This window comes from Rutidosis leptorrhynchoides, chromosome 11 (genome assembly GCF_046630445.1).
Source record: "Rutidosis leptorrhynchoides isolate AG116_Rl617_1_P2 chromosome 11, CSIRO_AGI_Rlap_v1, whole genome shotgun sequence".
NCBI lineage: Eukaryota > Viridiplantae > Streptophyta > Magnoliopsida > Asterales > Asteraceae > Rutidosis > Rutidosis leptorrhynchoides.
In genome coordinates, this window is record NC_092343.1 from 55,321,077 (window position 1) to 55,393,165 (window position 72,089).

Consider the following 72,089-nt stretch of genomic DNA (forward strand, 5'->3'; position numbering starts at 1 on the left):
CTGGTGGCGTCATTTAATTTTCTATAATCAATACATACACGCCATCCTGTTACAGTCCTAGTAGGAATAAGCTCATTTTTCTCATTTGTAATGACAGTCATGCCACCCTTCTTAGGTACGCATTGAACTGGGCTTACCCATGGACTATCAGAGATTGGATATATCAAACCTGCATCTAGCAGTTTAATAATCTCTTTCTTACCTACATCTTGCATATTAGGATTTAGTCTTCGTTGGCGTTGCACATACGTTTTATGATCTTCTTCCATAAGGATTTTATGTGTGCAATACGAAGGACTTATTCCTTTAATATCATGAATCTTCCATGCAATGGCTGGTTTGTGAGCTTTCAACACAGAAATGAGTTGTGATTTCTCATTTTCAGTAAGAGAAGACGATATTATTACAGGTAATTCAGATTCACCATGTAAATAAGCGTATTCCAAATGGTTTGGAAGTGGCTTTAACTCTAATTTCGGAGGTTCTTCTATCGATGATTTATATCGATATCTGTCTTCTTCTTTTAGCATTTGAATTTCTTCTGTTGTTAGTTCATATCCATTAGCTATAAGTGTAGCTAACATTTCAGCTTCATCAATTGGTTCATTACCTTCTCCTAAAGAACATTCTCCTGTTCCTTGTAATTCTGGAAATTCTTCTAATAATTCTGCATGTGCATCTATAGTTTGAATATAATAACATGTATCATCTACAGATTGTGGCTGTTGCATTGCTCTATCAACTGAAAAGGTAACACTCTCATCCTCTATACTTAGGGTCAGTTTCTTACCGAACACGTCTATCATTGCTTTAGCCGTGTTTAAGAATGGTCTTCCTAATATGAGAGGAACTTGAGAATCTTCTTCCATGTCTAAAACAACAAAATCTACTGGAAATACTAAAGTACCAACTTTAACTAGCATGTTCTCCATTATCCCTCTAGGATATTTTATTGATCTATCGGCTAGTTGTATGCTTATTCTGGTTGGTTTCAATTCTCCAAGGTCTAGTTTAGCGTATAGTGAATACGGCATTAGATTTATACTAGCACCTAAGTCTGCCAATGCTTCTATTGAACTAAGACTACCCAGAAAACATGGAATTGTGAAACTTCCTGGATCAGATAATTTTTCTGGTATCTTATTCAACAGCACTGCTGAACAATTAGCATTCATAGTAACAGCCGAGAGTTCTTCCATTTTCTTTCTATTTGAGATTAGATCTTTCAAGAATTTAGCATATCTTGGCATTCCTGAAATCACATCAATGAAAGGAAGATTTACATTTATCTGTTTAAACATATCCAAAAATTTGGATTGCTCGGCTTCAAGTTTTTCTTTCTTCATTTTACTCGGGTAAGGAAGTGGTGGTTGATATGGTTATTAACCTTTTCAACTACCGGTTCTTTTTCCTTATCTTGATCAGGTTGTGGTTCTTGTGGAGTAGGAATGGTTTCATCAGAAGTTACAGGTATTTCCGGTGGTTTAAGTGTTGTACCACTTCTTGTGGTAATAGCTTTAGCTGTTTCATTCCGGGGGTTAGCATTTGTATCGCTAGGTAGACTTCCCGGTTTTCTTTCACCTATTAACCTTGCTAGGTTACTCACTTCTTGTTCCAGATTTTGAATAGAAGCTTGTTGATTTCTAAATGCTTGAGCATTTTGTTCATTGGTTTGTTTTTGAGATGTGAAAAACTGCGTTTGAGTTTCAACTAGCTTCGTCATCATATCTTCTAAATTCGGCTTTTTATCATCGGTTTGTTGTGGTGGTTTGTTTTGAAAATTCGGTCTTTGCTGATTATAAGTATTATTGGATACTTGTTGATTGCTAGGACCTTGTTGGTTGTTGTATGGAATATTTCGGTTATAATTCTGGTTTTGATTGTAAATCGGTCTTGGCGGTTGATAATTATTCTGATAATTATTTCCAGGCCTTTGGTTTATGTATGAAATTTTCTCTCTTTGTTCCATTGTTAATTCAATACTGAGACAATCTTTTGTCAAATGTGGTTCTCCACACTGCTCACAACTAATTCGTATTGAGTGAATATCTTTAGTCATCTTTTCCATTCGTCTCTCCACAGCATCTATCTTTGCGGAAATGGAATCTAAGTCATGGCTAGAATCGGCTCTAGCTGCTTTAGATGATCTAATGATATCTTTTTCTTGGTGCCACTCATGTGAGTGGGAAGCAGTATTATCAATAATTTTGTAAGCATCAGTTTCGGTTTTCTTCATAATAGAACCACCAGCTGCTATATCTATGTCTTTCCTTGTAGTAATGTCGCATCCTTGGTAGAATATTTGTACTATTTGACAGGTGTCTAAACCATGTTGCGGACATCCTCTTAACAACTTTCCATATCTTGTCCACGCCTCATTTAGAGTTTCATTTGGCTTCTGTGTGAACGTAACAATTTCTGCTTGAAGTCTTACGGCTTTAGATGCAGGAAAGAATTGTTTAAGAAATTTGTTAATTAAAACATCCCATGTATCAATCGCCCCTTCAGGTAACGATTCCAACCAATCTTTGGCTTCTCCCTTTAAAGTCCAGGGAAATAACATGAGATATATCTGTTCATCCTCCACTTCTCGGATTTTAAATAGTGTGCAGATCCTATTAAAGGTACGTAGATGTTCATTTGGATCTTCCTTCGGCGCACCACTAAATTGGCATTGATTAGTCACCATGTGTAGAATTTGTCCTTTGATTTCATAATCTGGCGCATTAATGTCTGGATGAGTAATTGCGTGACCTTGGCCAGTGCGTTTAGCTCTCATTCGGTCTTCCATACTTAAAGGTTCCAGATTCTCCATAATTGAATTTGTTGAATCGGTATCACTAGATGATTCTGTTTTAATGGTTCGTTCCTCAACAATCTCTGTTTGAATGATTGGTGGCTCCGGAGGAAAGTTTAATGGTTCAGGATCTACGAACCGTTCCTGAATATTTTTCGGATTCTCAATTGTGAGGTCGGGTTCAAAAAATGGATTATCGGAAATTTGAACTGAAGTACTTGGTCGATTGGATGACGATTCTAAAGAAAAATCAACGGCGGTTATATTTGCTAAATGTCTTGATCTAGTTACAGGTGGTGAACGTACAAAAGGTGGTGAACGTCTTGCTCGGTGCATTCACTGAATATCCTATTAGTTTTTAAAAGGAAAGAAAAATTATAATAAGTTATCCAATCAATAGACTTTTCTGATTTTGCCCACGTTTCGAATAGCCAAAAGATGCAGCAGAGGGGCAGGATTCGTTTGGTCTCAATATAATTGAGGACTGTTTGGCTCCAATAACCCGGTCCACGTACAAATCCAACTATTACTACGAACCAGAAAATTTTGATGTCTATTAATTTACCCACTTAAAATAAATTTTCGTAATTTTAAGAAATTTAGATAAGAAGTAGAATAAAAATCTATGTCCTAAAAACTAGAATAGCGAGAAATAAGAGAGAAAAAGAGTTCGTCGAAAAAGGTCAAAAAACGAAAAATGGTTGAAAAATAAAAGGTGACGGAAAAATAAAAGAAACTTATAAAAACTTAAAAATACTTGACTAACCTAACCTTATTACTACAACTAACTTAAAATTATAATCGCAAATTGAAATTACTAATTGGAATGATAATTGATACATAGTAAAAGGTGTCTAAAAATATTAAAGCTTACAAGAAAAACTAAATCCCAAATGGAAATAACTTAAAAAGAAACTAAAACTTAAAAAGGCGTCGCAAAATTCTAAAGCACCTAAATCTTAGTCTAAAGAAAAAGCACTTAAGGAATTCTACGGCAAAGCCTAAAAATCTAGGAGTAAAAATAACTATAGCAAAAACTAAGTTTAAAATTAAATATGAGCTAAAAATATAAAAGTTATGCTACAACGATTAAAAAGGGACAAAATATAAAAATATACAAAAAGTTGTAAAAAGTACAATTTTTATAAAAATATTATTTTTATATTTTATAATAAAAGTATTAAGTTTATAATAAATAAAACTAGTTTAAAAGTAATATAAATAAAATAAACTAAAAACTTAATTATAATAATAATAATAAGATTAGGGTTTAATTAATAATAATAAATTAATACGCGTAATAAATGCGTTTTTAGGGTTTGGATGTGGCCTGGTCAAACCTCACCATGCGACTCGCATGGTTCAAAGGTACGGGTCATGCGACTCGCATGGCCTGCCTTGCAGGTTCAAACCAGGGGGTTCAATGACAGGTTCAAACGTAATATTTATTATTTATTTATATTTTTCTGTTTTATATTTAAAAGATAAATATATATATAATTAAAATAAAACTTAATTTTAAAAACTAAAAATAAACTTAAAATACTTTATAATTTTGTAAAAATAAAAGAAAAACTTAAAAATATATTTAAAATACTTTTTTTTTTTTTTGGTTTTTTTCTCGGTTTTAAAAGATTTTTTAATTTTTTTATATCTTTTTAAATTTTTATAATTTTTAAACAAAAATATATATATAACAAAAACTAATTAAAACTTAAAAATATTTTTTTTTTATATTGACGTTTCGCTTCGGTGTTCCCCGGCAGCGGCGCCAAAAATACTTGATGTTAAGCGAGGTGTATATAAAATAGTTTATATTTTACTAGGAAAAACTATTAAATACGATACAATTTTACACAAGATATTTATTTATTTATAGAATGGATATACTTAAACCTTGCTACAACACTTATAGGCAGTGTACCTAATCGTACAGTAGTGTAGTTTTTAGTAAGTCCGGTTCGTTCCACAGGGAAATCTTTAAACAAAGCTCAACGCTATATTAGTTTACTTTTATAAAAATACAAACATATATATAAGTAATATTATTATTATAAAGGGGGGTTTTTACCGTTTAATGACCGGTTTGTCGATTTTAAGACTTTAGTCGCAGTTAAAACCTAATGTAAAATATAAAATAAATACAAGACTTAAATTAAAGCGTAAAGTAAATAACGATAATGAAATTGCGAATAATAAAAGTGCGATAAAATAAACTTACGATAATTAAAAAGTACGATAATTAAAAGTGCGATTAAATAACAATAAATAAAAGTGCGATAATTAGAAGTGCAATTAAATATAAAATAAAGGAAATTAAATATGAAATAAAAGAATTATGCTTATTTAAACTTCCGTAATCATGATGTTTGACGTGTTGATTTTAGTTTTATGCCCATGGGTTAATTGTCCTTTGTCCTGGATTATTTAATATGTCCGTCTGGTTTTTGTCCATAACAGTCCATCAGTCATAAATATAAAGTGCGAGTGTCCTCATCAAATTATTCTTATACCCGAAGTTAAATATTCCAACTAATTGGGGATTCGAATTGTAACAAGGTTTTAATACTTTGTTTAATGAATACACCAGGTTATCGACTGCGTGTAAACCAAGGTTTTACTACTTTGTTAACAATTACACCAATTACCCTTGAATGTAATTTCACCCCTGTTTTAATTATTCTAGTGGCTATTAATCCATTCCCGTGTCCGGTTAAATGAACGATTATTCGTACATATAAATACCCCGCCCATCGTGTCCGATCGAGTGTATATGGTAATTTATAGGGACGCCCAATTGTAAATCTTTATATTAACATTAACAAACTTTCATTTAGTTAAACAAATATAAAGCCCATTAATAGCCCATAGTCTAATTTCCACAAGTGTCGTTCTTTTGTCCAAACCCCAATTATGGTACAAAGCCCAATTACCTAATTTTAGTAATTAGCCCAACATCATGATTACTTCGTTTTAAATAAGCATAATAATAACTTAGCTACGAGACATTAATATAAAAAGGTTGAACATAACTTATAATGATTAAAAATAGCGTAGCGTTACACGGACAGAATTTCGACTTACACCCTTACAATATTCGCTAACATACCCTTATTATTAGAATTATAATTAAAATTAAAATTAAAATATAAATTATATATATATATATTACGTATATATTGAGAGAAGAGAGAAATAGAATATGAAATTTGATCAGAATTCGGTTTGCTTTATAGCCAGAGTTGAATTTTGGGGCTCCGCGACTCGCGGCAAAATACTCTTCAAACTCCGCGAGTCGCGGAGGATGTATTTACAGCTCAGTCCTTGGAGTTTTCTCTGCCGACGGTTTTTTATATATAAATATAATATATATATAATTAATATAATTAATTATATATTATATTATATTTATATACATAGTTAACTTGTAATTTTTAGTCCGTTGCGTCGAGCGTTAAGAGTTGACTCTGGTCCCGGTTCCGGATTTTCGAACGTCCTTGCGTACAATTTTATATTTTGTACTTTGCGTTTTGAATCTTGTACTCTTGTGATTTCGAGACGTTTCTTATCAATAATTGGAACCTTTTTGATTGTCTTTTGTACTTTTGAGCTTTTTGGTCGTTTGCGTCTTCAATTCGTCGAATCTGTCTTTTGTCTTCACCTTTTATTATTTAAACGATTATCACTTGTAAATAGAACAATTGCAACTAAAAGCTTGTCTTTCTTGAGGAATAATGCTATGAAATATATGTTCGTTTTTAGCATTATCAGTAACCTACAACTAGTTGTCCACAGTTAGATGTACAGAAATAAATCGATAAATATTATCTTGAATCAATCCACGACCCAGTGTATACGTATCTCAGTGTTGATCACAACTCAAACTATATATATTTTGGAATCAACCTCAACCCTGTATAGCTAACTCCAACATTCACATATAGAGTGTCTATGGTTGTTCCGAAATATATATAGATGTGTCGACATGATAGGTCGAAACATTGTATACGTGTCTATGGTATCTCAAGATTACATAATATACAATACAAGTTGATTAAGTTATGGTTGGAATAGATTTGTTACCAATTTTCACGTAGCTAAAATGAGAAAAATTATCCAATCTTGTTTTACCCATAACTTCTTCATTTTAAATCCGTTTTGAGTGAATCAAATTTCTATGGTTTCATATTGAACTCTATTTTATGAATCTAAACAGAAAAAGTATAGGTTTATAGTCGAAAAAATAAGTTACAAGTCGTTTTTGTAAAGGCAGTCATTTCAGTCGAAAAAACGACGTCTAGATGACCATTTTAGAAAACATACTTCCACTTTGAGTTTAACCATAAATTTTTGGATATAGTTTCATGTTCATAATAAAAATAATTTTCTCAGAATAACAACTTTTAAATCAAAGTTTATCATAGTTTTAAATTAACTAACCCAAAACAGCCCGCGGTGTTACTACGACGGCGTAAATCCGGTTTTACGGTGTTTTTCGTGTTTTCAGGTTTTAAATCATTAAGTTAGCATATCATATAGATATAGAACATGTGTTTAGTTGATTTTAAAAGTCAATTTAGAAGGATTAACTTTTATTTGCGAACAAGTTTAGAATTAACTAAACTATGTTATAGTGATTACAAGTTTAAACCTTCGAATAAGATAGCTTTATATGTATGAATCGAATGATGTTATGAACATCATTACTACCTCAAGTTCCTTGAATAAACCTACTAGAAATGAGAAAAATAGATCTAGCTTCAAAGGATCCTTGGATGGCTTGAAAGTTCTTGAAGCAGAATCATGACACGAAAACAATTTCAAGTAAGATTTCCACTCGAAATAAGATTGTTATAGTTATAGAAATTGAATTAAAGTTTGAATATGATTATTACCTTGTATTAGAAATATAACTTACTGTAAGTAACAAAGGTTTCTTGATCTTGGATGATTACTTGGAATGGATTTAGAAAACTTGGAAGTAAACTTGCAATCTTGGAAGTATTCTTGATTTTATGAAACTAGAACTTTTGGAATTTATGAAGAACACTTAGAACTTGAGAGAGATCAATTAGATGAAGAAAATTGAAGAATGAAAGTGTTTGTAGGTGTTTTTGGTCGTTGGTGTATGGATTAGATATAAAGGATATGTAATTTTGTTTTCATGTAAATAAGTCATGAATGATTACTCATATTTTTGTAATTTTATGAGATATTTCATGCTAGTTGCCAAATGATGGTTCCCACATGTGTTAGGTGACTCACATGGGCTGCTAAGAGCTGATCATTGGAGTGTATATACCAATAGTACATACATCTAAAAGTTGTGTATTGTACGAGTACAAATACGGGTGCATACGAGTAGAATTGTTGATGAAACTGAACGAGGATGTAATTGTAAGCATTTTTGTTAAGTAGAAGTATTTTGATAAGTGTCTTGAAGTCTTTCAAAAGTGTATGAATACATATTAAAACACTACATGTATATACATTTTAACTGAGTCGTTAAGTCATCGTTAGTCGTTACATGTAAATGTTGTTTTGAAACCTTTAGGTTAACGATCTTGTTAAATGTTGTTAGCCCAATGTTTATAATATCAAATGAGATTTTAAATTATTATATTATCATGATATTATGATGTATGAATATCTCTTAATATGATCTATATACATTAAATGTCGTTACAACGATAATCGTTACATATATGTCTCGTTTCAAAATCATTAAGTTAGTAGTCTTATTTTTACATATGTAGTTAAATTATTAATATACTTAATGATATGTTTACTTATCATAATATCATGTTAACTATATATATAACTATATATATGTCATCATATAGTTTTTACAAGTTTTAACGTTCGTGAATCACCGGTCAACTTGGGTGGTCAATTGTCAATATGAAACCTATTTCAATTAATCAAGTCTTAACAAGTTTGATTGCTTAACATGTTGGAAACACTTAATCATCTAAATAACAATTTCATTTAATATGTATATAAACATGGAAAAGTTCGTGTCACTACAGTACCTACCCGTTAAATAAATTTCGACCCGAAATTTTAAGCAGTTGGAGGTGTTGACGTATCTTCTGGAAATAAATGTGGGTATTTCTTTTTCATCTGATCTTCTCATTCCCAGGTGAACTCGGGTCCTCTACGAGCATTCCATCGAACCTTAACAATTGGTATCTTGTTTTGCTTAAGTCTTTTAACCTCACGATCCATTATTTCGACGGGTTCTTCGATGAATTGAAGTTTTTCGTTGATTTGGATTTCGTCTAACGGAATACTGAGATCTTCTTTAGCAAAAAATTTCTTCAAATTCAAGACGTGAAAAGTGTTATGTACAGCCGCAAGTTGTTGAGGTAACTCAAGTCGGTAAGCTACTGGTCCGACACGATCAATAATCTTGAATGGTCCAATATACCTTGGATTTAATTTCCCTCGTTTACCAAATCAAACAACACCTTTCCAAGGTGCAACCTTAAGCATGACCATCTCTCCAATTTCAAATTCTATATCTTTTCTTTTAATGTCAGCGTAGCTCTTTTGTCGACTTTGGGCGGTTTTCAACCGTTGTTAAATTTGGATGATCTTCTCGGTAGTTTCTTGTATTATCTCCAGACCCGTAATCTGTCTATCCCCCACTTCACTCCAACAAATCAGAGACCTGCACTTTCTACCATAAAGTGCTTCAAACGGCGCCATCTCAATGCTTGAATGGTAGCTGTTGTTGTAGGAAAAGTCTACTAACGGTAGGATGTCGATCCCAACTGTTTCCGAAATCAATAACACATGCTCGTAGCATGTCTTCAAGCGTTTGTATCGTCCTTTCGCTCTGCCCATCAGTTTGTGGATGATAGGCAGTACTCATATCTAGACGAGTTCCTAATGCTTGCTGTAATGTCTGCCAGAATCTTGAAATAAATCTGCCATCCCTATCAGAGATAATAGAGATTGGTATTCCATGTCTGGAGACGACCTCCTTCAAATACAGTCGTGCTAACTTCTCTATCTTGTCATCTTCTCTTATTGGCAGGAAGTGTGCTGATTTGGTGAGACGATCAACTATTACCCAAATAGTATCAAAACCACTTCCAGTCCTTGGCAATTTAGTGATGAAATCCATGGTAATGTTTTCCTATTTCCATTCCGGGATTTCGGGTTTTTGAAGTAGACCTGATGGTTTCTGATGCTCAGCTTTGACCTTAGAACACGTCAAACATTCTCCTACGTATTTAGCAACATCGACTTTCATACCCGGCCACCAAAAATGTTTCTTGAGATCCTTGTACATCTTCCCCGTTCCAGGATGTATTGAGTATCTGGTTTTATGAGCTTCTCTAAGTACCATTTCTCTCATATCTCCAAATTTTGGTACCCAAATCCTTTCAGCCCTATACCGGGTTCCGTCTTCCCGAATATTAAGATGCTTCTCCGATCCTTTGGGTATTTCATCCTTTAAATTTCCCTCTTTTAAAACTCCTTGTTGCGCCTCCTTTATTTGAGTAGTAAGGTTATTGTGAATCATTATATTCATAGATTTTACTCGAATGGGTTCTCTGTCCTTCCTGCTCAAGGCGTCGGCTACCACATTTGCCTTCCTCGGGTGGTAACGAATCTCAAAGTCATAATCATTCAACAATTCAATCCACCTACGCTGCCTCATATTCAGTTGTTTCTGATTAAATATGTGTTGAAGACTTTTGTGGTCGGTATATATAATACTTTTGACCCCATATAAGTAGTGCCTCCAAGTCTTTAATGAAAAAACAACAGCGCCTAATTCCAAATCATGCGTCGTATAATTTTGCTCGTGAATCTTCAATTGTCTAGACGCATAAGCAATCACCTTCGTTCGTTGCATTAATACACCACCGAGACCTTGCTTTGATGCGTCACAATAAATCACAAAATCATCATTCCCTTCAGGCAATGACAATATAGGTGCCGTAGTTAGCTTTTTCTTCAATAACTGAAACGCTTTCTCTTGTTCATCCTTCCATTCAAATTTCTTCCCTTTATGCGTTTATGCAGTCAAGGGTTTTGCTATTCTGGAAAAGTCTTGGATGAACCTTCTGTAGTAACCAGCTAGTCCTAAAAACTGGCGTATGTGTTTCGGAGTTTTCGGGGTTTCCCACTTTTCAACAGTTTCTATCTTTGCCGGATCCACCTTAATACCTTTTTTGTTCACTAAGTGACCGAGGAATTGAACTTCTTCCAACCAAAATGCACACTTTGAAAATTTAGCGTACAATTCTTCCTTCCTCAATACTTCTAACACCTTTCTCAAATGTTCACCGTGTTCTTGGTCATTCTTTGAGTAAATAAGTATGTCATCAATGAAAACAATGACAAACTTGTCAAGGTATGGTCCACACACTCGGTTCATAAGGTCCATGAACACAGCTGGTGCATTAGTTAAACCAAACGGCATGACCATAAACTCGTAATGACCGTAACGTGTTCTGAAAGCAGTCTTTGGAATATCATCTTCTTTCACCCACATTTGATGATACCCGGAACGTAAGTCAATCTTTGAATAAACAGACGAGCCTTGTAGTTGATCAAATAAGTCATCGATTCTCGGTAGTGGGTAGCGATTCTTGATGATAAGTTTGTTCAACTCTCGGTAGTCGATACACAACCTGAATGTACCATCTTTCTTCTTGACAAACAAAACAGGAGCTCCCCACGGTGATGTGCTTGGTCGAATGAAACCACGCTCTAAAAGTTCTTGTAATTAGCTTTGCAGTTCTTTCATCTCGCTGGGTGCGAGTCTGTAAGGAGCACGAGCTATTGGTGCAGCTCATGGTACAAGATCTATTTGAAATTCAACGGATTGATGTGGGGGTAATCCCGGTAATTCTTTCGGAAATACATCGGGAAATTCTTTTGCGACGAGAACATCATTGATGCTCTTTTCTTCAGTTTGTACTTTCTCGACGTGTGCTAGAACAGCATAACAACCTTTTCTTATTAGTTTTGTGCCTTCAAATTAATAATAAGATGTAGCTTTGTGTTTCCCTTTTCTCCGTACACCATTAAGGGTTTTCCTTTTTCTCGTATAATGTGAATTGCATTTTTGTAACAAACGATCTCTGCTTTCACTTCTTTCAACCAGTCCATACCGATTATCACATCAAAATTCCCTAACTCTACTGGTATCAAGTCAATCTTAAATGTTTCGCTAACCAGTTTAATTTCTCGATTCCGACATATATTATCTGCTGAAATTAATTTACCATTTGCTAATTCGAGTAAAAATTTACTATCCAACGGCATCAATGGACAACTTAATTTAGCACAAAAATCTCTACTCATATAGCTTCTATCCGCACCCGAATCAAATAAAACTTAAGCAGATTTATTGTCAATAAGAAACGTACCCGTAACAAGCTCCGGGTCTTCCTGTGCCTCTGCCGCATTAATATTGAAAACTCTTCCGCGGCCTTGTCCATTCGTGTTCTCCTGGTTCGGGCAATTTCTAATAATGTGGCCCGATTTTCCACATTTATAACAAACTACATTGGCATAACTTGCTCCGACACTACTTGCTCCGCCATTACTCGTTCCGACACCATTTGTTCCTTTCGTTCTGTTAACCCCTGGTCCGTAGACCTCACACTTCACCGCGCTATGACCATTTCTTTTACACTTGTTGCAAAATTTGGTGCAGAACCCCGAGTGATACTTTTCACACCTTTGGCATAACTGCTTCTGATTGTTGTTGTTGTTGCGGTTGTTATTGTTGTTGGGATGATTGTTGTAGTTGCTGCTGTTGTTGTTGTTGTTGTTGTTGTTGTTGTTGTTGTTGTTGTTGTTGTTGTTGTTGTTGTTGTTGTTGTTGTTGTTGTTGTTGTTGTTGTTGTTGTTGTTGTTGTTGTTGTTGTTGTTGTTGTTGTTGTTGTTGTTGTTGTTGTTGTTGTTGTTGTTGTTGTTGTTGTTGGGCCGTTTGTTGTAGTTGCGATTGATGTTGCGATTGTTGGGATAATTGTTGCGATTATTATTGTAATTGCTGTTGTTGTTATATTGGTGATTCTTATCACCGTTTTCCTCCCACTTTCTTTTGACTTGCTTCACATTGGCCTCTTCAGCCGTCTGTTCTTTAATTCTTTCCTCAATCTGGTTCACTAGTTTGTGACCCATTCTACATGCCTGTTGTATGGAGGTGGGCTCGTGTGAACTTATATCTTCTTGGATTCTTTCCGGTAATCCTTTCACAAACGCGTCGATCTTCTCTTCCTCATCTTCAAACGCTCCCGGACACAATAGGCACAATTTTGTGAATCGTCTTTTGTACGTGGTAATATCAAATCCTTAGGTTCGTAACCCTCTAAGTTCTGTCTTGAGCTTATTGACCTCGGTTCTGGGACGGTACTTCTCGTTCATCAAGTGCTTGAATGCTGACCACGGTAGTGCGTACGCATCATCTTGTCCCACTTGCTCTAGATAGGTATTCCACCATGTTAACGCAGAACCTGTGAAGGTATGCGTAGCGTACTTCACTTTGTCCTCTTCAGTACACTTACTTATGGAAAACACCGATTCGACCTTCTCGGTCCACCGTTTTAATCCGATCGGTCCTTCGGTTCCATCAAATTCTAAAGGTTTGCAGGCAGTGAATTCTTTGTAGGTGCATCCTACATGATTTCCTGTACTACTAGATCCAAGGTTATTGTTGGTATGTAGCACAACCTGTACTGCGGCTATGTTTGAAGCTAGAAAAGTACGAAATTCCTCTTCATTCATATTCACGGTGTGTCGAGTAGTCGGTGCCATTTCCTTCAAAATAGTCAAATGGAACAAGTTAATCATACAGAATATTAAGAGTAGTTAATATTATTTCGTAGCATATTATGAACTCATTTATAAAAGCTTTTTCTTCATATTAGCGTTTTATAAGTTTAAATTCGGGTAGTACCTACCCGTTAAGTTCATACTTAGTAGCTAATATACAATTCAACTACTACAATTCTATATGAAAAACTGATTATAATAATATTTCACGTTCAAACTTTTATACAATATTTTACAAACTTACAATACCGCTTATTTTACATAAAGCATGAAATATAGCACATAATAACTTTGATACAAGATAGTTGTGAAGATAATTCTAGCTAGTACACAAGTCGTTCAGTAAAGGCAATAAAGACACGTAATTCATGCATCCAGAAACAAGTCATGCATTCTGGTTTTACTAGGACTACTTCCCATCCTTGGTCTTGTGGAACATAACCGTTATGGCCATTGATAAGACAGCGTGTTGTAACGTCGTCAAAGGGACGAGGGTTACGTAATGACCAACAGTCTCATAATAACCTAAAAACCTCATTTCTTACCCCAATTACCGACTCCGTCACTTGTGGGAACGTTTTGTTTAATAGCTGTAGCCCGATGTTCTTTTTCTCACTTTGGTGAGAAGTGAACATTACTAACCCGTAAGCATAGCATGCTTCTTTATGTTGCATGTTAGCCGCTTTTTCTAAATCATGAAGTCCTATATTCGGATACATTGAGTCAAAATAATTTCTTAACCCGTTGCGTAAAATAGCATTTGGGTTCCCCGCAATATATGCGTCAAAGTAAACACATCGTAACTTATGGGTTTCCCAATGTGATATCCCCCATCTTTCAAACGAAAGTCTCTTATAAACCAAGACATTCTTGGAACGTTCTTCGAATGTCTTACAAACTGATCTCGCCTTAAATAGTTGTGCCGAGGAATTCTGACCGACTCTAGACAAGATTTCATCAATCATGTCTCCGGGTAGGTCTCTTAAAATATTGGGTTGTCTATCCATTTTGTGTTTTTAAACTGTAAAATAGACAAGAGTTAGATTCATAAAAAATATTTATTAATACAAGTAATTTTTACATATATCATAAAGCATAAGCACACTATATTACATATATTACACCACACGAATACAACTATCTTATTCCGACTCGCTCGTTTCTTCTTCTTCGGTTTTGGTTCGTTTTTACAAGTTTCTAGGGATATATAATGTTCCCCTAATACTAGCTGTCGTTTTCCACAATGGTTTAGAAAAACCTGGTGGTTTAGAGGTTCCCGGGTCATTGTTACAACTTAAGGACTTCGGGGGTTGACGATACATATAAAGTTCATCGGGGTTGGAATTAGATTTCTCTATTTTTATGCCCTTTCCCTTATTATTTTATTTTGCTTTTTTAAATTCAGTTGGGGTAATTTCTATAACATCATCGGAATTCTCGTCGGAATCCGATTCATCGGAGAATTGGTAATCCTCCCAATATTTTGCTTCCTTGGCGGAAACACCATTGACCATAATTAACCTTGGTCGGTTGGTTGAGGATTTTATTTTACTTAACCGTTTTATTATTTCCCCCACCGGTTCTATTTCCTCCTCCGGTTCCTCCTCTTCCGGTTCCGATTCTTCTTCCGGTTCTGATTCTTCTTCCGGTTCCTCTTCGGGAACTTGTGAATCAGTCCAATATATATTCGACTCTTCGTTATTATTAGGTGAGTCAATGGGATTTGTGCTAGAGGTAGACATCTATCACACAATATCAAACATGTTAAGAGATTAATATATCACATAATATATACATGTTAATAATATATAGTTTCCAACAAAAATGTTAAGCAATCATTTTTAAAGAAAACACGGTCGAAGTCCAGACTCACTAATGCATCCTAACAAACTCGATAAGACACACTAATGCAAATTTTCTGGTTCTCTAAGACCAACGCTCGGATACCAACTGAAATGTCCCGTTCTTATTAATTAAAAACGTTCCATATTAATTGATTTCGTTGCGAGGTTTTGACCTCTATATGAGACGTTTTTCAAAGACTGCATTCATTTTTAAAACAAACCATAACCTTTATTTCATAAATAAAGGTTTAAAAAGCTTTACGTAAATTAAATGATAATCTAAAATATCCCGTTTACACACGACCATTACATAATGGTTTACAATACAAATATGTTACATCGAAATCAGTTTCTTGAATGCAGTTTTTACACAATATCATACAAACATGGACTCCAAATCTTGTCCTTATTTTAGTATGCAACAGCGGAAGCTCTTAGTATTCACCTGAGAATAAACATGCTTTAAACGTCAACAAAAATGTTGGTGAGTTATAGGTTTAACCTATATATATCAAATCGTAACAATAGACCACAAGATTTCATATTTCAATACACATCCCATACATAGAGATAAAAATCATTCATATGGTGAACACCTGGTAACCGACATTAACAAGATGCATATATAAGAATATCCCCATCATTCCGGGACACCCTTCGGATATGATATAAATTTCGAAGTACTAAAGCATCCGGTACTTTGGATGGGGTTTGTTAGGCCCAATAGATCTATCTTTAGGATTCGCGTCAATTAGGGTGTCTGTTCCCTAATTCTTAGATTACCAGACTTAATAAAAAGGGGCATATTCGATTTCGATAATTCAACCATAGAATGTAGTTTCACGTACTTGTGTCTATTTTGTAAATCATTTATAAAACCTGCATGTATTCTCATCCCAAAAATATTAGATTTTAAAAGTGGGACTATAACTCACTTTCACAGATTTTTACTTCGTCGGGAAGTAAGAATTGGCCACTGGTTGATTCACGAACCTATAACAATATATACATATATATCAAAGTATGTTCAAAATATATTTACAACACTTTTAATATATTTGGATGTTTTAAGTTTATTAAGTCAGCTGTCCTCGTTAGTAACCTACAACTAGTTGTCCACAGTTAGATGTATAGAAATAAATCGATAAATATTATCTTGAATCAATCCATGACCCAGTGTATACGTATCTCAGTATTGATCACAACTCAAACTATATATATTTTGGAATCAACCTCAACCCTGTATAGCTAACTCCAACATTCACATATAGAGTGTCTATGGTTGTTCCGAAATATATATAGATGTGTCGACATGATAGGTCGAAACATTTTATACGTGTCTATGGTATCTCAAGATTACATAATATACAATACAAGTTGATTAAGTTATGGTTGGAATAGATTTGTTACCAATTTTCACGTAGCTAAAATGAGAAAAATTATCCAATCTTGTTTTACCCATAACTTCTTCATTTTAAATCCGTTTTGAGTGAATCAAATTGCTATGGTTTCATATTGAACTCTATTTTATGAATCTAAACAGAAAAAGTATAGGTTTATAGTCGGAAAAATAAGTTACAAGTCATTTTTGTAAAGGTAGTCATTTCAGTCGAAAGAACGACGTCTAGATGACCATTTTAGAAAACATACTTCCACTTTGAGTTTAACCATAATTTTTAGATATAGTTTCATGCTCATAATAAAAATCATTTTCTGAGAATAACAACTTTTAAATCAAAGTTTATCATAGTTTTTAATTAACTAACCCAAAACAGCCCGCGGTGTTACTACGACGGCGTAAATCCGATTTTACGGTGTTTTTCGTGTTTCCAGGTTTTAAATCATTAAGTTAGCATATCATATAGATATAGAACATGTGTTTAGTTGATTTTAAAAGTCAATTTATAAGGATTAACTTTTATTTGCGAACAAGTTTAGAATTAACTAAACTATGTTCTACTAATTACAAGTTTAAACCTTCGAATAAGATAGCTTTATATGTATGAATCGAATGATGTTATGAACATCATTACTACCTCAAGTTTCTTGGATAAACCTACTGGAAATGAGAAAAATAGATCTAGCTTCAAAGGATCGTTGGATGGCTTGAAAGTTCTTGAAGCAGAATCATGACACGAAAACAATTTCAAGTTAGATTTCCACTCGAAATAAGATTGTTATAGTTATAGAAATTGAATTAAAGTTTGAATATAATTATTACCTTTTATTAGAAATATAACTTACTGTAAGTAACAAAGGTTTCTTGATCTTGGATGATTACTTGGAATGGATTTAGAAAACTTGGAAGTAAACTTGCAATCTTGGAAATATTCTTGATTTTATGAATCTAGAACTTTTGGAATTTATGAAGAACACTTAGAACTTAAAGATAGAACTTGAGAGAGATCAATTAGATGAAGAAAATTGAAGAATGAAAGTGTTTGTAGGTATTTTTGGTCGTTGGTGTATGGATTAGATATAAAGGATATGTAATTTTGTTTTCATGTAAATAAGTCATGAATGATTACTCATATTTTTGTAATTTTATGAGATATTTCATGCTAGTTGCCAAATGATGGTTCCCACATGTGTTAGGTGACTCACATGGGCTGCTAAAAGCTGATCATTGGAGTGTATATACCAATAGTACATACATCTAAAAGCTGTGTATTGTACGAGTACGAATACGGGTGCATACGAGTAGAATTGTTGATGAAACTGAACGAGGATGTAATTGTAAGCATTTTTGTTAAGTAGAAGTATTTTGATAAGTGTCTTGAAGTCTTTCAAAAGTGTATGAATACATATTAAAACACTACATGTATATACATTTTAACTGAGTCGTTAAGTCATCGTTAGTCGTTACATGTAAATGTTGTTTTGAAACCTTTAGGTTAACGATCTTGTTAAATGTTGTTAACCCAATGTTTATAATATCAAATGAGATTTTAAATTATTATATTATCATGATATTATGATGTACTAATATCTCTTAATATGATCTATATACATTAAATGTCGTTACAACGATAATCGTTACATATATGTCTCGTTTCAAAATCATTAAGTTAGTAGTCTTATTTTTACATATGTAGTTAAATTATTAATATACTTAATGATATGTTTACTTATCATAATATCATGTTAACTATATATATAACCATATATATGTCATCATATAGTTTTTACAAGTTTTAACGTTCGTGAATCACCGGTCAACTTGGGTGGTCAATTGTCTATATGAAACCTATTACAATTAATCAAGTCTTAACAAGTTTGATTGCTTAACATGTTGGAAACACTTAATCATCTAAATAACAATTTCATTTAATATATATATAAACATGGAAAAGTTCGGTCACTACATGATGGCCCGTCCAAATTCATTTGGACGAATACATCATTCATCGATTTCACAGGAGGTACTGACCTCTACATGATACGTGAAGTGACCCGTCCTAATCCATAAGGACGAATACAATAACATATGGTTACATTACGAGGTATTTGACATCTAAATGGTACATTTTACAAACATTGCATTCGTTTTTAATAGACAAACATTTATTTCAAAGAAAGTTGACAGGCATGCATACCATTTCATAATATATCCAAACTAATAATGACTTAATAGTAATCTTGTTGAATTCAACGACTCGAATGCAACGTCTTTTGACATATGCCATGAATGACTTCAAGTAATATCTCTTAATGAGCAAATGCACAGCGAAAGATTTCTTTAATACCTGAGAATAAACATGCTTTCAAGTGTCAACCAAAAGGTTGGTGAGTTCATTTAAACATTCATTTTCTTCACTTTAATAGACCACAAGATTTCAGATATTTAATTGTACACGTAATCCGAGTACAAAATAGTACGCATAACCTGCGAATTAAAAATCATTCATATGGTGAACACCTGGTAACCGACATTAACAAATGCATCTAGAATATCCCCAATATACAGGTACACTCATCTGTATATAAAATTGAAGTACTAAAGCATCCGTAACCCGAATGGGACGTGTCAAAGTCCATAGATCTATCTTCAAGATTCGCGTCAATTTGGGGGTCTGTTCCCAAATTCTTAGGCTACCAAGCTAAAAGGGTGATATCCAATATAATAAGTCAACCATAGAATGTAGTTTCAAGTACTTGTGTCTATTTCGTAAAACAGTTATAAAAGCAGCGCATGTATTCTCAGTCCCAAAAATATATATAAAAAGGGAGTAATGAAACTCACTATACTGTATTTCGTAGCAATTAAGCATATGACGGCACTGAACAAGTGCAGGGTTGGCCTTGGATTCACGAACCTATATTAAGTATATATATTTATATGTTGGTCAATATCTGTCTAACAATTTAGGTTAAACCGTAGTATATCACAATCCTAATGCTCGAGACTAATATGCAAAAGTCAACAAAAGTCAACTTGATCCAAAATGACTTCCAAAATCTATACATGTTTATTATATAATTTAAATATAGCCATTATATGTATTTACATATATTTATCAAATTTTTATTAGAGTAATTAATACAAGTCATTTATTAATAAAATTTATATTAAAATTTATATATGATAAAAATATATATATTTTTTTTATATATCTCAAGTATTAAAATTTATTAAGTTCACTTAATATCATAAAAAAAAATATAGTGGTATGTATTATTAATGTAATTATATTATGTGTGGTAAAAATATCTTTGTATCACATATTTATTCGATAAAATAATATTGATAATAATAATAATGAGTAAAAGTTGTATTATTTTGTAATAATAATAATTGTTGTTATTCTACTAATAATAACAATACTAATATTTGTATTTACTAATGATGATATTAGTTATTAATTATAATAAAATGATTATTCTAATCATGATAATTTTAATAATAACGATACTTTTTATTATTAATTGAAATAATAATAATATTTTATAATAATAATAATTCTATTCAAAATGATAATTTTTAATAATAATAATAATACTAAAATGATAATAATAATGATATTTAATAATGATATTTCTATTAAAATCATAATTTTAATAAAAATGATAGTTTTAATATTATTAATACTTTTAATAATAATAATAACGATAAAGATAATAAAATGATAGTTTTGATAAAAATATTAATTATTTTAATAATAATAATTATTATAATATATATAAAGAGTGATTAAGAGACAGAGGTAATTATGTGTGTGTATATGTGAACGAACTCGCTCGATTTATAGAAGTGGCCTGAGATTCCAATCCATGTAATCGCATGGATGTTGTGTGTGGTCCTCATGCGATCGCATGTCCATAGTTTACAACTCATAAACGTTTGTTTGATCCTGCCGACACACATTTAATATATATATATATATATATATATATATATATATATATATATATATATATATATATATATATATAATATATATTTAATCTTTATAATTATTTAAATATTATATTATATTTGTGTGCATAGTTATCTTGTAAATTTAGTTCTAACGACTTATACGTTGTCACTCGACTTATGCCTCAGTTCCGGTTTCTTGAACGCATTTTCGTACGCTTAGAAAACTAGTGTTTTACGTTTCGCGACGTGTACCTTTATTAAAATATAGACTTAAGTTATTAATAAACTATATCGCTCAAAATGTAACTTGAACGTATAAGTGTTATGGTCAATTGCTTCTATAAATCGACTTCTCGTTGTTTACTAAAATACATTTAATAATATAAAATCTTTATTATAATAAAATAATATAATCAAAATGTTTTATATATTTTATTTCGTTATGAAGTATATATATTAACGTTTGAAAATATATTTAATGTTATTTAAAATCTTTATTATAGTAAATAAATATAACATTTTACCACGTTATATTAATATTATTTATGAATATATAAATTTGTATATCTTATATATATTTGAAGTATTTTAATAATATAACATCAAACTAATTATATTAAAACTCATTTTATTTAAAGATTAAAATAAATAGAACTCATTATCTCATAAAACGTTTAAAAAAATAATAATCTTATGTAACTTATAACGAATCTCAAGTTTTTATCTTATAGTTTAATCGTGAATTGGGAAGTAAAGTCTAATGGTTAATCCAAGGTATGAAATCATTTTAAAGTAAACATCGATTTATCTAATCTGTCACTATCCATTCTCGAAACTATTTTCATTCACCAATTTTCATTTTTCACATTAAATAATATGAAAGTTAAATAGTTATCTTATTAAAATCACGAAGAAATTATTGTAAAGCATGAATGTAAAATCAAACAGGAATCTCTACTAACCAAGGTTGCAAAAGACGCGAGACGGGGTCGAGACGGTCGGGTCCTAAAAGGGTCGAGACGGTCGAGACGGGGTCGAGACGGAGGTCTAGACGGAGGTCTAGACGGATGTTGACTAACGTTGACTTTTAAATAAAAATGTTATATATTATATATATATATTGTACATTACATTATTTCAAACATAAGCATTTCACACATGTTTAAATACTTCAACATTTCAAACATAAAAAAAGAAACCCTAAGTAATAACACAACGTTTAATTTTTTTTTTTATAAAAAAAAAAAACTTGAAAAAAATCAGAAAAACCCGTTTTTTCCCGTCTCGGACCGTGTTTGACCGTCTTTTGACCGTTTTTTGGCCGATTTCCATTTTTTCAAACGTTTTATGTATAAACGGGACGGGGCACTCCAAAATCCGCCTACACCCCCGTCTACACCCCCGTTTTTTCCGTTTTTTACAACACTGCTACTAACCCTTGTCTAATTCTCGTTAATTGACACGTTTGTTCTTATATGTAGATTACTTTATCAATTATTCCGAATATCGTTAAAAAGATTAGATTTCTCAAATCATAGTGGACATCAAAACAAAGACCCGTAATCATAATCACAATGTACAGATAAATCAATCATTTGATATTACCTTTTAATTCCATCGATAAGTATATTGAAACAAATACGTTCAGGTAAAGTACTATACGTTTAATACTTTGCTAATATTCTCAAGTTATATATATATATATATATATATATATATATATATATATATATATATATATATATATATATATATACACAATCATATCCATTTATATAATGGTTCGCGAATCGTCAGAGTTTGGTCGAGGTTAAATGAATGTATGAACAAAATTTTAAAATTCTTGAGATTTAACTTAATAAACTTTGCTTATCGTGTCAGAATAATATAAAGATAAAGTTTAAATTTGGTCAAAAATTTTTGGGTTGTCACAGTACCTACCCGTTAAAGAAATTTCGTCCCCGAAATTTGATCGAGATCGTCATAGGTAACAATAAGAATGTTTTCATGATAATTATGAGTTGATAAATAGAATTTTTATCATCATTGAGTAATATGGATAAAATAATCCGTTTATGTGAAGAGTATGAGTGATGTTATCACAAAAGAGTGAAATAAGTAAATGTAGGTTAGTTTTAACCTGTGACGTAGTCACGGTTGATTTCCGGAATTCAAGGGATTTAGAGAAAATCTTCGTAATAAGATTTGGTTCTTCGGTAATTAAGGAAATTAGGATCCGCTTTGATTAAATGCGATAATCTGTTTTGATTGCCCTGTCGGATATTTTACTATATATCCACCCTCTTCGTTTCCTTATTTCCACAGCTCACTCCTTATATTCTTCCTCCCTCAATTCATACTTTAAAACATTTGTCAATATGCTCCATCCCGTTATGATCCTTGATATACTCCTAACTTTCATATCTGTCATTCTTCTCTTTCATCTGCCACCGGAAGAATCTATCCATTTCTACTATACTCTTGGTTTTATAGTGTTTTTAGTTCTCCCGTGTCTTTATATTGCTATATGTATCGATATATATGGTTTATAATTTCTGGGTTGTCGTTGGGCTTTATATCTTCCCTTATATTTCAAACTCCTGCTTCTGTCTTCTATAATCATTGTCATCCACAGTTAATGTTTTCTCCGATTTGCTGCGATTTATACCCCAATTTCTATTTTGGAGCTTCATTATTCCGTTTCCTCTTCTTGCGATTAAGCACCGCTTGTAATGGTCCAGAATTCGCAGATATGAATTTCGGAATGAACATACTTAATGTTCTAAGAAGGAAATTGTAATGGCACGATCTTGATTTGTCAAATTACCAGAATACCTCAGAAAAGGCCGAATCATCAAGAAAAATATTTTCTTGATATTTCTAGAGGTTAAATAGAATACCAGAGTTGTGTAACATGGCACATGATGACGGTATGGTCTGTGAATCGTCATGTCCCATTAGAAACTCAGCATGACTTACTGTAATATAATCAGGTTGATCAAGTGTCATTATATTGTGTCATTATATTATACTAACTCATGCTTCAGTTCCCAATACTTCTTCAAAAGCATTCCTATTTTAAATTCGAATTTTTCATATTTTAGAATCTAAAACAGTTTCTTTTATGATGTAACGCATATAGCGTGAAGAGATAAATTATTTCAGATAAGAGTAGTTAGGAGAATATCTTCAGAAATATCGAGGATATTTATAAAGAAAGATACGATGATGTTTTAGAATTTTAAAATATCTGGAATCAAAGGATGATGCGGGAAATTTATCTGTGAAGGTTTAGAATAAGGAGTAAGGTGTTTGCTAACGATTTCAGCAGACACTGAATCATTTGGATTCTTTGAAGGTAGATTCCGTCCTTGTAATTTGTCCACAGCCTCCTTCATGGTTTGCTCAATCCGTTTTCCAGTTCCAAACCTTCTCTTTTTCTGAGCTTTTCCAACACATTACTCTTTATCATTAAACTTTTGACAGTTACGGTTGTCTATAGTTTCTGCTGCTTCATTCAGTTTTTTCAAAATTCGGTGAACTAGTTCACAGTTTAGGGCGTTTTTCAGAAAGACTTACGCCAAAGAGTAACGAAGTTGCTGGTACATCTGCTGATAATGTGGTGGAATATAAAAGGGTCCCTGGTAACGATGGTGAAAAGAAAACGTATATCTCAAGGTTATAATAAGGCTAGTCCGACTGAAAAGTCGAAGTTGACTTGCTGGAACTGTGACAAAATTGACTACTTTGGAAAAGGATTGCAAAGTTATTTTTTGTAATAAATGCCAAAAGAGCTGACACAGATATGTGTTAGTCTTATGACTTTGGTTTCGAGAGTTTCTAGGTGTATCGCTATACGCGTAATCCTTCTTTCCGTGTGGTTGTATCATCCTCTCGGTTGTTCATATTTGTAGTGTCTTCGGAAATTTCGAGGGGTTTGAACACAGATTATAATCGTTAATATACATATGATGTTCTAGGATTTTGAATGATACAAATATTTTTTTTTTGGGTTCTATGATGTTCTAGCACAGCTTTGAAGTCAAAGTATAGCTTTGAAAGATGTAGGAATCTAAGAGTGACGATACCGGTTATATCTCGACTTGGATTCTGATATGTTAAAATCAGAATATGTAATTGAATTTGGATGAGTATGGTTGTTTTGATTTCTATGAAAGAAGGTATATCGTGTAAAAGTAGTGAGTCTAGTTGATGATTTGTTGAATCAGAATTTAAAGAAATGTAACATATTAATTGTGAATTTATATAACTCTTGGGTATTACCTACCCGTTAAAAAAAAAATTCACAAGTAATATTTTGTAAAAAGGAATTTTATTACAGTCTTTATGAAAATATATATGTATGTATATTTTCTTAAGATGTAATGTAGATTTAATGAGTTAATATTAAATTAAACTCATTTGATTTTCGGCTGGAATTAGAAATGAATAATTTCTAAAACTTTAGGAATTTCCTAATTTTCGTGGATTATCACTTCATCGTAAATGAAATTATGAATCAATACTTCATTATTCATTTTTATTGATATTTACTCGGTGAATGATGTTGGTGTTCGTGGAATTCTTGTGAACTTCGCAAGGTACGAATGACGTTGTCTAGGAAATTTTAAGTACATCGAAGATGAAAGTGTAAAATCAAACATGTAATTGATTAATACACTTGGTTTATTATGAATTGGAATTCCTTGAGTTGAACAGAGATTGTAGTTAAAGATGGTTAAGTTGTTAAGGAAGGGTGTACATATTAGCATATTAATAATATGAATTTAACCGAGTAGTATCTACCCTTATTTAATTCATACATAATAGCTTAGTACGAAAAGATTTATTTTGATCTCAAAATTCATATATATATATATATATATATATATATATATATATATATATATATATATATAATTAATATACATATAATTTCTTCAGAGGGAATGAGTTAATACTTCATAAATCGTTGATACAATATACGCGTTGTTGACTAGTGATGATGTTTGCGGTGATTATAGATCTGGTGGAGCTTGTGATGTTGTAAGCGCTGCTGATGCTGATGATGTTGACGGTACTGGCGGTGCTGGTGATGTTGACGGTACTGTTGATGCTGTTGGTAAAACAAATCTAGCTTGTAAATCGCGCACCATCCTATCAGGGTTTCTACTCTTCCTTCTATCATTTCGGTCACACATCTGGTTTACAATTAGAACTAGAATAAATAATCTCTAAAACTTTTAGAAACTATATATTCTCTGCAGAATATTTCCTCGATGAAGTTATGAATCAATACTTCATCGTTTGTTGTTGTCGTTGGTATTCCTGGGTATTTACGGTGCGTATGCTCGAGGTACAGATTGTGATGTTCAGGTGTGGGATGCGGATGTTGTTGGTGGTGGTAATGATTCTGTTGGTGTTAATGATGGTGGTGTTGTTGATGCCGGTGTTACTGCTGGTGCTTGTAACCTTTGCACCATATTATCTAAAGACAACACTCGAGCGCGAAGCTCGTTGACTTCTTCTATTACACCGGGATGATCGGTGGTTCGGACGAGCGGATGAATAAGGTTTAGAATTGTGGATAGAATATAATCGTGACGAGCTACCCTGGAAATGAGGCTGAAAATGGTGTTTCGGATAGGTTCGCCGGTAAGTGCTTCAGGTTCTTCACTATGAGGGAAATGTATTGGATGAAAGGGATCACCTTCTTCTTGTCTCCAATGATTTAGTAGACTACGAATCCATCCCCAATTTATCCAGAATAGATGATGGCTAATTGGTTGATCCATTCCGGTCACACTGCTTTCGGAGCTCGAGTGAAACTCCATATCGGAATCCGAGGGACTTGTGCAAATTCCATTTCGTACGATTGAACAAAGGGTTTTTCAATACGAAATGATTTCTGGCTATCTGATGGTATTCTAATTCCATAGAACATCCATATATATATATATATATATATATATATATATATATATATATATATATATATATATATATAGAACAAAAGATTTCGTAAATTACGGAGGGATTTACGGAATAAGCCAGGCAAAGTTTACAGTAACAGATATGCTAAGATATGAATTAGCAGATACACTAAGATACGAATTTTGTCTATACACTATTCATGCAATCAATGCAGTAAGATGTGTCTAGACTAAGAATGATAAGCAGGTAATTTTTGACAGAAAATGATAAGCAAAACTTTTGGCATGCAGCTAAGGTCGAAGTCCAGACTCACTAATGCATCCTAACGATATCAGTTAGACACACTGATAATGCTAAAAACGAACATATATTTCATAGAATTATCCCTCAAGAAAGACAAGCTTTTGGTTGCAATTGTTCTATTTACAAGTGATATTCGTTTAAATAATAAAAGGTGAAGACAAAAGACAGATTCGACGAATTGAAGATGCAAACGACCAAAAAGCTCAAAAGTACAAAGTACAATCAAAGTGGTTCAAATTATTGATGAGAAACGTCTCAAAATTACAAGAGTACAAGACGCAAAACGCAAAGTACAAGATATTAAATTGTACGCAAGGACGTTCGAAAATCCGGAACCGGGACCAGAGTCAACTCTCAACGCGCGATGCAATGGAGCTAAAATTACAAGTTAACTATGCACATAAATATAATATAATATATAAATAATTCTTAAAAATTATATATATATATATATATATATATATATATATATATATATATATATATATATATATATATATATATATATATATATATATTATATATATTTATAAAACCGTCGGCAAGAAGCAAACAACAAATGTGAGCTTTCCCAGCTGGCCATGCGATCGCATGGCTAGGAAGAGGGAATTCCATGCAATCGCATGGCCCCAATTTGAGGGTCAGGTCCTATAAATTTCGCAGTTTTGGTTGAACAAAAACACACCTTTTTCTCTAACTCTCAATCTCACGTATATATATATATATATATATATATATATATATATATATATATATATATATATATATATATATATATATATATATATATATATATATATATATATATTATAATTTTAATTTTAATTTTAATTTTAATAATAAGGGTATGTTAGCGAATGTTGTAAGGGTGTAAGTCGAAATTCTGTCCGTGTAACGCTACGCTATTATTAATCATTGTAATTTATGTTCAACCTTTTTAAATTAATGTCTCGTAGCTAAGTTATTATTATGCTTATTTAAGCCGAAGTAATCGTGATATTGGGCTAAATATTAAAATTGGGTAATTGGGCTTTGTACCATAATTGAGGTTTGGACAAAAGAACGACACTTGTGGAAATTAGACTATGGGCTATTAATGGGCTTTATATTTGTTTAATTAAATGATAGTTTGTTAATTTAATATAAAGATTTACAATTGGACGTACCTATAAATAACCATATACACTCGATCGGACACGATGGGCGGGATATTTATAAGTACTAATAATCGTTCATTTAACCGGACACGGGAATAGATTAATAGTTAATGGACTTATTAAAACAGGGGTGAATTATATACAAGGACACTTGGTGTAATTATAGTTTAAGTCCTCAATTAGTTGGAATATTTGACTTCGGATATAAGGATAATTTGACGAGGATACTCGCACTTTATATTTATGACTGATGGACTGTTATGGACAAAAACCAGATGGACATATCGAATAATCCAGGACACAGGACAATTAACCCATGGTAATAAACTAAAATCAACATGTCGAACATCATGATTACGGAAGTTTAAATAAGCATAATTCCTTTATTTCATATTCCATCGCACTTTTATTTACTGTCATTATATTTAATTGCACTTTTAATTATCGCAATTTTATTTATTGTCATTTTATTTATCGCACTTTTATTTATCGCACTTTAATTATTGTCATTTATTTTACGCTTTAAATTAAGTTTTATTTTTAATATTTTACATTAGGTTTTAACTGTGACTAAAGTTTTAAAATCGACAAACCGGTCATTAAACGGTAAAGACCCCCCTTTTTATAATAATAATACTACTTATATATATATATATATATATATATATATATATATATATATATATTTATATTTTTACAAATATAGTTTTTAAAAAATATAGCGTTAAACTTGGCTAAGATCCCTGTGGTATGAACCGGACTTACTAAAAACTACACTACTGTACGATTAGGTACACTGCCTATAAGTGTTATAGCAAGGTTTAGGTATATCCACTCTATAAATAAATAAATAACTTGTGTAAAATTGTATCGTATTTAATAGTATTTTGTAGTAAAAATATAACAATTTTGTATACACCTTGCATAACATCAAGTATTTTTGGCGCCGCCGCCGGGGACCTGCTTAAACGCCGGAAGCGAAACGCTATATATAAAAAAAAGATTTTTAGTTTACTTTTGTAAAAATACGCTTTTGTAAAAATATGTTTTAATACAAAAATATTAAAAAAAGTTAGATATTTTTAATAGTTTGTTAAATATATATAAAATTATAAAGTTTTTTTATTTTTATTTTACTTCTTAAAATATAAGTTTTTAATTATATAAATATTTTATAAAAACAGAAAATTAAATATAAAATAGAAAATATATATATATATATATATATATATATATATATATATATATATATATATATATATATATATATATATATATATATATATATATATATATATATATATATATATATATATATATATATATATATATATATATATATATATATATAAGTAATCGGGCTACACTGTAGCAGCCCTGATTCTGGCCCGAAACCCTACTCCATGCGACCGCATGGATTTATAACATCCAAGTCATGCGATCGCATGACTTGATTTGACAGTCCTGGTAACCTTAGCCGACAGAATTAGGGTTAGTTTAATTATTATTATTATTAATTAATTAAGATTAGGGTTATTTATTTAATTAATTAGTTTAGTTTTTAGTTTTAATTTGTATTTTTAGTTTTAATTAGTTTTAATAAATTATAAAATTTATACTTTTATAAAATAAATAATATAAAAATAATATTTTTATAAAAAATTGTACCTTTTACAACTTTAAGTTTATTTTTATATTTCGTATCTTTTTAATCGTTAAAGCATATTTTTGTTATTTTTTGCTCGTAATTAGTTTTAAGTGTAGTATTTTGCCATAGTTATTTTTATTTCTAGATTTTTAAGGTTTTGCCTTAAAATCCCTTAAGTGCTTTTTCCTTAGACTAAGATTTATGTGCTTTAGAATTTTGCGACGCCGTTTTTAAATTTTAGTACTTTTTAAGTTATTACCATTTTGGATATAGAATTTCTTTAAGCTTTAATACCTTTAGACGCAACCTTTAATTTTTAGTTTTTAGACTTTTAAGTTTCGACGCGCTACGTTCTTTTTATTATTTTTCGACCTTTTATTTTTTGACGTTTTTCGACGCACTTTTTCTTTTTCATCGACGCTCTTTTTTTTTAGGATATAGAATTTTCTATTTCTTCTCTAAAATTTCTTTAAATTTCAACGAAAAATTATTTTAAGCGGTTAAATTGATAGACATCCAAAATTTTCTGGTTCGTAGTAATAGTTGGATTTGTTAGTGGCGAGTTGTGGGCTTCCGATTTAAAGGGTCCTGGCTACCTGCTGCATCTATTGGCTATTCGAAACGTGGGCAAAATCAGAAAAGTCTATTAATTTCATAACTTATATAATTTTTATCTTTTATAACTAATAGGATATTCAGTGAATGCACCAAGCAAAACGTTCACCACCTTTTATACGTTCACCACCTGTAACTCGATCAAGACATCTAGCCAATATTGTCGCCGTTGATTTTTCTTTAGAATCGTCATCAAGTCGACCAAGTACTCCAATTCAAATTTCCGATAATCCATTTTTTGAACCTGACCTCACAATTGAGAATCCGGAGGATATTCAGGGACAATTCCGAGATCCTGAACCACTAATCTTTCCTTCGGAACCACCAATCATTCAAACAGAGATTGTAGAGGAACAACCCATTAAATCAGAATCCTCTAGTGATTCAGATTCAACAAATTCAATCATGGAAAATCTGGAACCTCTAAGTATGGAAGACTGAATGAGAGCTAAACGCACTGGCCAAGGTCACGCAATTACTCAACCAGACATTAATGTGCCAGATTATGAAATCAAAGGACAAATCCTACATATGGTAACTAATCAATGCCAATTTAGTGGTACGCCGAAGGAAGATCCAAATGAACATCTTCGTACCTTTAATAGGATTTGTACTTTATTTAAAATAAGAGAAGTGGAGGATGAACAGATATATCTCATGTTATTTCCCTGGACTTTAAAGGGAGAAGCCAAAGATTGGTTAGAATCGTTACCTGAAGGGGTGATTGATACATGGGATGTTTTAGTTGAAAAATTTCTTAAACATTTCTTTTCGGCATCTAAAGCCGTAAGACTTCAAGGAGAAATTATTACGTTCACACAAAAGCCAAACGAAACTCTATATGAAGCGTGGACAAGATTTGGAAAGTTATTAAGAGGATCTCCGCAACATGGTTTAGACACTTATCAAATAGTACAAATATTCTACCAAGGATGGGACATCACTACACGAAAAGACATCGATATAGCAGCTGGTGGTTCAATTATGAAGAAAACCGCAACTGACGCTTACAAAATTATTGATAACACTGCTTCCCACTCACATGAGTGGCACCAAGAAAAAGATATCGTTAGATTATCTAAAGCAGCTAGAGCCGATTCTAGCCATGACTTCGATTCCATTTCCGCAAAGATAGACGCTGTCGAGAGACGAATGGAAAAGATGACTAAAGATATTCACTCAATACGAATTAGTTGTGAGCAATGTGGAGGACCACATTTGACAAAAGATTGTCTTAGTATTAAACAAACAATGGAACAAAGAGAGAATGTTTCATACATGAACCAAAGGCCTGAAAATAATTATCAGAATAATTATCAACCGCCAAGACCAATTTACAATCAAAATCAGAATTATAACCGAAATGTTCCATACAACAACCAACAAGGTCCTAGCAATCAACAAGTATCCAATAATACTTACAATCAGCAAAGACCTATTTTTCAAAACAAACCACCACAAACCGATGATAAAAAGCCAAATTTAGAAGATATGATGTCGAAGCTAGTTGAATCTCAAACGCAGTTTTTCACATCTCAGAAACAAACCAATGAACAAAATGCTCAAGCATTTAGAAATCAACAAGCTTCTATTCAAAATTTGGAACAAGAAGTAAGTAACCTAGCAAGGTTGATTGGTGAAAGAAAACCGGGAAGTTTACCTAGCGATACAAATGCTAACCCCCGGAATGAAACAGCTAAAGCCATTACCACAAGAAGTGGTATTGCACTTAAATCACCTGAAATACCTGTAATTTCTGATGATGCTATTCCTACTCCACAAGAACCACAACCTGATCAAGATAAGGAAACAGAACCGGTAGTTGAAAAGGTTAATGAAGATAACATAGTTAAGGCTAAACCTTATGTTAAACCATACCAACCACCACTTCCTTACCCGAGTAAAATGAGAAAAGAGAGACTTGAAGCCGAGCAATCCAAATTCTTGGATATGTTTAAATAAATAAATGTCAATCTTCCTTTCATTGATGTGATTTCAGGAATGCCTAGATATGCTAAATTCTTGAAAGATCTAATCACAAATAGAAAGAAAATGGAAGAACTCTCGGCTGTTACTATGAATGCTAATTGTTCTGCAGTACTATTGAATAAGATACCAGAAAAATTATTAGATCCAAGAAGTTTCACGATTCCATGTTTTCTGGGTAGTCTTAGTTCAATAGAAGCATTGGCAGATTTAGGTGCTAGTACAAATTTAATGCCGTATTCCCTATACGCTAAACTAGACTTTGGAGAATTGAAACCAACACGAATAAGCATACAACTAGCCGATCGATCAGTAAAATATCCTAGAGGGATAATGGAGAACATGCTAGTTAAAGTTGGTACTTTAGTATTTTCAGTAGATTTTGTTATTCTGGACATGGAAGATGATTCTCGAGTTCCTCTCATATTAGGAAGACCATTCTTAAACACGGCTAAAGCAATAAAAGACGTGCTTAGTAAGAAACTGACCCTAAGTATAGAGGGCGAGAGTGTTACCTTTTCAGTTGATAGAGCCATGCAACAACCGCAATCTGCAGATGATATATGTTATTATATTCAAACTATAGATTCACATGCAGAATTGTTAGAAGAATTTTCAGAATTACAAGGAACAGGAGAATGTTCTTTAGGAGAAGGAACTGAACCAATTGATGAAACTGAAATGTTAGCTACACTTATGGCTAATGGATATGAACCAACAACAGAAGAAATTCAAACACTAAAAGAAGAAGACAGATATCGATATAAATCATCGATAGAAGAACCACCGACATTAGAGTTAAAGCCACTTCCAAACCATTTGGAATATGCTTATTTACATGGTGAATCTGAATTACCTGTAATAATATCATCTTCTCTTACTGAAAATGAAAAATCTCAACTCATTTCTGTGCTAAAAGCTCATAAACCAGCTATTGCATGGAAGATTCATGATATTAAAGGAATAAGTCCTTCGTATTGCACACATAAAATTCTTATGGAAGAAGGTCATAAAACGTATGTGCAACGCCAACGAAGACTAAATCTGAATATGCAAGATGTTGTTAAAAAAGAAATTATTAAACTGCTTGATGCAGGTTTAATTTATCCAATCTCTGATAGTCCATGGGTAAGCCTAGTTCAATGTGTACCTAAGAAGGGTGGCATGACTGTCATTACAAATGAGAAAAATGAGCTTATTCCTACTAGGACTGTAACAGGATGGCGTGTTTGTATTGATTATAGAAAATTAAATGACGCCACCAGAAAAGATCACTTTCCCTTACCTTTCATTGATCAAATGTTGGAAAGATTAGCCGGAAATAGTTACTATTGTTTTCTTGACGGTATTTCCGGATATTTTCAAATTCTAATAACACCCGAGGACCAAGAGAAAACCACATTCACGTGCCCTTATGGTACTTTTTCTTATAAACGGATACCATTTGGACTTTGCAACGCCCCTGCAACCTTTCAAAGGTGCATGATGGCGATTTTTCACGACATGATAGAAGAATGCATGGAAGTTTTCATGGATGACTTTTCAGTCTTCGGTGATACTTTTGAAACATGTCTAGTTAATCTTGAACGAATGCTTATTAGATGTGAACAATCAAATCTAGTACTTAACTGGGAGAAATGCCATTTCATGGTTAAAGAAGGCATCGTTCTTGGTCATAAAATTTCAAAGGAAGGAATTGAAGTGGATAGAGCTAAAGTAGATGTAATTGCTAAACTTTCACATCCCACCAATGTTAGAGGAGTTAGGAGTTTTCTAGGGCATGCCAGTTTTTACCGACGTTTCATAAAAGATTTTTCTAAAATTGCCACTCCTATGAATAAACTCCTGGAAAAGGATGCTCCATTCATCTTTTCGGATGAATGCATCAAATCTTTTAATATTCTTAAAGAAAAACTCACTAATGCGCCGATCATGATAACTCCAAATTGAAATCTACCGTTTGAACAAATGTGCGATGCAAGTGATTTTGCAATGGGAGCCGTTTTAGGACAAAGGATTGAAAAACGATTTCAACCTATATATTATGCTAGTAAGATGTTACAAGGAGCACAAACGAATTACACAACTACTGAAAAAGAACTCCTAGCTATTGTCTTTGCTTTTGAAAAATTTCGTTCATATCTCGTTCTAGCTAAAACGGTGGTCTATACTGACAATTCTGCTCTTAGATACCTATTTTCGAAACAAGATGCCAAACCAAGATTAATCCGTTGGATCTTACTCTTACAAGAGTTCGATATTGAAATCTGAGATAAAAAGGGAGCAGAAAATCACGCCGCTGATCATCTTTCTCATCTTGAAAATCCTGAATTAGAAGTTCTAAATGAATCGGCCATACAAGACAACTTTCCTGATGAATATCTATTGAGGATAGATTATAATGAAATTCCATGGTTTGTAGACTATGCAAACTACTTAGTATGTGAATTCCTTGAAAAAGGATTATCGTATCAAAAATGAAAGAAATTCTTTAGTGATTTAAAACACTATTTCTGGGAAGATCCACATTTGTTTAAAAGTTGTCCCGATGGAATAATACGCTGATGTGTATTCGGAGATGAAGCTAGTCAAATCTTAAACCAATGTCACACAGGACCAACAGGAGGGCATTATGGGCCTCATCTCACAGCAAGAAAAGTTTACGATGCTGGATTCTATTGGCCTACAATTTTCAAAGACACACACCTTCTTTGCAAATCCTGTGATGCTTGTCAAAGGGCCGGAAAAATAAGTCAACGTGATGAAATGCCACAAAATGCCATTCAAGTATGTGAGGTATTTGACATTTGGGGTATTGACTTTATGGGTCCATTTCCAAAATCACATAATAATCTCTACATTCTCGTTGCCATTGATTATGTATCTAAATGGGCGAAAGCACAAGCTCTCCCAACTAACGATGCACGAGTTGTAGTCAACTTCTTAAAACGTCTTTTTGCAAGGTTCGGAACACCAAAAGCTTTAATAAGTGATTGGGGTACTCATTTTTGTAATAATCAACTTGAGAAAGTTCTCAAAAGATATGGAGTAACTTATAAAATCTCAACCGCTTATCATCCACAAACAAGTGGACAAGTTGAAAATACCAACCGAGCATTAAAACGTATTCTAGATAAAACCGTAGGATCAAATCCGAAGGAATGGTCCATGAAATTGGAGGATGCACTCTGGGCTTTTAGAACAGCCTACAAAACTCCAATTGGAACCACACCTTTTAAACTCGTTTACGGAAAAGCATGTCATCTTCCAGTAGAAATTGAACACAAAGCATTTTGGGCTTTGAAGACATGTAATCTTGATTTACATGAAGCCGGACGTCTACGATTAAGTCAGCTAAATGAATTAGAAGAGTTAAGACATGAAGCATATGAAAATTCGTTAATCTATAAAGAAAAGTCAAAGAAATGGCATGATAAAAGAATTCGAAGTTCAAAAGAATTTAAGGAATGATATAAAGTTCTTCTTTTCAATTCACGATTCAAGCTGTTTTCTGGAAAATTAAAATCAAGATGGTCTGGACCATTCTTAGTCAAAAGAGTTTTCCCATATGGAAAAGTAGAGTTGATAAATTCAAATGGGATTGAATTTAAAGTTAATGGTCACAGAGTTAAACATTACGTACATGATCCGATGGAAGTTGACAACGAAGTTAATCATAATTTCGACACCACAGCTAACTAAGTGTGGGGAGATTTGAATCTTTTTAAGAGTAATACGTATTTCTGTTAGAGTTAGATATTCTGTTTTCGTGTAGTTCTTGAGAATGGAATCCGAATGGTCTTTCCCTAGCAGACCCTAAAGAACTAGTCTTCTCCCCCCATTCTGAATTTTTATTTTTTTAGGTTTTACGAGATGAAGAATTCCTTTGATCTGAACCATGGTCTAATGCTACACGCTTTGATCACTAAACGTAATAATGACACACTCCCGAGTGACCTGGTATTAGTAATAAGAGCCAAATTGGACGGAGTAAGAAAAGAACTCAGAAACGATCATAATAAGTTACATTTTGGTAAAGGAAAATCAAAATCCGCAGCGAAAATAAGAGCACGACACCTTGAAAGATGTCACAAATGCGGAAAATGGTCACACGAAGGAAAATGCTCGACGAATCAGACATATTCCAATACCGAGTTCGTTACTTTATGCAGAGAAGGATCGTTCATATGTTTTGAAGAAAAATTGTTGAATGCTCGAGGTTATGCCTATGTAGCTATGGAAAACCAATTAGTCCGACTATCTTATGAGTGGGCTAAAGCAGGTCACTGAGAATTCTATCTCACAGGTAAGTATGTACAGTTTTTATTTTTATTTTATTGTTTTTAACCTTTTGATAATAAACGCTAAATTATTCGCTATAAAGTATTAAATTGATACTCAATAAAATTAGGTTTTGCGATCGAAATTATTGATATCATACAAAAATTTATTACATCACTGCGAAATTTACCGTTTATTCTTAAGGTATAAATATCTTTAATCAATCAACCCAAAATATTTCAAAAATTCGTCAGGAGTAAAACTAGGTAATATAGCCGAAATTACTTTACCGAAAAGAGGGGCGTATATTTTTGATAATATTTGATTAATTAAAGTGGGATAAAAGATCAAAAAGATTTTTAATTTTTAATTTTACTTTGTTTTTAAAATTAATATATTAATATTAAATTATTATTGTAAACTTTTTAAAATCAATATATATTTAAGTTTGTAAATATTTGAAAAATTAATATTTTTAATATAAGTTGTATGTATAAAAAAAAATATAATATAAGTTTGGTGTGAATTTTTAAAATTTTTATAATATGAATTTTTAATTTTATGCATTTTAAATATAAGTTTGGTGTGAATTTAAAAACAAAAATTTACTTTATTTCGCTAAGATAAAAATATGATTTTTAAAATTCGTCGTGAGTTGAAAACTAGGTCGTTGAACCGAAATTGCTCTACCCAAGGGAGGGACGAGAATTTTTATTATCATTATTTTTAATCTTATTGAATTAAAGTATGCCAAAAACATTTAAAAAACTCAAAAATCTTTGCTTTTAAAACTGCGCTTAAAAATGACAAATTTTAAAATTTTGTCGAGGGACGGACTAGGACAACGATCCGAAACGCCCTCATCCTAAAAACAAAATTTTAATTTTTAAATTATAAGTTTTATTAGTAAAGGTTTCAAAAAAAAAAAAAAATACCTGACCCCATGCGATCGCATGGGGTTTGCACAGTAAAGCCATGCGATCGCATGGCCATAAAAAACTGGACAGGATCAAATATTCCAGTCGCCTGTCTCTACCTCACTCCAACACACACAAAAACACACGAACACACACACACAATTCACCCTAAAATCACCATTTTAACACAAAATTCAACCAAATTTCTCACAAAACTTCACTAGAATCATGCCTAGGTTCGGATTTTTCAACAAGAAGGTAAAAATTACACCCCTAAACTCTTAAATTTTCTAATTTTTGTAATATTTACCAATATTTTTCCTAATTTGATTTTGTTAATTTCTAGTGTAATTAGAGTTAAATTGTTAGTATTTTATGCATGTATAGCCTAGATTGATGCTATTTAACATGATTTGAAGCCAAAAACTTTAAAATTTTTAGAAATCTAGGGTTTGTGTTCTTGAACAATTTGGGGCTTTTTGATATAAACAGGTTATGGCCGATTTTTGTCATGAATTATTGCTAAATTAAGTAATGTAACATGTTTAGGTAGCTAAATGATCCAAACTTTGATCCTAAACATGATTTTTGAGAATTAAAGTGGACTTTTTAGGTATAAAATTCACGAACTTGATTAAATTGATATAAATGCCATTTGAAACTTGTTTAATTACTAGTAATGGTTGTTTTAACATGTTATTTGAGTTAAATTCTTATGAACTTTGTAAACATTTTCATATATGCTTATTTAAAAAAGTGTAGAATTGTAAAAATTGTGAAAATGTGTATAAGTTAAATTTTGATTTAACATGTTATTGTAATTGTTTCAATTTGTTATTTTGCTAACACTAATGCATATTTGGATGCACAAATTTTGTGTTTAATGTATTTTGCAGAGATTTACAGATACTGATGGTGCAACATCATCATCTAGACAACCACAACCGGAACCTGAACCAGAAATGCAATATAAACCTGAACAAGAACCACAACAGGAACCACAACAACAGCCTGATCAACACGTACCTTATTATGATCCGCTACAATTTGTTGATGCCTTTATAGTATTTCCGATGCATCCGCCAGTAGAATACCCAACAATTCCTGAACACACGTTGCATCCTAATATGAGATTTGAAAGAAGCTGGAGAGATTACCCGACATATCAAAGTAACAAATTCAAACTAATACCGAAAAATGTAGAAGTGCCAAGGGTAATCGATTGGGAGCCTTTATAAAGGGTCCAACTTGCTAACTCAGTTAGAGAGCATCTGATCCAAAGGTATGGCAGTTCTTCTTTTCACGATTGGGAACGTCTATTCACCATTCGTAGACCTGTATATAAGGAATGGTGTATTGAGCTTATGAGTACTATTTTTTTAAATGCGGATGTAGATAGATTAGATGATAGAAGTTTTCTTAGATTTATACTTGGCCGTAGGATGTACAGGATGTCCATACTGGACATGGCCAGGGCTTTACAGATATATACTCCTGGTGAATTACTACTACCCGATTGTATGAATTTGATTTATCGTGGTGAAAGGGTAGATAGGAATTTTGACGCGAACGCCGTCTGGAGGCGTATGTCAGATTATAATATTTTTACGCTGGGAGGAAAACACTCCTACTTACATATTAACAAAGCCGAGCTTCGTATAATCCATAGATTTTTGGCTAACTCGATTACACAGAGAGGTTACAACAAGGAGAAAATGACCTTACATGATTTATTTTACCTAAAGTGTATTCGAGACCCAAGAGGCTTTGTTAATATCCCTTACTGTGTTGGTTTTTATTTGTCTAAGATGGTGGAAGGAATACAGGAAGGGGGAATAATAAGAGGAGGTATTTTTGTTACTCTCATTGGAGAGTATTTGGGTGTAGATAGGGACCAAGGGGGTCCACTTTTGGAATGTAGGAAACAGGTTGAGCCTTTAGGATTGAAGGTCTATCAGGGTGCTAAGGTATTCAAGAGCAGACGCAACCAGGTAGTACCCTATGAAGGTAGTCATCCTCAGGTAGAGAGAAGTTCAGATGAGGAAATGGAGGAAGCGGATGACATTAGGGATGTCATTAGGGAGGCTATGACTGACGTCTACCAGCGTGTAGATGAGGTAGATATGACAAACGGGGAGAGATTTAGTCGGATGGAGCAGTGGCAAGCCCGGAATGATTACGAACATTCCAGGCAACGACAGCATGATAGATGGGACTATCATCAGCGTCAGATCATGAGCTGACTGTCACCTCAGGATCACTATGTACCGACTCGACCCGCTTACTATCCTCCACACCAGCCCGAGATGAGACCACCATATACTCTCTACGACGCTAACCAGGCCTACCAGTACACCTATCACCAACCATGGAACCCGGACGACAACATGAACTGGAACCCCTATCCAGATTGATATAGTTCCAGTTGGTGATTTCTATGATTTTTATATTTTTATTATTTTTATTTATTTATGTTTAAACATATGATATTGTGATATATTAATGTATTGTTTGATATTATTATTATTTTGTACTAATATTTCATATTTGATTTGAAAGTGGGATTTTAAGTCCCATTTCAAATTACCATGCATGTTTATATTTGTATGTATGTATATTGTCAATTGTACACAACAGGGTAAAACAACGCATTTTCAAAGACTGGCATTAAGTTCAGCAAAAGCTACTAATTTTGACGACAAAACGAAAAACAAATGTGATGTAACAACAAGACGGAATGAACAAATGATGTGCACCATTTATCATTCAGCAAACAAATGCCAATATGTTTGGAAACTTTGGTAAAATTTAATCATGTTTCTACGCTAATCACCCTCAATAATTTAAATTGTTACAGATTTCTTACAAATGAGGGCATTGCAAGATCTTAAGTGTGGGAAGGGGTTAAATTCTTTCGGATTTTTAAAATTTTTAACTTATACACTTGGTTACCATTAAAAATACTAGTAACGCAGTAGTTGTATTAGAATCTAGTGCTCTCTGATAATAAAGAACAGCCCTAGTCTTATATACTGACTACCCAATTCTAGTAAATTTTTTCAAAAATTTTCAATTAAATGAACTCAAAATCATGTTTATACATATTTATGAACGATAAAACTAGGTGTTAACACCGAAATTATTGTTACCTCGGAATGGACATAAATTGAGAAACAAACCAAAATGTTAGAATTCATTTAAAATGAAATAGAGGACAATAAAAAGGAAAATAAAAGCCAAGTGTGGGAAAAATTTACCAAGTTATTTTGAACATATATCACATATTTGTGTACAAATAATTGAATATTCTTTTGTTTCGGACAAAATTAACTGTTTTACCCGGAAAACTGTAATATATTTGAAAGAAAGATGGATCTACACGATGAATCAATTCCAACATTAAAAGGAAGTAAAGTCTTCCGAAAAAGAAACGCGCTTCTTGATTTAGGTCAGGAAGTTGTCGTCCAGACCAGTTGTAGAGGCTACGAAAAACCTTAAAAAGTTTACTCGAAAATCAGCTGGAAATCCACGGACCTCAGTATCAAACAGGGTCGCCAAGTGGTCAGACTTATCCTAACCATGAGAGGATCTGTCTCATAAAATGGGGAGGACGCCGTACAAATTAGCTTGATAAGACAAATGAATCGGACCCCCAGAAAAGGATAATCTCCTTAAAGATTAAAAATCAGCTTTTAAACCTGATATTACTCAATCCTTGAGATTGACTTTAAAGATTGAGAATTACAAACTCATGGAATTCGATGATATCAAAACTCGAGCTTGAACGAGAAAATATTTTGATCAAAATTACTAACCGATTTGTTTTCTGAAAAACCCATTTTTAATGCGTTTATTACCATTGAACGTAAAATCCTAGGAATTCACCTGGAATTCATTAGGTCATCTGAACCAAATCGGGTGTCAACCGTAAGAACGGTGGTTGCATAGCATGGTCGAAGACAGGACCTTGTGCCAGACCGAAAAATTATAGGGTAAGCTTTACTATTGCTCCTACAAAGGATAGTAATTGCATCCGACACGTTATAGACCATAATTAAAAGCATGTCAGGGGACATTGCCTTAACAGTTGCTTGTTCAATGCTTTCCTTTACAACCGGATGGTAGTTTACCGAAAGGTAATATACGGAGCAAGTATACTGGACGTGTTGCTTTCCTAATACAAGGTTAGCAAGTGGGTGACACAAAACCGCAAGTTTTGAGCTAAAATTTTCAAATCTGAAACCCACCAAACCCACAAAAACAATTTTCAAACACCAGTGAAGGGTTATTCCGGAAAACTTATCTAGGGTAAAAGCTAGATTTAATTTTTAAAAAGATCAAATATTTTCATAAAGATCCAATTTCCTAAAGGATCTAAATTTTTATAGTCATGTGGGACTGTAAACCACAACGTTACTATCATTGTTTATACCGCAGTATAAAAATCACTGATGTACAAAGTGTGAAGAATAAAGAAGTGATTCTAGTATTTTTATTTCAAGACTATATTGCTTGAGGATAAGCAACGCTCAAGTGTGGGAATATTTGATAATGCTAAAAACGAACATATATTTCATAGCATTATCCCTCAAGAAAGACAAGCTTTTAGTTGCAATTGTTCTATTTACAAGTGATATTCGTTTAAATAATAAAAGGTGAAGACAAAAGACAGATTCGACGAATTGAAGAGGCAAACGACCAAAAAGCTAAAAAGTACAAAGTACAATCAAAGTGGTTCAAATTATTGATGAGAAACGTCTCGAAATTACAAGAGTACAAGACGCAAAACGCAAAGTACAAGATATTAAATTATACGCAAGGACGTTCGAAAATCCGGAACCGGGACCAAAGTCAACTCTCAACGCTCGACGCAACGGACTAAAAATTACAAGTCAACTATGCATATAAATATAATATAATATTTAAATAATTCTTAAAATTATTTATATATTATATTTATTTATAAAAACTGTCGGCAAGAAAGAAAACAAAGCAAGTTGAGCTGTCCCAGCTGGCCATGCGATCGCATGGCTTTGAAGAAGGATTTCCATGCGATCGCATGGGCCACTTTTTATGGCCACATGCCTATAAATTTCGCAGTTTTGAGCGATCTTAAAAGATCCTTTCCATCTATCTCTCACTCGTATACATATATATATATATATATATATATATATATATATATATATATATATATATATATATTATATTTTAATTTTAATTTTAAATTCTAATAATAAGGGTATGTTAGCAAATGTTGTAAGGGTGTAAGTCGAAATTCTGTCCGTGTAACGCCACGCTATTATTAATCATTATAAGTTATGTTCAACCTTTTCAAATTAATGTGTCGTAGCTAATTTATTATTATGCTTATTTAAATTGAAGTAATCGTGATATTGGGCTATAAATATTAAAATTGGGTAATTGGGCTTTGGACCATAATTGGGGTTTGGATAAAGGAACGACACTTGTAGAAATTAGAGTATGAGCTATTAATGGGTTTTATATTAACTAAATGATACCTCGTTGATTTAATATATAGACTTATAATTTGACATATTTATATATAACCACATACGCTTGACTGGGTACGGTAGGCGGGATATCTATAAATACCAATAATTGTTCATTTTACTGGACACGGAACTGGATTAATAGTTAATAGACTTGTTGAAACAGAGGTGGATTACATTCAAGGGTAATTGGTGTAATTGTTAACAAAGTAGTAAAACCTTGGACTACACGCAGTCGATAACCTGGTGTATTCATTAAACAAAGTATTAAGACCTTGTTACAATTCGAATCCCCAATTAGTTGAAATATTTGACTTCAGGAATAAGAATAATTTGACGAAGACTTTCGCACTTTATGATTATGACTGATGGACTATTATGGACAAATCCGTATGGACATATCGAATAATCCAGGACAAAGGACAATTAACCCATGGTAATAAAACTAAAATCAACACGTCAAACATCATGATTACGGAAGTTTAAATAAGCATAATTTATATATTTCATATTTAATTGCACTTTTAATTATCGCATTTTTATTTATTGTCATTTTATTTAATTGCATTTTTAATTATCGTACTCTTTAATTATCGCAACTTTTATTTTATCGCACTTTTATCATCGTTATTTACTTTACGCTTTAAATTAAGTTATATTTATTTTTAATATTTTACATTAGGTTTTAACTGCGACTAAAGTTTTAAAAATCGACAAACCGGTCATTAAACGGTAAAAACCCCCTTTTATAATAATAATACTACTTATATATATTTTTGTATTTTTACAATTATAAGTTAAAAATATAGCGTTAAGCTTGGCTAAAGATCCATGTGGAACGAACCGAACTTACTAAAAACTACACTACTGTACGATTAGGTACACTGCCTATAAGTGTTGTAGCAAGGTTTAGGTATATCCACTCTATAAATAAATGAATCACTTGTGTAAAATTGTATCGTATTTAATAGTTTTTCATAGTAAAAATATAACTATTTCCTAGTACGCCTCGCACACATCAAGTATTTTTGGCGCCGCTGCCGGGGACACTAAAACGCCGAAAGCGCGACGCTATATATATAAAAAAAATCTATATATTTGTGGTTAAGATTTGTTAAAAATTTATAAAGGTATTTTTATTTTAGTTTTTAAAATTAAATTTTTATTTAAGTTATTTATATTTTATTTAATCTAAAACAGAAAACAGAAAAAAAGGTAAAAACACGAGGCCCGGTACTGTAGCAGCCCAACTTTGGCCCGAAAACCTATCCCATGCGATCGAATGAACCCGAAGGAAAAAATCCATGCGACCGCATGAGGCTGTCTGACACGCCAGGTTTGACTCTGCAACTGCATTAATTACGGAGTATATTTTAATTATTATTATTAAAACCCTAATTAGGGTTTATTAGTTAATTAATTTATAATATTAGTTTTAGTTTTATTTATTTAGTTTATATTTTAAGTTTAATTAGTTTTATTAATATATAAAATTAATAGTTTTATAAAAGTAATATTTTTATAAAATTGTACTTTTTACAACTTTAAGTATATTTTTATATTTTGTATCTTATTATTTGTTTTAGCGTAATTTTTGAATTTTTCGCTCGTATTTAGTATTAAGTCTTAGTATTTTGCCATAGTTATTTTTATTTCTAGATTTTTAGGCTTTGCCGTAAAATCCCTTAAGTGCTTTTTCTTTAGACTAAGATTTAGGTGCTTTAGAATTTTGCGACGCCGTTTTTATATTTTAGTACCTTTTTAAGTAATTATCGTTTTGGATATAGTATTTCTTTTAAGCTTTAATACCTTTAGACGCAACTTTTAATTCTTAGTTTTTAGACTTTTAAGGTTCGACGCGCTACGTTCTTTTTATTATTTTTCAACCTTTTATTTTTCGACGTTTTCCGACGCGATCTTTTTCTTTCTTATTTTTCGCCGCTCTAGATTTTAGGACATAGAATTTTCTATTTCTTCTCTAAAATTTCGTTAAATTTCAAAAAATTATTTTAAGCAGTTAAATTGATAGACATCTAAATTTTCTGTTTCGTAGTAATAGTTGGATTTGTTAGTGGCTGAGTTGTGAGCTGCCGATTTAAAGAGTTCTGGCTCCCTACTGCATCTATTGGCTATTCAAAACGTGGGCAAAAGCAGAAAAGTCTATTAATTTGATAACTTATATAATTTTTATCTTTTATAACTAATAGGATATTCAGTGAATGCACCGAGCAAAACGTTCACCACCTTTTGTACGTTCACCACCTGTAACTCGATCAAGACATCTAGCCAATATTGTCGCCATTGATTTTTCTTTAGAAACGCCATCCAGTCGACCAAGTACTCCAATTCAAATTTTCGATAATCTATTTTTTGAACCCGACCTCACAATTGAGAATTCGGAGGATATTCAGGGACAATTCAGAGATCCTGAACCATTAATCTTTCCTCCGGAACCACCAATCATTCAAACAGAGATTGTAGAGGAACCAACCATTAAACCAGAATCCTCTAGTGATTCAGATTCAAAAAATTCAATTATGAAGAATCTGGAACCTCTAAGTATGGAAGACCGAATGCGAGCTAAACGCACTGGCCAAGGTCACACAATTACTCAACCTGACATTAATGCGCCAGATTATGAAATCAAAGGACAAATCCTACACATGGTGACTAATCAATGCCAATTTAGTGGTTGTCCACATTTGTTTAAAAGTTGTCCCGATGGAATAATACGCCGATGTGTATTTGGAGATGAAGCCAGTCAAATCTTAAACCATTGTCACACATAACCAACAGGAGGGCATTATGGGCCTCAACTTACAGCAAGAAAAGTTTACGACGCTGGATTCTATTGGCCTACAATTTTCAAAGACGCACACCTTCTTTGCAAATCCTGTGATGCTTGTCAAAGGGCCAGTAAAATAAGTCAACATGATGAAATGGCACAAAATGTCATTCAAGTATGTGAAGTATTTGACATTTGGGGTATTGACTTTATGGGTCCATTTTCAAAATCTCATAATAATCTCTACATTCTCGTTGCCATTCATTATGTATCTAAATGGGCGGAAGCACAAGCTCTCTCAACTAACGATGCACGAGTTGTAGTCAACTTTTTAAAACATCTTTTTGCAAGGTTTGGAACACCGAAAGCTTTAATAAGTGATTGGGGTACTCATTTTTGTAACAATCAACTTGAGAAAGTTCTCAAAAGATATGGAGTAACTCATAAAATCTCAACTACTTATCATCCACAAACAAGTGGACAAGTTGAAAATAACAACCGAGCTTTAAAATGTATTCTAGAGAAAACCGTAGGATCAAATCTGAAGGAATGGTCCATGAAATTGGAGGTTGCACTCTGAGCTTTTAGAACAGCCTACAAAACTCCAATTGGAACCACACCTTTTAGACTCGTTTACGAAAAAGCATGTCATCTTCCAGTAGAAATTGAGCACAAAGCATTTTGGGCTTTGACGACATGTAATCTTGATTTACATGAAGCTGGACGTCTACGGTTAAGCCAACTAAACGAATTAGAAGAATTAGGACATGAAGCATATGAAAATTCGTTAATCTGTAAGGAAAGAACGAAGAAATGGCATGATAAAAGAATCAGAAGTTCAAAAGAATTTAAAGAAGGAGACAGAGTTCTTCTTTTTAATTCACGATTCAAGCTATTTCCTGGAAAATTGAAATCAAGATGGTCTGGACCATTCATAGTCAAAAGAGTTTTCCCGTACAGAACAGTAGAATTAATAAATTCAAATGGGATTGAATTTAAAGTTAATGGTCACAGAGTTAAACATTACATAGATAGTCCGATGGAAGTTGAAGATGAAGTTAATCACAATTTCGACACCACAGCTAACTAAGTGTGGGAAGGTTCGAATCTTTTTAGGGTAATATATATTTCTGTTAGAGTTAGATATTCTGTTTTCGTGTAGTTTCCGAGAATAGAATCCGAATGGTCTTTTCCGCTAGCAGACACTAAAGAACTAGTTTTCTCCCCCTATTCTGATTTTTCAAATATTTTGTAGGTTTTATATGAAATTAATATACTTTTTAAATTTAATTTTTGTATGATTTTAAAAAACAAAAATTACTTTATTTCATTAAGTTTAAAAAAAATGATTTCTAAAATTCATCGTAAGTTGAAGACTAGGTCATGGAACCGAAATTGCTTTACCCGAGGGCGGGGCGACAAATTTTGTTATTATTATTTTTAATTTTATTGATCTAAAGTATTCAAAAAAAAAAAAAAAATTTAAAAACCCAAAAATCTTTGCTTTTAAAACAATCGCTTTAAAAACGACAAATTTTAAATTTTGTCGAGGGACGGACTAGGTAAACATACCGAAACTACCTAAAGTAAAAGGAAACAAAATTTTAAAAATCATTCATTTAATTTGTTTTAATAAATAAAGGTTTTATATAAAAAATATATATTTATATATATATTATATATATGTTTGTAGTTTATCTTATATACAAAACATGGTAAAACAGCGCACTTTCAAAGACTGACATTAAGTTCAGCAAAAGCTACTAATTTTGACGATAAGACGCAAAACATATGTGAAATTACAACAAAAGAAATGAACGATGAGGCGCGCCATCTATCATTCGACGAGCTTAGAAATTTCAAACTCGGTATTTTTAATCACTTTTCTACACTAATCAGCCTCATGAATTTATAATTATAGTCTGATTTCATGTAAATGAGGGCATTGCATGATCTCAAGTGTGGGGAAGGGTTATAAATTCTCTCGGGTTTACACTTAGTTTAATTGCCAAATTTTGTGAAAATTTGAAAAATTTTCAACTAAATGAATTCAAAATCATGTTTATACATATTTATGAACGATGAAACTAGGTGTTAATGCCGAAATTATTGTTACCTCAGAGAGAACATAAATGGAGAAACAACCTAAAACGTTAGAATTTATTTAAAATTGAATAGAGGAAAATAAAAAGGCAAAGAAAGGAAAATAAAAGTTAAGTGTGGGAAAAATTTACCAATTTATTTAAAACACATATCACATATGTTTGTACAAGATTATTGCAAGTACTTTTGTTTTGGACGATTTTAATCAGTTTTACCTAATTTACTGAAATATATTTGAAAGAATAGATGGATCTACGCGATGAATCAATTCCATCATTAAAAGGAAGTAAAGTCTTCCGAAAAATACACGCGCTTCTTGATTTAGGTCAGGAAGTTTTCGTCCAGACCAGCTGTAGGTTGACGAAAAATCTAGAAAAGTTATCTCTAAAATTAGCAGGAAATCCATGGACCTCAACATCAAACAGGGTCGCCAAGTGGTCAGACTTATCCTAACCATGAGAGGATCTGTCTCGTAAAATGGGGAGGGCGCCGTGCAAATTAGCTTGATAAGACTAATGAATCAGACCCCCAGAAAGGATAATCTCCTTAAAGATCAAAAATCAGCTTTTAAGACTGACATTAGTCAATCCTTGAGATTGACTTTTAAAGATTGAGAATTACAAACTCATGGAATTCGATGATATCTAAACTCGAACTTGAACGAGAAAATATTTTGATAAAAATTACAAACCGATTTGTTTTCTGAAAAACCCATTTTTAATGAGTTCATTACCATTGAACGTAAAATCTTAGGAATTCACCTGGAATTTATTAGGTCACCTGAACCAAATCGGGTGTCAACCGTAAGAACGGTGGTTGCATAGCATGGTCAAAGACAAGACCTTGTGCCAGACCAAAATACTATAGGGTAATCTTTACTATTGCTCCTACCAAGGATAGTAATTGCATCCGACACGTTATAGACCATAATTAAAAGCATGTCATGGGACATTGCCTTAATAGTTGCTTGTTCAACGCTTTCCTTAACAACCGGACGGTAGTTTACCCAAAGGTAATATACGGAGCAAGTATACTGGACGTGTTGCTTTCCTAATACAAGATTAGCAATTGGGTGACACAAAACCGCAAGTTTTGAGCTAAAATTTTCAAATCTGAAACCCACCAAACCCACAAAAACAATTTCACAAACACCGGTGAAGGGTTATTCGGGAAAACTTATCTAGGGTAAAAGCTAGATTTAATTTTCAAAAGATCAAATGTTTTCATAAAGATCCAATTTCCTTAAGGATCTAAATTTTCATAGTTGATGTTAAAGCAGAGGGGTACGAAATAGTTATATATTTACTACGAAATACTATTAAATACGATACAATTTTACACAAGTTATTTATATTTATTTACGGATGGGATATACCTAAACCTTGCTACAACACTTATAGGCAGTGTACCTAATCATACAGTAGTGTAGTTTTTAGTAAGTCCGGTTCGTCCATGGGGAACTAGCTGAGTTTAATGCTATATTTTTAACAACTATATTTATATAAAAAATATATAATTATATATATAGTAATATATATATAATTGGGGTTTTTTACCGTTTAATGACCGGTTTGTCGATTTTAAATAAAGCGTAAAGATAAATGACGATAATATAAATGACAGAATTTAAATTGCGATAAAGTAAATTGTAGTAATTAAAATGACAGTAAATAAAGGTTCGATGAAATATGAAATAAAAGTATTATGCTTATTTAAACTTCCGTAATCATGATGTTCGACGTGTTGATTTTAATTTATTACCCGGGTTAATTGTCCTTTGTCCTGGATTATTTGATACCTATTTGGTTTTTGTCCATAATAGTCCATCGATCATAATTATAAAATGTTCGTCAAATTAACCTTATTCCCGAAGTCAAATATTCCAACTAATTAGGGATTCGAACTGTAACAAGGTTTTAATACTTTGTTAATAATTACACCAGGTTATCGACTGCGCGTAATCCAAGGTTTTAATACTTTGTTAACAATTACACCAATTATCCTTGTATGTAATCCACTCCTGTTTTAATGAGATATGAATATTAATTTACCCACTTGATCAGAATGAATTATCAATTACCCAACCCGAATAATTAATTAAATGATCGTAAAAGATGTCGTATAAACGTCACTAAATAGGACATACATAATCATTTTAATAATTATTAGATTAACTAATTTGAAGATAGGTTTGACAGGTTCCAATGAGTTGTCGCTCAATTAGACAATACCCCCTATCTATTAATAGTCATAGTCCAATGTCCACAAGTTTCCGTCTTTTGTCCAAACCTTAATTATGGTACAAAATCTAATAACCCCGTCTTAATATTTAGTCTAACATCACGATTACTTTGGCTCAAATAAGCATAATAATAACTTAGTTACGAGACATTAATTTAAAAAGGAAGAACATAGCTTACAGTGGTGATTAATCGCGTAGCATTGCACGGACAGAATTTTGACTTAAAACCCGTAAAACATTCTTAAAATAACCTTATTATTATTAACTTAAAATTAAAATTAAAATTATAAATATAAATATATATACATTGAAGAGAGTAAGAGATTGAATTCTCATCTGTAATTAAAACGTCGAGCAAACTGCCTTTTTATAATACTTGGCCTGCTACAGTAACTCATGCGGTCGCATGAGATTTTAGTGCAACTCTCATGCACTCGCATGGGCTCATGTACTCGCATGAGTTTTATGCCTATTTCCCATGCGATCGCATGACCGTCAGATCCAGCTCACATATTTTTTGTTTGCTAGTTTGTCGAGGTTATTTAATATAATATATAATATATAAATAATTTATATAATTATTTAAATATTATATTATATTATTGTGTATAGTTGACTTGTAATTTTAGCTCTGTTGCGTCGCGTGTTGATAGTTGGCTCAGGTCCCGGTTCCGTTTTTCGAACGTCCTTTCGTATAATTTAATATCTTGTACTTTGCGTTTTGCGGCTCGTACTCTTGTAATTTTGAGACATTTCTCATCAATAAATTGAACCACTTGAATTATATCTTGTACATTTAAGCTTTTTGGTCATTTGCGTCTTCAAATCGTCGTTTTCTTCTTTTGTCTTCGCACTTATTTATTTAAACGAATATTACATAAAAATAGAACAGTTGCAACTAAAAGCTTTATATATTGGAAGGATATTGTGCCTAAATATATGTTCATTTGGAGCACTATCAAATATCCCCACACTTGAGCGTTGCTTGTCCTCAAGCAATACAGAATTTGAAATTAAAATCACACTTCACTCGAATCACTTTTTTTTATTCTCACACTTTATACATCAGTGATTTTGATATGGCGGTATAAACAATGATAGTAACGATGTGGTTTACAGTCCCACATGACTATGAAAATTTAGATCCTTTAAGGAAATTGGATCTTTATGAAAACATTTGATCTTTTGAAAATTTATTCTAGCTTTTACCCTAGATAAGTTTTCCGGAATAACCCTTCACTGGTGTTTGCAAAATGTTTTTGTGGGTTTGGTGGGTTTCAGATTTGAAAATTTTAGCTCAAAACTTATGGTTTTGTGTCACCCACTTGCTATCCTTGTGTTGGGAAAGCAACACGTCCAGTATACTTACTCCGTATATTACCTTTCGGTAAACTACCGTCCAGTTGTAAAGGAAAGCGTTGAACAAGCAACTATTAAGGCAATGTCCCGTGACATGCTTTTGATTATGGTCTATAACGTGTCGGATGCAATTACTATCCTTTGTAGGAGCAATAGTAAAGATCATCTGATAATGCTAAAAATGAACATATATTTCATAGCATTATTCCTCAAGAAAGACAAGCTTTTAGTTGCAATTGTCCTATTTACAAGTGATATTCGTTTAAATAATAAAAGGTGAAGACAAAAGGCAGATTCGACGAATTGAAGACGCAAACGACCAAAAAGCTCCAAAGTACAAAAGACAATCAAAGAGGTTCCAATTATTGATAAGAAACGTCTCAAAATTATAAGAGTACAAGATTCAAAACGCAAAGTACAAGATATTAAATTGTACGCAAGGACGTTCGAAAATCCGGAACCGGGACCAGAGTCAACTCTCAACGCTTGACGCAACGGACTAAAAATTACAAGTCAACTATGCACATAAATATAATATAATATTTAAATAATTCTTATAATTATTTATATATTATATATTATATTATTAAAAACTGTCGGCAGAAAAAACAAAGGCATGTGATCCTCTCCAGCTGGCCATGCGATCGCATGGCCTTGAAGGGTAAAGCTCATGCGATCGCATGAGCCACTTTTCTAGCCCACATGCCTATAAAATTCGCAGCTTGGTGAACATCAAAACAACATCTTTTTCTTCTCCTCATTCAACGTATAATATTTATATTTATATTATAATTTTAATTTATAATAATATGGGTGTGTTAGCGAATGTTGTAAGGGTGTAAGTCGAAATTCTGTCCGTGTAACGCTACGCTATTTTTAATCATTGTGAGTTATGTTCAACCTTTTTACATTAATTTCTCGTAGCTAAGTTATTATTATGCTTATTTAATCCGAAGTAATCATGATGTTGGGCTAAAAATATTAAAATTGGGTAATTGGGCTTTGTACCATAATTGGAGTTTGGACAAAAGAACGACACTTGTGGAAATTAGACTATGGGCTATTAATGGGCTTTATATTTGTTTAACTAAATGATAGTTTGTTAATTTTAATATAAAGATTTACAATTGGACATCCCTATAAATAACCATATACACTCAATCGGACACGATGGGCGGGATATTTATATGTACGAATAATTGTTCATTTAACCGGACACGGGAATGGATTAATAGCCACTAGAATTATTAAAACAGGGGTGAAATTATGTACAAGGACACTTGGCATAATTGATAACAAAGTATTAAAACCTTGGGTTACATTCAGTCGACATCCTGGTGTAATTATTAAACAAAGTATTAAAATCTTGTTACAGTTTAAGTCCCCAATTAGTTGGAATATTTAACTTCGGGTATAAGGATAATTTGACGAGGACACTCGCACTTTATTTTATGACTGATGGACTGTTATGGACAAAAACCAGACGGACATATTAAATAATTCAGGACAAAGGACAATTAACCCATGGGCATAAAACTAAAATCAACACGTCAAACATCATAATTACGGAAGTTTAAATAAGCATAATTCTTTTATTTCATATTTAATTTCCTTTATTTTATATTTAATTGCACTTCTAATTATAGCACTTTTATTTATTGTTATTGTATTTAATTGCACTTTTAATTATCGTACTTTTTAATTATCGCAAGTTTATTTTATCGCAATTTTATTTATCGCAATTTCATTATCGTTATTTACTTTACGCTTTAAATTAAGTCTTTTATTTATTTAATATTTTACATTTTGTTTTAACTGCGACTAAAGTTTTAAAATCGACAAACCGGTCATTAAACGGTAAAAACCCCCTTTATAATAATAATATTACTTATATATATTTGTATTTTTATAAATTTAAACTAATATAGCGTTAAACTTTGTTTAAAGATTTTCCCTGTGGAACGAACCGGACTTACTAAAAACTACACTACTGTACGATTAGGTACACTGCCTATAAGTGTTGTAGCAAGGTTTAAGTATATCCATTCAATAAATAAATAAATATCTTGAGTAAAATTGTATCGTATTTAATAGTATTTTCTTGTAAAATTTAATAGTATTTTATACCCCTTAGCTTTAACTATCAAGTATTTTTGGCGCCGCTGCCGGGGAACATCTAGCTTAAAAGCCGGAAGCGCAACGCTAATATATATAAAAAACAAAAAGATTTTTATTTTTAGTTTACTTTTATTAAAATATGCTTTTGTAAAAATACGTTTTAATATATTCGAAAATATAAAAAGAAAAACAAAAATATAAATATTTTTAAGAGTTTGTTAAATATTTAAGCTCTATAAAAGTTTTTTTATATTTATTTTATAAAAATATAAGTTTTATTTAATTTATAAAAATATATTATATAAATATTTAAAACAGAAAAAATAAACACAGCAAAAAAAAAAAAAAATATAAAACATTCGGTCTGCTACTGTAGCAGCCCGTAAACTGGCCCAAAATCCTGGCTCATGCGATCGCATGAGCCCGAAGGCATAAACTCATGCGATCGCATGAGATCGTCTGACACGCCACAGTTTACCCTAATTCAGCATTTATTACGGGTATTATTTATTATTATTAATTTAAAACCCTAATTAGGTTATATATATTATATTATTTAGTTTATTTATTTTATTATTTGTATTATTTAGTTTAATTACTTTAATTAATTTATAAAATTAATAGTTTTATAAAATAAATAATATAAAAATAATATTTTTATAAAAACTGTAATTTTTGCAACTTTTGGTATATTTTTATATTTTGTCCCTTTTTAATTGTTTTAGCATAATATTTGTATTTTTCGCTCGTATTTAGTTATTAATTCATAGTTTTTGCCATAGTTATTTTTATTTCTAGATTTTTAGGCCTTGCCGTAAAATCCCTTAAGTGCTTTTTCTTTAGACTAAGATTTAAGTGCTTTAGAATTTTGCCACGCCTTTTTAAGTTTTAGTACCTTTTTAAGTTATTGCCATTTGGGATATAGTTTTACTTGTAAACTTTTATATTTTTAGACCCGACTTTTAGTTTTTAGTTCCTTTTTAAGTTTCAACGCGCTACTTTCTTATTTTTATTTTTCGATGTATCAATTATCATTCCAATTAGTAATCTCAATTTGCGATTATAATTTTAAGTTAGTGGTAGTAATAAGGTTGGGTTAGTCGAGTATTTTTAAGTTTTATAAGTCACTCTTTTTCTTTCTTATTTTTCGACGCCTTTTATTTTTCGACCTTTTTCGACGCGCTCTTTTTCTTTCTTATTTCTCGCTATTCTAGTTTTAGGACATAGATTTTTATTCTACTTCTTATCTAAATTTCTTAAAATTACGAAAATTTATTTTAAGTGGTTAAATTGATAGACATCAAAATTTTCTTGTTCGTAGTAATAGTTAGATTTGTACGTGGACCGGGTTATTGGAGCCAAACAGTCCTCAATTATATTGAGACCAAATGAATCCTGCCCCTCTGCTGCATCTTTTGGCTATTCGAAACGTGAGCAAAATCAGAAAAGTCTATTAATTGGATAACTTATATAATTTTTCTTTCCTTTTAAAAAAACTAATAGGATATTCAGTGAATGCACCGAGCAAGACGTTCACCACCTTTTGTACGTTCACCACCTGTAACTAGATCAAGACATCTAGCTAATATTACCGTCGTTGATTTTTCTTTAGAATCGTCATCCAGTCGATCAAGTACTCCAATTTAAATTTCCGATAATCCATTTTTTGAAACCGACCTCACAATTGAGAATCCGGAGAATATTCAGGGACGATTCATAGATCATGAACCATTAAATTTTCCTCCGGAACCACCAATCATTCAAACAGAGATTGTTGAGGAACGAACCATTAAATCAGAATCCTCTAGTGATTCCGATTCAACAAATTCAAACATGGAGAATCTGGAACCTTTAAGTATGGAAAACCGAATGAGAGCTAAACGCACTGGCCAAGGTCACGCAATTACTCATCCAGACATTAATGCGTCAGATTATGAAATCAAAGGACAAATTCTACACATGGTAAGTAATCAATGCCAATTTAGTGGTGCGCCGAAGGAAGATCCAAATGAACATCTTCGTACCTTTAATAGGATCTGCACACTATTTAAAATCCGAGAAGTGGAGGATGAACAGATATATCTCATGTTATTTCCCTGGACTTTAAAGGGAGAAGCCAAAGATTGGTTGGAATCGTTACCTGAAGAGGCGATTGATACATGGGACGTTTTAGTTGAAAAATTTCTTAAACAATTCTTTCCGGCATCTAAAGCCGTAAGACTTCAAGGAGAAATTGTTACGTTCACACAGAAGCTAAATGAAACTCTATATGAGGCGTGTACAAGATTTGGAAAGTTATTAAGAGGATGTCCGCAACATGGTTTAGACACCTGTCAAATAGTACAAATATTCTACCAAGGATGCGACATCACTACAAGGAAAGACATCGACATAGCAGCTGGTGGTTCTATTATGAAGAAAACCGAAACTGATGCTTACAAAATTATTGATAACACTGCTTCCCACTCACATGAGTGGCACCAAGAAAAAGATATCGTTAGATCATCTAAAGCAGCTAGAGCCGATTCTAGCCATGACTTAGATTCCATTTCTGCAAAGATAGATGCTGTTGAGAGACGAATGGAAAAGATGACTAAAGATATCCACTCAATACGAATTAGTTGTGAGCAGTGTGGAGGACCACATTTAACAAAAGATTGTCTCAGTATTGAACTAACAATGGAACAAAGAGAGAATGTTTCATATCTAAACCAAAGGCCTGGAAATAATTATCAGAATAATTATCAACCGCCAAGACCGATCTACAATCAAAACCAGAATTATAATCGAAATATTCCATACAACAACCAACAAGGTCCTAACAATCAACAAGTATCCAATAATACTTACAATCAGCAAAGACCTAATTTTCAAAACAAACCACCACAAACCGATGATAAAAAGCTGAATTTAGAAGATATGATGACGAAGCTAGTTGAAACTCAAGGACAGTTTTTCACATCTCAAAAACAAACTAATGAACAAAATGTTCAAGCATTTAGAAATCAACAAGCTTCTATTCAAAACTTGGAACAAGAAGTAAGTAACCTAGCAAGGTTAATAAGTGAAAGAAAACCGGGAAGTTTACCTACTGATACAAATGCTAACCCCCGGAATGAAACAGCTAAAGCCATTACCACAAGAAGTGGTACAATACTTAAACCACCTGAAATACCTGTAACTTCTGATGAAGCTATTCCTACTCCACAAGAACCACAACCTGATCAAGATAAGGAAAAAGAACTGGTAGTTGAAAAGGTTAATGAAGATAACACAGTTAAGACTAAACCTTATGTTAAACCATACCAACCAACACTTCCTTACCCGAGTAAAATGAAAAAAGAGAAACTTGAAGCCGAGCAATCCAAATTCTTGGATATGTTTAAACAAATAAATGTAAATCTTCCTTTCATTGATGTGATTTCAGGAATGCCTAGATATGCTAAATTCTTGAAAGATCTAATCTCAAATAGAAAGAAAATGGAAGAACTCTCAGCCGTTACTATGAATGCTAATTGTTCAGCAGTGCTGTTGAATAAGATACCAGAAAAACTATCTGATCCAGGAAGTTTCACAATTCCATGTTTTCTGGGTAGTCTTAGTTCAATAGAAGCATTGGCAGACTTAGGTGCTAGTATAAATTTAATACCGTATTCACTATACGCTAAACTAGACCTTGGAGAATTGAAACCAACAAGAATAAGCATACAACTAGCCGATCGATCAATAAAATATCCTAGAGGGATAATGGAGAATATGCTAGTTAAAGTTGGTACTTTAGTATTTCCAGTAGATTTTGTTGTTCTGGACATGGAAGAAGATTCTCAAGTTCCTCTCATATTAGGAAGACCATTCTTAAACACGGCTAAAGCAATGATAGACGTGTTCGGTAAGAAATTGACCCTAAGTATAGAGGACGAGAGTGTTACCTTTTCAGTTGATAGAGCAATGCAACAACCGCAATCTGCAGATGATACATGTTATTATATTCAAACTATAGATTCACATGCAGAATTGTTGGAAGAATTTTCAGAATTACAAGGAACAGGAGAATGTTCTTTAGGAGAAGGAACTGAACCAATTGATGAAGCTGAAATGTTAGCTACACTAATAGCTAATGGATATGAACCAACAACGGAAGAAATTCAAATGCTAAAAGAAGAAGACAGATATCGATATAAATCATCGATAGAAGAACCTCCGAAATTAGAGTTAAAGCCACTTCCAAACCATTTAGAATACGCTTATTTACATGGTGAATCTGAATTACCTGTAATAATATCGTCTTCTCTTACTGAAAATGAGAAATCACAACTCATTTCTGTGTTGAAAGCTCATAAACCAGCCATTGCATGGAAGATTCATGATATAAAAGGAATAAGTCCTTCGTATTGCACACATAAAATCCTTATGGAAGAAGGTCATAAAACGTATGTGGAACGCCAACGAAGACTAAATCCGAATATGCAAGATGTAGTTAAAAAAGAAATTATTAAACTGCTAGATGCAGGTTTAATTTATCCAATCTCTGATAGTCCATGGGTAAGCCCAGTTCAATGCGTGCCTAAGAAGGGTGGCATGACTGTCATTACAAATGAAAAAAATGAGCTTATTCCTACTAGGACTGTAACAGGATGGCGTGTGTGTATTGATTATAGAAAATTAAATGACGCCACCAGAAAAGATCACTTTCCCTTACCTTTTATTGATCAAATGTTGAAAAGATTAGCCAGAAACAGTTACTATTCTTTTCTTGATGGTTTTTTTGGATATTTTCAAATTCCAATAGCACCCGAAGATCAAGAGAAAACCACGTTCACGTACCCTTATGGTACTTTTGCTTACAAACGCATGCCATTTGGACTTTGCAACGCCCCTACAACCTTTCAAAGGTGCATGATGGCGATTTTTCAAGACATGATAGAAGAATGCATGGAACTTTTCATGGATGACTTTTCAGTCTTCGATGATACTTTTGAATCATGCCTAGTTAATCTGGAACGAATGCTTATTAGATGCGAACAATCAAATCTAGTTCTTAATTGGGAGAAATGCCATTTCATGGTTAAAGAAGGCATCGTTCTTGGACATAAAATTTCAAAAGAAGGAATTGAAGTGGATAGAGCTAAAGTAGATGTAATTGCTAAACTTCCACATCCCACCAATGTTAGAGGAGTTAGGAGTTTTCTAGGGCATGCCGGTTTTTACCGACGTTTCATAAAAGATTTTTCTAAAATTGCCACTCCTATGAATAAACTCCTAGAAAATGATGCTCCATTCATCTTTTCAGATGAATGCATCAAATCTTTTAATATTCTTAAAGAGAAACTCACTAATGCGCCTGATATTGCTCTAAACATACATATTATTCGACGCAATATCACTTATATTTCATAGGTTTTTACCATCTACAAAGACATTCAATGAGCATTTCACGAGAAAAATGATAAAAGTAGACAAGAGCTTGCTATTCGAAGAAACGACGATAAAACGATAGTTTTAACCAAATTTATATCAAGAAACGTTTATCCGAATGAAAGTACAAGATAATTGAAGAAAAGAGTTCAAATGGAAAGTGCCAAGTCAATTTAACGTCAACACGGGATCAACATAGAACAAACGAAAAAGAAAAATAAAGAAAACTGCCATTATCTCTTACGCGAATCGTGTAGATCTACACGAAACGCGTAGTAATTTCGCCTTACGCGAATCGTGTGACCTCTACACGAAACGCGTAATGTTAGGCCGAATTTAATCATTCATCAGATAAGGGCGGCTGCTTTTTGGAGATAAAAACTAATTCTTTTGATAAATGGTGTACAGCAAGGAATCAACCACAGATCACCTACTATTTCCATGTTAAATACGGAGTACGTTCAGAGTTGAAGGTGTACAGAAAATATTAGACAACAACACATACAACAATTACTATAGTTAAATATATTGTCATTTTATTACTCTGTAAAATTAGTTTCAATTATTTAGGGGGTATTGTTCGTGATTAAGGGTGTTATTGTACGCGTGAAAGGGGTGTTATTATTGTAATTTTCCTACCGTTTGAAGTTAATGAAAGTGAAGATATTTTAGTAAGTTTACTCTGTTAAAATTAGCGTTATTATTATGTTTGCATATCTATATTTTTATGTTTACCCTAGTGTAATGAATAGCTAAATTTCCCTAGTGTTTGCTTAAATGTAGAGCCCCTAGTGAAATGGATTGTTACCATTTGTAAAAGTTAAAAATGTAACTTTGGGTATTTTTAATATTGAGCCTAGTTAAAAGAACCATTTTTATGTAATTAGGTATTTAACCCTTGCCACTTAATTTATTAAATTTAAATAACGAAAGTTGTTTTTATTTACATAAATTAAGCTTCAACATTAAAAATGATTTAGACGAATTTATGGATAAGTTATTAACACCAATTTAGAAATAAACTTCGGTGGTTTGGGTGATATCAATAAATTATATGACAATGAAATTATAAAAAGGGAAGTCGTTATAATTTGGGTATTGGCGAAAGTCAAAACTAGGCTAGGTCTCAATTTAAATACTTAAGGAATAGTAGCTATCTAAAAAGAATCCGATGAAAATTAGATTTTATTTAGTTAGTCTTAACCTTATATTTATTCGAAAGAAAAATATAAAGTTTGATACTAAAACATTTTAAATAGGGCGTAAACTCAAAACAATCCATGGACCTAGGGGTGACACATTTAAGTAAACACTCCCTTTTATCCCATTATTATTTCTTGTAAACATATTATTATTATTATTTATATAAAAAATATACATAAAAATATTTAAATTTCGTAACAGACTGTTTGTCACAGTTTATATATCATACGCGAATCGTGTATGGTATACGCGAAACGCGTATGCCTGTAATTCAAACTGTACGACCAGATTCACACAATTCGCGTAGGTTTTAAATTATACGCGAAACGCGTATAAATACGCGAAACGCGTATGTACAAGACACGGCTACAGTACCAGTAGGGTAAAATTAGGGTTTTAATTATTTAATTATTTATATTTAGGGTTTTACTATATAATTAATATTAGTTATTATAAAATACCTTAATACATGTTTTAACCTTATAATTAGTGTTAATTAAAAGTTTATAATTTATAATTAGTTTGTAATTAGTTAAATTACTATTCCTAATAATTTATATTAATATAATTAAAACTTGTTATTTAGTTAATTTAAATAAGTTTATATTATAATTACTCAAAACAAAATTCTAAATATGTAGTTTTATTAAAAGTTATTATTTTACTAATTGCCATTTAGTAATATAATTGTCGCACCATAATTAGTATATTTTCATTTAGTTCCTTTTTAAGTTAATTATTGTAATCTTGTAATTTTATTTAGTAAATTAGTTTAATTTATTTTCTTTTACTGTTATATTATAAATTCCTAATCCAAAACCCCCTTTAATTAAGTTTGACATCAAAGACTATTAAAAACCATTAAACACTCCATCTCCCCGTGGAACGAATCGGATTTACCGACAAACTAAACTACATGGATAGGACTAGTTGCCTATATATGTGTGAAATCAACCTGAATTCAATAAAATACCACATATACAATAAATCAATTCGTGTAACAAAACAACTCAAATCCGTTCATAAATAAAGGTTACGATCCAGCACATCAACTTTTTGGCGCCGCTGCCGGGGAGTTGGCAGTTAAATAAATAGATAATTTTTCTGATTCGTAGTAGTAGTTGGATTTGTACGTGGACCGGGTTGTTGGATCACCAATTTTATTGGTCAATAGAAGGATCCTGCCCCTCTGCTGCATCTTTTGGCTATTCGAAATGTGGGCAAAATCAGAAGGAAAATCTGTTTGTTTAAGGGTTTTTATCATTGTTTTTATGTTATTCGATCCTCTCGAGGAAATTCATTTCCAAGAAAGTTCAAAGTTTATGAATAAATCCTTTAGTTCTTTGTACAATTTCCCAATTGTATGATCCGTTCAGAAAATACTAAACTCGTTAAACTTCATCCGGAACCTCAAAGAATTAATAAAAGGACAAAAACAACAAAAAGAAATAGGAAGTACTAGTAATTTTAAAACACCGAAAAACACTAAAAAAAAGAGAAACAAATAGGTAACCCTAGATAAACCTTTAGTGTTGTGATCTCATAATAGAAATTAATGTATGAACTTACGTTCCTCCAACGCTGAATTAACTCCTTCACATCCTGAACCCGAAAGGAAATTCCACGAACGTTTAAGAGCTCAAGAAGTAGAATCTCTTGCTAAAAATTTAGAGTCACTTTCCTTAGAATCCGACTCTGAACCAATTATTCAACCAATCATAGAGCCGATTATTAAAGAAGAAGAAGAAATGGCTGATACAAATCAAACGATGGAAGCATTAATGAAGGCCACAAGAAAAGGTCAAGGCCATGCAATCATCCAACCCACGATGAGTGATGGCTTTGAAATAAAAGGTCAATTTTTACACATGGTGACTAATACATGTCAATTCGGTGGAGCCCCAAATGAGGATGCTAACGAGCATCTTCGTAAGTTTGTAAGCATTTGCAAGCTTTTCAAAATCAAAGATGTCACCGATGAAGTTGCATGTTTAAAAATCTTTCCATGGTCCTTAAAAGATGATGCAAGAGATTGGCTAGACTCATTACCAGAAGGTTATATTGAAAACTGGAATGATATGATGGATAAGTTTTTGTCAGAATTCTTTCCTGCTTCAAAAGCAGCAAAATTGCAAAGTGATATAAATCACTTTATGCAAAAGCCTAATGAAACTCTTTATGAAGCTTGGACCCGATTCAACAAAATGCTTAGGGTATGTCCTCAACACGGGTTGAATACATTCCAAAAGGTCCAAATATTCTATAAAGGAGTCAATGTGGCAACTAGAAAAGATATAGATGTTGCAGCCGGAGGTTCGATCATGAAGAAAACACCTGAAGACGCTCACACAATCATTGCTGATTTAGCTTCCCATTCTCATAATTGGCATCAAGAAATAGAATTTTCTAGATCATCAAATGTTGCTAGTATTGAAAGCAATGATGAAATTGCTTCTTTAAAAGTTCAAATAGCAAATCAAGCAAGGCAAATCGAGAAAGTAACCAAGGAAATGCATGCTATCAGAGTAGGATGTGAACTATGCCAAGGTCCCCATCTTACTAGAGATTGTGATCAAAGTACAATGGAAGAGCAGGCAAATTTCTTAGGTTACTTACGAAAAGGTGAAATGAACTTCAGTGATTTTCCAACTATAGAAGCAAACAACCGAAAATATCCTCCTATAAACAGCTATCAAGTAGGAGGACCTTCAGGATCAAATAATAATAACTATCAAAATAATAATAACTATCAAGGAGGAAATCCAGGTTACCAAAATAACCGGAATTTCCCAAATCAAAATCAAAGAAATCCGCCACCAGGTTATAATAACCGAAATCAACCTCAATGAAATTATCAAAATAATTTCCAATATATGCAACCACAACCGTTAGCAATTATGCAACCTCAACCTGAGAGGAAATCTGGTTTAGAAGATCTCTTAAGAGATTTTATGGTTAAGCACGAGCAAAATGCAGAGCTCCAAACTCAGCAAATCCGAAATCAACAAGCCACAATACAAAACTTAGAAAGGGATGTTGGAAGGATATCACAGTTACTATCAGAGAGACCACCAGGTACTCTCCCCTCAAATACTCAAGTGAATCCCAACAACCCCCAAACAAGGAACGAGCATGTAAATGCTATAACTACTAGAAGTGGTTTAACTACTAAACCGGAGACTCTTAAGTCCCCAGAAGTTCCTTTATGTCCTTCTGTTTTACAAATACCGGTTGATGATGAGCAAGTTGATAAAGAACAAGAGAAAGATGATCCACCTGAGGTCATACCAAAGAAAAATGAAGAACCACCAGTAAAGGTACATAAGGAACCCATTCCATACCTAAAAGCATTAAAGAAAGACAGACTCGCAAGGCGGTATGAGAAATTTGCGGACATGATTAACCAAATTAGCATTAACATGCCACTCGCGGAGGTTCTTAGGGATATGCCCAATTACGGGAAGTTTTTAAAGGATCTCATATCCTCGAAGGGTAAATACCACGATGTTTCTGCCACATTCCTTCATGAGGAATGTTCGACCATTTTAAAGAAACAAAATGTACCTCCAAAATTAGGAGACCCTGGTAGTTTTATCATACCATGTATGATGGGTGATTCGGTGGTGTACGATGCACTAGCCGACCTAGGTGCAAGTGTTAACCTAATGCCTTACTCATTATATTTAAAACTTGACTTAGGAGACTTAAAACCAACCCGGATGGGTATTCGATTAGCAAACCAATCATTTGATACTCCCATAGGTATAGCCGAGGATATACTTGTAAAAGTTGGCTCACTTATCTTTCCCGTCGACTTTGTTATTCTAGAAATGCAAGAGGACACAAAAGTTCCTATCATTTTAGGACGTCCTTTCCTAAACACTGCAGATGCTATCATTAATGTCCAAAAAGAACAATTGAGTCTAGGTGTGGGAAACGAGAGAATAATTTGTCACATTGAAAAAGCCATGAAAAGACCCACTTCTACCGATGACTCTTGTTTTCAAATTGATGTTATAGATCTTTGTGTCGAGAATGAATTGAAGGAGCTACTTGAAATTGATATCCCGGGGTTAGCCCCGGTAAGTGAGAATGAATACTTCAATATTGATAAAGATTTTGATGAGTTGATGAAGGTGGTCACGGATGACGAGACCATAATAGAAGAAATTCCCATGGAAGAGGAATCGTTTGAGGAAATCAAAAATGAAGATAGATTCCGTATAAAAAATTCCTTAGAAGAACCACCCGTACTAGAGCTTAAAGAGCTACCCAAACACTTGGAGTATGCTTATCTCGAAGGTACATCTCAATTACCAGTAATTATTGCTTCACATCTTTCAGATAATGAGAAGGATAAGCTAATTTCTGTATTAAAAACCCATAAAAAGGCTATAGCCTGGAAAACAACCGACATTCCGGGAATAAACCCGTCTTATTGTACACATAAAATTCTCCTTGAGAATGACTACAAACCCGTAGTACAAAGACAACGCAGGCTAAATCCCAACATGAAAGAGGTTGTTAAAAAGGAGGTCGTCAAGCTTCTTGACGCCGGGTTAATCTACCCCATCTCCGATAGTCCATGGGTTAGTCCAGTACAAGTAGTACCCAAAAAGGGGGGTACAACTGTTATATTAAATGAAAAGGACGAACTCGTCCCAACTTGAACAGTTACCGGCTGGAGAGTCTGTATTGATTACAGACGTCTAAATGATGCCACTAGAAAGGATCATTTCCCGTTACCTTTTATTGATCAAATGCTTGAACGATTAGCGGGAAAAGAATATTATTGCTTTTTAGACGGTTTCTCCGGTTACTTCCAAATTCCAATTGATCCCAACGACCAAGAAAAGACCACATTCACTTGTCCTTTCGGTACCTTTGCCTATCGCCGCATGCTGTTTGGTTTATGCAATGCACCCGGAACCTTTCAAAGGTGCATGATGGCAATCTTTGATGATATGGTAGAGGATTGTATGGAAGTCTTCATGGATGACTTTTCCGTGTTTGGAGACTCCTTTGAATCATGTCTTTTCAATCTAGAACGTATGCTTATCCGATGTGAGAAAGCAAACTTGGTCCTAAATTGGGAAAAATGCCACTTCATGGTGAAGGAGGGCATTGTACTTGGTCACAAAATATCTCGTGCAGGAATAGAGGTAGATAAAGCTAAAATTGAAGTTATCGCTAAGCTACCTAAACCATCAAATGTTAAAGCAATTAGAAGCTTTCTTGGTCACGCAGGATTCTATAGGCGATTTATCAAAGATTTTTCTAAAATCGCCCGCCCATTGACCAAACTTCTTGAAAAGGATGCTCCATTTGACTTCGATTCTAATTGTGAGAATGCATTCTCGATTCTAAAGTCAAAACTCACACAAGCTCCAATTATGGTATCTCCGGATTGGAGTATGCCATTTGAGATAATGTGTGACGCAAGCGACTATGCTTTAGTTGCTGTTTTAGGACAACGTCCCGATAATCATTTTCTTCCGATTTATTATGCTAGTAAAACTCTAACGGGAGCCCAAATTAATTATACCACCACGAAAAAAGAACTCCTAGCGGTTGTTTATGCATTTGATAAATTTCGGTCATATTTGGTGTTGTCCAAGACCATTGTTTACACGGACCATTCGGCACTTAGGTATTTATTCTCGAAACTAGATGCAAAACATCGTCTCATACGTTGGGTTCTTTTACTTCAAGAATTTGACATTGAGATACGTGACAAGAAAGGAGCTGAGAATCTAGCTGCCGATCATTTATCCCGACTTGAAAACCCCGAATTAGATAAACTTGATGATACAATCATCAAAGATACATTTCCTGACGAATCTCTAATGAGGGTTGAAAAAGAATCTGAAATCCCATAGTTTGCCCATTTTGCAAACTATCTTGCTTCAAGCATTCTACAAAAAGGACTTACTTATCAGCAAAAGAAGAAATTCTTTGCAGATTTGAAGTCATATTTCTGGGAATACCCAGACCTATTTCGTGTTGGTGCGGATCAAATAATTCGCCGTTGTGTGTACGGACAAGAAGCTCAACAAATTCTTGAGCATTGCCATCAAGGGCCAACCGGCGGTCATTTCGGACCAAACCACACTGCAAGAAAAATCCTTGAATCGGGCTTTTATTGGCCCACGATCTTTAAAGATGCCCATAATTTCGTTCGAACTTGTAACGCATGCCAACGAACGGGTAACATCACGAAAAAGGATGAGATGCCTCAAACCGGCATCCAAGTTTGTGAAATCTTTGACATTTGGGGAATCGATTTCATGGGACCCTTTCCAAGTTCACATAAGTGCAAGTACATACTAGTAGCCGTTGACTATGTATCCAAGTGGGCTGAAGCAAAAGCTTTGCCTACAAATGATGCTAGGGTGGTGGTAAACTTCTTGAAAAATCTCTTCTCACGCTTTGGAATCCCAAAAGCACTCATATCCGACCGAGGAACACATTTTACCAATAACCTTCTTGAAAAGGTGTTGAAGAAGTATGGCGTAACTCATCGTTTCTCTACTCCGTACCACCCACAAACAAGTGGTCAAGTGGAGAACACGAATCGTGCCTTAAAACGCATACTTGAGAAGACGGTTAATAACAACCCTAAAATCTGGCAACGCAAGTTAGATGACGCGTTGTGGGCTTTTAGGACTGCGTATAAAACACCAATAGGTACCACGCCATTTAGACTTGTATACGGTAAAGCGTGTCATCTACCTGTTGAAGTTGAACACAAGGCATACTGGGCTATGAGAGAATGTAATACTGACCTTGTACAAGCCGGAGAAAATAGGTTATTACAACTTAACGAACTAGATGAATTAAGATTACAAGCCTACGAAAATTCTAAAACATATAAAGAAAAAACTAAAGTATGGCACGATGCACGATTAAAAAAGAAAGAATTTGAACAAGGGGATAAAGTATTGGTATTCCAATCACGTTTCAAGTTTTCACCTGGTAAACTTAGATCCCGATGGACTGGGCCATATATAATAAAACAGGTTTTTCCATCTGGATATGCAGAGTTGTATGGTAAAGACGGTGGAACTTTCAAAGTGAACGGACACAGACTCAAGTTATACTTTGAAGAAATCAATACTACGGAAAGAGACGAAACCACCTTCTACTCTAAGGACAAATAAATTCAGGGTAACTCTAAGGTTTTAAACTCCATTCTCGATTTTTATCTTTAAGAGTGGGGTTAGATTGGTCTTTCCCTAGCAGACCCTAAAGAACTAGTCTTCTCCCTCCATTCTACCTTTTTAATTTCTTTTTGTTTTTATTGTGTAATTTCAAGATGCGCAGTCAGTATATCTACAACCATTTCATTTTAAAGTGCGATAAGATTTTACCGAGGGATGTGGTGTTAGATATTAAGAAAAGATGCGATAAGCCGAGGAAAGAAGAAAGACAGAAACTAAATGAGACAAACTATGCAAGAGTAAAATCTAAATCAGCTAAAAGGCGTCGAGCACGTCATTTGGGTAAATGTGTGAAATGTGGAAAACCGACTCACTCCGGAGATTGCCCAAAGAACCAAACGGACTCTAATTACGAGTACGTAACCTTATGCCGAGAAGGGCCTTTAAAATGTGCAGAAGAAAACCTCTTAAACCAGCGAGGTTACGCCTACGAAGCAATGGGGAGCGAAATAATGCGACTCCACTACGAGGCGAGCCAACGAGGCTTCACTCTTTAAATCTTTTTCTCGCCAATTGTGTGTTTGTGCATTTTTGTGTGTAATGTTTTGGTGTGTTTGGTTTGTTTTTGTTTGTTGTATGTTCTATTAAAACGGTCTACCATTTAAAAGTGATGAACCTTGAGTTCAATATGTTTTCATTGAAAACGATAAATGTTAAGTGTTACAACTGAATTATCGTTTTTCAAATTGCACGAAATTTCTTGTTGGATTCATAAGATATCTGTTAAATAGTAAACCACGAAAAAAAAAAAAAAAAATCCTTTCTACTAAATTGAAGGTGAAACGCCTTGAGTTTAACTTGTTTCTTTGAAAATGAAAATGTTTAGGTGTCACAACTGAATTTTCATTCTTCAAATTGCACAAATTTTTTTTGTTAAATTCTAAAAGTCTACAGTAGATTGCAAAAAATACCTTTTTATCAATAACCGTAAAAATATATAACTTGTAAATCTTTGTCGTGGATAATGATAGGTTTGACGACCGAATTTATCTCTACCTAATCGATAGGAAACAAAGTTTTAAGTTTAAAAATTAGTTGATTTAGGGGTATACAAAAAAAAATAGAGTGTATTTTAATTTGTGTAATTTTTATTTTTCATGTACTTGTTTTAAAATTAAAAATGTTAATAATTTTAACACAAAAATAGAGTGTTTTTATTTTATTTTAAATTTGTTTTCGAAAAACATTAAAAACTTTAACTTTTAATGGATTGAATTTTATAAATTGAAATTATTAAAACATGTATTGAAATTAAAAATTTATAAACGGATTAAGATCAGGTCTAACAACCGAATTTCCGTTACAAATATAAATTTATAAAAGATATTTTTAAATTCAATTGATTTTAAGTTATATATATAAAACATAAAAAAAAATACAGACAAAGCATACGCGAATCGTGTAGACCTACACGAAACGCGTGGAATACAAAGCTTACGCGAATCGCGTAGACCTACGCAAAACGCGTAAGGTCAAAAATAGCTGAACATAACAGATCAAGCAGCAGACAGTTTTCACACTCCCATTTTTTTTATTTCTGCTGCTGTGACGAAAACCCAACACAAAAACCCGAAAATCACACCCAAAAACTTAAATTAACACTTCCAATCTTCTCCAATTCTTCGATCTTTCAACATGCCTAGATTGGTAAGGGTCCTAAACCCATTTTACTTAGTGTTCTTCAAGTTTTTCATTATTTTTCTTTATAGCTTTAATCCGATTTATATGCATGTTTTTGTTGAATTTTGCTTGATTAATGCTATATCTATGTTGTTAGTAGGATAATAAACCCGATTAGCATAAAAAAATGATGTTTAATTGGTTATTGAAAATTAGGGTTTATACAAAATTGGGAAAAATTAGGAAATTGATACTGAGGTGTGTTATTTTGGTTGTAATTAGTTGTTTTTGAGTGTTTTGTTAGTAGTTAGAACTTTTGAACATGATTTTGATTGTTTGAGTGTGTGATTTTTAATTTTAGCCTAAATTTGTTAATTTTTGCAAGTTCATTTTAATGAATCAAGTATGAACTTTAATGCTATTAAGGATTGTTTAGAAGTTGAAATACACGCAATGTGATTGAGTTGAATTAGATACACTTAGATAAATTGCGTGTTTTCACATGTGAATTAAACTTTGCATATGAAACTTGATTTTTGAATTATGATTTTTGGTTTGTTTCTGCTTTATTTTGAATTATAGAACTAAATCTTCCAATGTTGTTGAAATAGATTGATTCATGTGGTGATGAAACAAGCTTGTTTGTTGAATTTAAACTCTTTGCTAACATTGACACATCCTATTGGGATGATTTCCTTGTTTTTAAAATGTTATGCAGGGACCATTTAGAATGAGGGCATTTAACCAACAACAAGCACAAGATCAAGTTACCCCCGAAATGGAACAACAACTCTTGAACCTACACCCGATCCTGCAATTTCCTAACGAATTACATCAAAGGGTGCAAAAAGTTAAGGATTTACTCATTCTGGTAAATCGAACCATCTCTCCAGTTTACGTTGTTGATTGGGATCCCCTAGGAGACCCAGTCAATTTAGATACACCGATAAGGGAAATTTTAACCCAAAGTTTCACGAATGAATTTGGGGAAATTAGGTATTATAATGACTTTGAGAGATTGTTTAGGTTAAATTCTCCTGTATATAGAGAATGGTGTTTAGAATTTTATTCTACCGTTAGGATGAATATACACCCGGAAAATATCGAAGATACTAGTTTCCTACAATTTAGATTGGGTGGTGTAGATAGAGTAATGTCCCTAGGCGACATGACTATGGCTTTAGGGATTTACGACGGTAATGAGATGAATGCTCCGGGTTTTTGGGAATATATTTTTACAGGAGCTAGGTATACAGGAGATTATGATTCTTTGAGTGTCTGGCGCTCTTTTTCCCAAAAGAATACTTATGTAGCAGGCCAAGAATCATACCTTAAGATCACTGATGTTCGCTATCGAATAATTCATAAATTTATAGCGAACACAATTAACCAAAGGGCATTCCTTAATACAGATAAGATTAATTATGTTGACCTTTGGTATTTAGATGCAATCAGAGATAGGGATACATTTATTAGTATACCCTATGGAGTGGCCTACTTTTTAGCCCACTTTGGTAAGGGTGCTCGAGGATCCAGTGACATGTCGGGGGGTCACTATGTCACGTGTTTGGCAGCCTGGTTCGGTCTCGACCCGAACGAATTTGACCCTCCAATCCAACCAATAGATCAACCGGTTCGTAATTTGGGATTGGAGGTGTATAGGACAGCTAAGGCTATACGTGTAAGGGGTGGGGTACGTAGTTTAAGGCAACAGGAAGTTGCTGCTCACGCACCTATGGAGGAGGATGATGAACCCGCGAGGGAAGCTAGGAGGAGACGCAGAGAGACAGATCAGGCTAGCTCGTCTCATACAGGTACTTCTGATTTCGATATGCTCCAAAACTCGTTTAACGCATTGAGTTTAGATGTACGTAATTCATATCAAAACTGGGGAGCGAGATCAGAAGATCAGTACACTGCTTTATCTCGGCAATTAGGGGACATTAGGCATACCCAGCTAGATCAATATAATATGCTGTCCAACATCTGATATGATCAGAGGGGAATGGGAAATCAATTAGAGTGGGCGCACCAACAGGCATATCTATACGCGTCTAACCCGCAAGCTTACGCACCCTCAGCCTTTCCATCATATCCCCCATGGCAATCACCCGATGACCCTCTACCTCCACCATATGACCATAACGCCGCCATAGCCGCGAGTCAGGATGCATATAGGCGTTTCTACGAGGAACAACGCCTAAACGAGCAACGGCAGCAACAGCAACAGGAAGAAGGCGAACAGGGAGGCCCGTTTTGGAATCCATTTAACTAGTTCTATTCTTTAAAACATTTTTATTTTTATGGTTTGTAATAACATAATTGTATGGTGTGTATTGATACTTTTTATACTTCTTATGTTTTATTATATATTAGTAAGAAATTAGTGTGGGGTAATATTGTTTTGTACGATTGAAGTACAACCCCATGTTTTGTATGTTTTTAACATGATTTTGACAGGTACAGAAGAAAATGCAATTAGACGAAACGAAACATCGAATTACATTGTGATACAAACATTGGATAAAATCATAGGTAAAACAATTTGAAAATCCAAATCGGTTAACAAAGGAAGTTCCAAATACTTCACACTATTTGTCATCTCAAATTTATACATTATTATCTGATTTTATGTAATGAGGGCATTACATAATCTTAAGTGTGGGGTGGGAATATATAGATTCTCGAGAACTTATAATTTGGTGATTTTTATCAAGATTTATAAAAATTTTAAACAAATATATCAAATGAATTTTTAAGGTAACTACGAGCGATTAAAGCATAGGTGTCAAAAACCGAAATTATCGTCTCAATACATTAAAAACGCATAAGTTTATTTGTTTAAAACCTATAAAAGAAAATCAAGT